Genomic DNA, 72,089 nt, shown 5'->3' with positions numbered 1-72,089 from the left:
ATTCACTTGGTGGCTTAAACCTTTGACTATTATGCAGAGTTCTGACAAAGTTGATTCTAACAGATTTTGTTATTTTGGGGGGTGTTTTTGTGGGGGGATAGGCCCTTGGAAAATGTTATTCCAACACTTTTGCTGATGTCACTTCTTGATAATGTTTTCAAGTCATATTTTAAATTAGTTGGCAATTTAGAGATGTGGGTTAAAAATATGCTTAAAGAAATTAACATATTCAAAGTCTCGTTTATCTAAGTTGTACCCATCTCTCTTTTCTCTCGCTCTGTCAGACTTCCTATTTTAAAGGTGTGGATAAATCACAAATTTTATAAAGTTGATATTTTGTTCACTTTATGGAAGTACCTCTCATCACACCTTTGTGATTCAAGACACATGCAAGAATCTTGGTGTCAGTAATAGAAGTAATAAAAGCTTCTTCTGGTAATTTCTTTACTGTCATTAAAAAAATGATAAAAAGTTGCACACCAATTTACTAACTTGACTTTTCAACTTTTTTTTATCCATATAACAAAATACAATACACACACACCAAACTAGGGAAGAAAAAAGGGGAGGCGGGGCCAAGATGGCAGACTAGGTAGAAGTTACCTCTATCCCTCTTGCAACAAAGACTCGGAAAAACAAGTGAATCGATCACATATGTGAAAATCTACAAACCCTGACCATCAAACACAGATCTAAAGACTTGACCTGAGTGACAGATACTCAGCCAGCGCAAGCAGGCTGCACACTGATGAGGCTAACGAGAGAGCAAGCAACCACGGGGAAACAGGGACTGTTTTCAGAGCCTGGAGCAAGCGTCCCAATTAGAAAACCTTGGTGGCGGGCTTTGGACTGGACGCAGGGGAGCTGAGCACAGCTTCCTGAGAAAGCGCAAACATGAGATGCAGCCCTGGCCCCCAGAAATGACCTCGGGAGAAGCCCAACCAGTGCATGTAGGCAGTGCAGTGAAGTGGCTGAGAGAAAGGGAAGTCACTGGGAGGGAGTGACTGGTGTTGGAGCCTGGAGTGTGGCATCCCAGCCAGGGAACCTTGGTGCTGGGCTTTGGACTGGGAGCGGAGGAACTGACCACAGCTTCTGAGACAGCACAAGCACAGGACACGGGCCTGACCCTTGGGAAAAATCTCGACCCAGCCAATGCACACAGGCTACACACCCCTCGGGAATCTCAGATAAAACAGTCATCACCAAGCAAGGTAAGTAAATTTGTCTATATTCTTGGGTGCTACTCTCTCCTATCTATCAGATCCCTCCCATCCCCTTCACAGGTGACTTCATTAACATTTGAATTTCCTAGGCCAGAGAGTGAAGTGCTCTGTGTTTTTGTTTTTTTTTTTTTGCTTTTTTGTTTTTGTCTTTTCCTAACCCATTCTCTGGCTGAGACAAGCAGCTACAAAAAACCCAAGGACCACAATCCTTCCCTGACTTCCCAAAATTGGACTAAAAATACAGGACCAGCTCCCGCCAAGCATATGAGATCCACGGTCTTGGGCTTTCATCCCTACAGGGAACAAGGTGGCTATTATAATGCAAAGGCAATTCTAATAGTGATCTGACTGTAATTGTTTTACCTGATTACTGGAAAGACATGTTTCCCAGGTCTGACATCTCTGCCTATTAAACGGAGCCCTTACTGACCCACAATGGGGAACTGAGGGCTGAAGCTCCACCCAAACCACCTAGCCTCCTACCATAGGGGTCTGAGGATAGTGACACCTACCAATCTATAGAGGTATATGCATTGGGGGCCTAAGGTACAGCTGCAGAACCCACCCGCCAAAGTGCTTTAGGAATAGAAACACATCTACCTCACTGGCATTTGGGGGAAGCCTGTCAGCATCCTGCCCCCCCGGAATGTGACCCCCTGCTGCTACTAGAATCTGGTGCACACAACTATCACCACTACTCCTCTAAGTGAATAGGTGACAGTCTACATCACACACTTGGTAACCCAAAATCAGATTCTACTCAAGAATAGTGAATGGACCCTTAGGCTTATATTTCTGGTAACAGCCCAAACCAGCTGGAAAGAGGACAAAAGTGATTCAAAGGTTACAAAAATCAAGACAGCACAATCTAGTACCCCATCTATGTATATTGAAAGAAAACAAAACAAGATAAGACACAGTGAGCAAATATAAAATAAATCATTACAATATCTTATAGATGGCTCGGAGACAGCAGTCAATATCAAACCACATAAAGAAGCAGACCATGATTGCGTCTACAACTCCCCAGATTTAAGAATCAAAATCTTGCCCAAATGAAGATACAATCCTGGAATTGCCAGATGCAATGTATAAAAAACTAATTTACAGAATGCTTCAAGACATCAGGGATGACCTCATAAATGAAATAAGGCTCCCACCAATAAAACCCGGTGCTGTTGAAGAAAATCTACAGAAAAAGCCAACGAACACACTGATAAAGCAGTTGAAGAAATCAAAAAGATTATTCAAGAACATAGTGGAAAAAGTGATAAGCTGCAAGAATCCATAGAGAGACAGCATTCAGAAATCCAAAAGATTAACAGTAAAATTACAGAATTGGACAACTCAATAGGAAGTCAGAGGAGCAGAATCAAGCAATTGAAATGCAGAGTGTGGGAGGTGGAGGATAAGGAAGTTGAGAGCAATATACTTGAGGAAAAATCAGAAAAAAGAATTAAAAAAAAAATGAAGAAACCCTAAGAATCATGTGGGACTCTATCAAGAAGAATAACTTGCGTGTGATTGGAGTTCCAGAACAGGGAGGGGTAACAGAAAATACAGAGAGAATAGTTGAAGATCCGTTGGCAGAAAACTTTCCTGACATCATGAAAGATGAAAGGATATCTACCCAAGATGCTCATCGAACCCCATATAAGATTGATCCAAAATGAAAATCACCACGACATATTATCATCAAACTTGCCATAACCAAAGATAAAGAGAAAATTTTAAAAGCAGCCAGGGAGAAAAGAAAGGTCTCCTTCAAGGGAGAATCAATAAGTTCAGACTACTCAGCAGAAACCATGCAGGCAAGAAGGCAATGGGATGACATTTATAGAGCACTGAAGGAGAAAAACTGTCAGCCAAGGGCCATATATCCAGCAAAACTCTCTCTCAAACATGAAGGCAAAATTAAAACATTTACAGATAAACACAAGCTTGGAGAATTTGCAAAAACCAAAACAAAGCTACAAGAAATACTAAAGGAAATTGTTTGATCAGATAAATCAATAATATCAGATACCAGCACAACACAAGGTCACAAAACAGAACATCCTGATATCAACTCAAATGGGGAAATCACAAAAACAAATTAAGATTAATTTTAAAAAGAGAAAAATGCTTGAAACGGAATCACTGAAGTCATTATGTAAAAGATCACAATGATCAAAAAGAGGGACTAAATACAAGAGTCATAGAACTGCCACATGGAGACGAAAATAAAGCGATATAGGGCAACACAAGTTAGGTTTTTACTTAGAAAAATAGGGGTAAATATTAAGGTAGCCACAAAGAGGTCTAACAATTCCATAACTCAAAATAAAAACCAAGAAAAACATAACGACTCAGCAAACATACAGTCAAATACTATGAAAATGAGGAACACACAATTTACAAAGAAAAATGTCTCAGCACAAAAAAAAAAGAAATTTTTTTTTTTGCACAAAAACGTAAGTGGAAAAATGAAATTGTCAAAAACACACACATAAAAGCACCAAAATGATAGCACTAAACACATATCTATAATTACCCTGAATGTAAATGCACTAAACACACCAATAAAGAGTCAGAGTCTCAGACTGGATAAAGAAACATGATCCGTCTATATGCTGCCTACAAGAGACACACCTTAGACTTAGAGACACAAACAAACTAAAACTCAAAGGACGGAAAAAATATATCAAGCAAACAACAATCAAAAAAGAGCAAAAGTAGCAATATTAATTTCTGACAAAATAGACTTTAAAGTTAAATCCACCACAAAGGATAAAGAAGGACACTATATAATGATTAAAGGGACAATTGACCAGGAAAATATAACCGTATTAAATATTTATGCACCCAATGACAGGGCTGCAAGATACATAAAACAAACTTTAACAGAACTGAAAAGTGAGATAGACACCTCCACAATTATAGTAGGAGACTTCAACACAACACGTTGGGAGAAGGATAGGACTTTCAGTAAGAAGCTCGATACAGACACGGAAGACCTAACTGCTACAATCAACCAACCTGACTCATAGACTGATACAGAACACTTCAACCAACAGCTGCAAAGTATAATTTTTTTTCTGCTGCACATGGAACATTTTCTAGAATAGATCACATATTAGGTCATAAAGTAAACCTTTGCAGAATCCAAAACATCGAAATATTACAAAGCATCTTCTCAGACCACGAGGTCATAAAAGTGGAAATCAATAACAGAAAAATCAGGGAAAAGAAATCAAATATTTGGAAACTGAACAATACCCTGCTCAAAAAAGCCTGGGTTGTAAAAGACATTAAGGAGAGAATAAAGAAATTCATAGAATGAAACGAGAATGAAAACACTTCCTATCAAAACCTCTGGGACACAGCAAAAGCAGTGCTCAGAGGTCAATTTATATCAATAAATGCACTCATACATAAAGAAGAAAGAGCCAAAATCAGAGAACTGTCCCTACAACTTCAACAAATAGAAAGAGAGCAACAAAAGAATCCATCAGGCACCAAAAGAAAATAAATAATAAAAATTAGAGCTGAACTAAATGAATTGGAGAACAGAAAAACCATTGAAAAAATTAAGAAAGCCAAAAGCTGGTTCTTTGAAAAAAATAACAAAATTGATAAACCATTGGCCAGGTTGACTAAAGAAATGCAGGAAAGGAAACAAATAAACTGAATAAGAAATGAAAGGGGCCAAATGACAACAGACCCAACTGAAATTAAAAGAATCATATCAGATTACTATGAAAAATTGTACTCTAACAAATTTGCAAACCTAGAAGAAACAGATGAATTCCTAGAAAAACACCACCTACCTAAACTAACACAATCAGAAGTAGAACAACTAAATAGACCCATAACAAAAAAAGAGATTGAAATAGTAATCAAAAAACTTCCAACAAAAAAAAAGCCCTGGCCCGAACGGCTTCACTGCAGAGTTCTACCAAACTTTCAGAGAAGAGTTAACACCACTACTACTAAAGGTATTTCAAAGCATAGAAAATGACGGAACACTACCTAACTCATACTATCAAGCCACCATCTCCCTGATACCAAAACCAGGTAAAGACATTACAAAAAAAGAAAATTTTAGACCTATATCCCTCATGAACATAGATGCAAAAATCCTCAACAAAATTCTAGGCAATAGAATTCAACAACATATCAAAAAAATAATTCATCACTAAGAAGTGGGATTTATACCAGGTATGCAAGGCTGGTTTAGTATTAGAAAAACCATTAATGTAATCCACCATATAAATAAAACAAAAGACAAAAACCACATGATCTTAACAATTGATGCAGAAAAGGCATTTGACGAAGTCCAACACCCATTTATGATAAAAACTCTTACCAAAATAGGAATTGAAGGAAAATTCCTCAACATAATAAAGGGCATCTATGTAAAGCCAACAGCTAACATCACCCTAAATGGAGAGAACCTGAAAGCATTTCCCTTGAGAACGGGAACCAGACAAGGATGCCCTTTATTACCACTCTTGTTCAACATTGTGCTAGAAGTCCTATCCAGAGCAATTAGGCTAGACAAAGAAATAAAGGGCATCCGGATTGGCAAGGAGGAAGTAAAATTATCTCTAATTGCAGATGACATGATCTTATACACAGAAAACCCCAAGGAATCCTCCAGAAAACTACTGAAACTAATAGAAGAGTTTGGCAAAGTCTCAGGTTATAAGATAAACATACAAAAATCACTTGGATTCCTCTACATCAACAAAAAGAACATCAAAGAGGAAATCACCAAATCAATACCATTCACAGTAGCCCCCAAGAAGATAAAATACTTAGGAATAAATCTTACCAAAGATGTAAAAGACCTATACAAAGAAAACTACAAAGCTCTACTACAAGAAATTCAAAAAGACATACTTAAGTGGAAAAACATACCTTGCTCATGGATAGGAAGACTTAACATAGTAAAAATGTCTATTCTACCAAAAGCCATCTATACATACAATGCACTTCCAATCCAAATTCCAATGTCATTTTCTAAGGTGATAGAGAAACAAATCACCAACTTCATATGGAAGGGAAAGAAGCCTTGGATAAGCAAAGCATTATTGAAAAAGAAGAAGAAAGTGGGAGGCCTCACTCTACCTGGTTTCAGAACCTATTATACAGCCACAGTAGTCAAAACAGCCTGGTATTGGTACAACAACAGACACATAGACCAGTGGAACAGAATTGAGAACCCAGATATAAATCCATCCACATATGAGCAGCTGCTATTTCACAAAGGCCCAGTGTCAGTTAATTGGGGAAAAGATAGTCTTTTTAACAAATGGTGCTGGCATAACTGGATATCCATTTGCAAAAAAATGAAACAGAACCCATACCTCACACCATGCACTAAAACTAACTCCAAGTGGATCAAAGACCTAAACATAAAGACTAAAACGATAAAGATCATGGAAGAAAAAATAGGGACAACATTAGGAGCCCTAATACAAGGCATAAACAGAATAGAAAACATTACCAAAAATGACGAAGAGAAACCAGATAACTGGGAGCTCCTGAAAATCAAACACCTATGCTCATCTAAAGACTTCGCCAAAAGAGTAAAAAGACCACCTACAGACTGGGAAAGAATTTTCAGCTATGACATCTCCGACCAGTACCTGATCGCTAAAATCTGTATGATTCTGTCAAAACTTAACCACAAAAAGGCAAACCACCCAATCAAGAAGTGGGCAAAGGATATGAACACATACTTCACTAAAGAAGATATTCAGGCAGCTAACAGATACATGAGAAAAAGCTCTCGATCATTAACCATTAGAGAAATGCAAATTAAAACTACAATGAGATTCCTTCTCACTCCAACAAGGCTGGCATTAATCCAAAAAACACAAAATAATAAATATTGGAGAGGCTGCGGAGAGATTGGAATTCTTATACACTGCTGGTGGGAATGTAAAATGGTACAACCACTTTGGAAATCTATCTGGCGTTATCTTAAACAGTTAGAAATAGAACTACCATACAACCCAGAAATCCCACTCCTCGGAATATACCCTAGAGAAATAAGAGCCTTCACACAAACAGATATATGCACACTCATGTTTATTGCAGCTCTGTTTACAATAGCAAAAAGCTGGAAGCAACCAAGGTGTCCATCAATGGATGAATGGGTGAATAAATTGTGGTATATTCACACAATGGAATACTACGCATCGATAAAGAACAGTGATGAATCTGTGAAACATTTCATAACATGGAGGAACCTGGAAGGCATTACGCTGAGCAAAATTAGTAAGAGGCAAAATGACAAATATTGTAGAAGACCACTAGTATAAGATCTTGAGAAATAGTATAAACTGAGAAGAATACATACTTTTGTGGTTACGAGGCGGGGAGGGAGAGGGGAGAGGGTTTTTTATTGATTAATTAGTAGACAAGAACTGCCTTAGGTGAAGGGAAAGACAACACTCAATACATGGAAGGTCAGCTCAATTGGACTGGACCAAAAGCAAAGAAGTTTCCAGGATAAAATGAATGCTTCAAAGGTCAACGGAGCAAGGGCGGGTGTCTGGGGACCATGGTTTAAGGGGACTTCTAAGTCAATTGGCAAATAATTCTATTATGAAAATATTCTGCATCCCACTTTGAGATGTGGCGTCTGGGATCTTAAATGCTAACAAGCGGCCATCTAAGATGCATCAATTGGTCTCAACCCACCAGGAGCAAGGGATAATGAAGAACACCAAGGTCACACAAGAACTAAGAGCCCAAGAGACAGAAAGGGCCAAGTGAAACAGAGACCTACATCATCCTGAGACCAGAAGAACTAGTTGGTGTCCGGCCACAATTGATGACTGCCCTGACAGGGAGCACAGCAGAGGACCCCTGAGGGAGCAGGAGATCAGTGGGATGCAGACCCCAAATTCTCATAAAAAGACCATACTTAATGGCCTGACTGAGACTGGAGGAATCCCGGCGGTCATGGTCCCCAAACCTTCTGTTGGCCCAGGACAGGAACCATTCCCGAAGACAACTCATCAGATATGAAAGGGACTGGACAGTGGGTAGGAGAGAGATGCTGATGAAGAGTGAGCTAATTATATCAGGTGGACACTTGAGACTGTGTTGGCATCTCCTGTCTGGAGGGGGGATGGGAGGATAGAGAGAGTTGGAAACTGGCAAAATTGTCAGAAAGGAGAGACTGGAAGGGCTGATTCATTAGGGGGAGAGCAAGTGGGAGTACGGAGTAAGATGTATATAAACTTTTATGTGGCAGACTGACTTGATTTGTAAACGTTCACTTGAAGCTCAATAAAAGTTAATAAAAAAAAATCACTTGGATTCCTCTACATCAACAAAAAGAACATCGAAGAGGAAATAACCAAATCAATACCATTCACAGCAGCCACCAAGAAGATAAAATACTTAGGAATAAATCTTACCAAAGATGTAAAAGACTTATACAAAGAAAACTACAAAATACTGGTGCAAGAACCTAAAAAGGACCCTTGCTCATGGATAGGAAGACTTAACATAGTAAAAATGTCTATTCTGCCAAAAGCCATCTATACATACAATGCACTTCTGATCCAAATTCCAATGACATTTTTTAAAGTGATGGAGAAACAAACCACCAACTTCATATGGAAGGGAAAGAAGCCCCAGATAAGTAAAGCATTACTGAAAAAGAAGAAAGTGGGAGGCCTCACTCTACCTGATTTTAGAACATATTTTACAGCCACAGTAGTCAAAACAGCCTGGTACTGGTACAACAACGGGCACATAGACCAATGGAACAGAATTGAGAACCAGATATAAATCCATCCACATATGAGCAGCTGATATTTGACAAAGGCCCAGTGTCAGTTAATTGGGGAAAAGATAGTCTTTTTAACAAATGGTGCTGGCATAACTGGATATCCATTTGCAAAAAAATGAAACAGGACCCATACCTCACACCATGCACAAAAACTAACTCCAAGTGGATCAAAGACCTAAACATAAAGACTAAAACGATAAAGATCATGGAAGAAAAAATAGGGACAACGTTAGGAGTCCTAATACAAGGCATAAACAGAATAGAAAACATTACTAAAAATGATGAAGAGAAACCAGATAACTGGGAACTCCTAAAAATCAAACACCTATGCTCATCGAAAGACTTCACCAAAAGAGTAAAAAGACCACCTACAGATAGGGAAAAACTTTTCAGCTATGACATCTCAGACCAGCGCCTGATCTCTAAAATCTGTATGATTCTGTCAAAACTCAACCACAAAAAGACAAACAACCCAATCAAAAAGTGGGCAAAGGATATGAGCACGCACTTCACTAAAGAAGATATTCAGGCAGCCAACAGATACATGAGAAAATGCTCCCGATCATTAGCCATTAGAGAAATGCAAATTAAAACTACAATGAGATTCCATCTCACTCCAACAAGGCTGGCATTAATCCAAAAAACACAAAACAATAAATGTTGGAGAGCCTGTGGAGAGATTGGAACTCTTATACACTGCTGGTGGGAATGTAAAATGGTACAACCACTTTGGAAATCTATCTGGCGTTATCTTAAACAGTTAGAAATAGAACTACCATACAACCCAGAAATCCCACTCCTCGGAATATACCCTAGAGAAACAAGAGCCTTCACACAAACAGATATATGCACACCCATGTTTATTGCAGCTCTGTTTACAATAGCAAAAAGCTGGAAGCAACCAAGGTGTCCATCAATGGATGAATGGTTAAATAAATCGTGGTATATTCACACAATGGAATACTATGCATCGTTAAAGAACAGTGATGAATCTGTGAAACATTTCATAACATGGAGGAAACTGGAAGGCATTATGCTGAGTGAAATTAGATGTAAAAGGACAAATATTGTATAAGACCACTATTATAAGATCTTGAGAAATAGTATAAACTGAGAAGAACACATTCTTTCGTGGTTACCAGAGGGGAGAGGGAGGGAGGGAGGGTGGAAGAGGGGTATTTACTGAGTAGTTAGTAGATAAGAACTATTTTAGGTGAAGGGAAGGACAATACTCAATACAGGGAAGGTAAGCCCAACTGGACTGGAACAAAAGCAAAGAAGTTTCCGGGATAAAATGAATGCTTCGAAGGTCAGCGGAAGAAGGGCGGGGGTTTGGGGACTGTGGCTTAAGGCGACTTCTAAGTCAATTGGGAAAATAAATTCTATTACGAAAACATTCTGCCATCCCACTTTGAAGTGTGACGTCTGGGGTCTTAAATGCTAACAAGCGGCCATCTAAGATGCATCAATTGGTCTCAACCCATCTGGATCAAAGGAGAATGAAGAACACCAAGGTCACACAATAACTATAAGCCCAAGAGACAGAAAGGGCCACATGAACTAGAGACTTACATCATCCTGAGACCAGAAGAACTAGATGCTGCCTGGCCACAACTGATGACTGCCCTGACAGGGAGCACAACAGAGAACCCCTGAGGGAGCAGGAGAACAGTGGGATGCAGACCCCAAACTCTCATAAAAAGACCAGACTTAATGGTCTGACTGAGACTAGAAGAATCCCAGCAGTCATGGTCCTCAAACCTTCTGCTGGCCCAGGACAGGAACCATTCCCGAAGACAACTCATCAGACATGAAAGGGACTGGACAATGGGTTGGAAAGAGAAGTTGATGAAGAGTGAGCTACTTGTATCAGGTGGACACTTGAGACTGTGTTGGCATCTCCTGTCTGAAGGGGAGATGGGAGGGTAGAGAGGGTTAGAAACTGGCAAAACAGTCACGAAAGCAGAGACTGGAACGAGGGATCAGGCTGACTCATTAGGGGGAGAGTAAATGGGAGTATGTAGTAAGGTATATATATAAGCTTATATGTGACAGACTGACTTGATTTGTAAACTTTCACTTAAAGCACAATAAAAATTAAAAAAAAAAAGGAGGGCCATAAAATCCGAAAAAAAAAAATACTTTTCTCAAATTATATTGTTTATAGCAGTTAAATCCTCTTTTGGCAGTTTATCAAAACTTCAATGAATTTTTTGAAACTTAAGCAATGACATGCAAGCTTTAAAACAGTTACAGGTTTTTGTGCTTGAAACAAATGAAGTAGGTTAGAGTTACCAAATATAAGGAAACATTTTACGAGAGTTAGCAAGTTTTGTCATTTAAAAAAAAAAAATCAAACAAATGAAGATACAAACAAAAAGAAAACATATTAGCACAGTACATGCAGAAGAAAATCGTCCTCATGTAAAATGGGATTGAGAAGCATTCATGCACCTCGCTGTCCACGCCTCCTCTCTCATAGTGGTTAAGCTCTTGAGTTAGCAGAAATGATTCTGAATTTCCAGTCTCACTTCTTGGTAGCATGTGACCTTGTCTGCTTACTTAATATATTTAATTCCTCAGAACTTCATGTTTTTTGTAAAGATTAAATGAAGTAATGAATATGGAATAATTAGCACCATCTCTGGAAAACAGTAACTGTTCAGTATATGTTGCCCACTTTTATTATTACCCAGTGCATTTTGCTGACTGATGGATGCTGGGACTCAAGACCTTGATCTGAAGCAGCTGAAAGGTGTATGGGATAGAAGGAAAATACATAAAGAGCAGTAAGATAATTTCAAAAGTGAAAAGAGGAGACTCAGAAAAAAGTTCTATGGTTGTAACTTAACACTGTATAGAAAACAGAATGCTTGAAGCATTCTGTAGTTTTCTTTTTTGTTTTTAAACCCGAACCATTTTTATCCTCTTCCTCACATGAACAGCTGAATAGAATAAAAACTTCTTCAGACCTGATGTGATTCTCTACATTTTGTTTGCTGAAATATAATTTCATCAGTCATTTCATTCAACTTCATCAAAATGGACATATTGATAAACTCCTAGCTCGGTTGGAAAAGCCAACAATCACCCTTTGTGACAATATTCACATCTCTAAAATAGACATAATAATATCAGCCTCATATATTTGTCATGAGGATTGAATAAGTTAATAGATGCGAAGTACTTCGAAAAACTCTCCGCAGATAAAGTAGTTACAGAATTATTAGCTATTATTATTATCCCCCTGTAACTGGGTTCTGGGTACATAGATCAGTAGCAGTTGTTCGATCAGAACAAGGGATTACTGTGTGGTTTAAAGTCAGGAAAGTCGTGCATCAGGGTTGTACCCTTTCACCATACCTATTCAATCTGTGTGCTAAGCAAATAATCTGAGAAGCGGGACTATACGAAGAAGAACGAGGCAACAGGATTGGAGGAAGACTCATTAATAGTTTGCATTATGCAGATGACACAATCTTGTTTGCTGAAAGCAAAGAGGGCTTGAAGCACTTGCTGATGAAGATCAAAGACCACAGCCTTCAGTATGGATTACACTTCAATTAAAAGAAAAATTCTCACAACTGGGCTAATAAGGAATATGATAAGTGGAGAAAAGATTGAAGCCTTCAAGGATTTCATTTTACTTAGATCTGCAATCAACACCCATAGAAGCAGCAGTCAAGAAGTCAAAAGACAAATTGCATTGAGCAAATCTGCTGCCTCTTTAAAATGTTGAAAAGCAATGATGTTACCTTAAAGACTGAGATGTGCCTGACTGAAGCCTTGGTGTTTTCGATCACCTCATATGCATGTGAAAGCTGGATGATGAATAAGGACGACCAAAGAAGAATTGACGCCTTTGAACTGTGTTGGCAAAGAATATTGAATGTACCATGGCCTGCCAAAAGAATAAGGGTCTCTATGAGTTGGAATCGACTCAACGGCAGTGGGTTTGCTTTTTTGGGGGGCCAAAAGAATAAACAAATCTGTCTTGGAAGAAGCAAAACTAGGATGGTCCTTAAAAGCAAGGTTGGAGAGACTATGTCTCACATACTTTGGACATATCATCAGCAGGGATTAGTTCCTGTAGAAGAATATCATACTTGGTAAAGTAGAGGGTCAGTGAAAAAGAGGAAGACCCTCAATGAAATGGACTGACACAGTGGCTGCAACAACAGGCTTAAGCTAATGATTATGAGGATGGTGTAGGACTGGGCAGTGTTTCATTCTGTTGCACATGGGGTCACTGTGAGTCAGAACTGACTCAACTGCACCTAATAACAACAACACTTTAATTATTATCATTACCTAGCTATGTAGGCACAGTGGTTAAGAGTTCAGCTGATAACTAAAAGGTTGGCTGTTCAAATTCACCAGAAGTCCCTTGGAAACCCTACAGGACAGTTCTACTCTGTCGTATAGGGTCGCTATGAGTCAGAATCAGTTGGACCGCAATGGGTTTGGTTTTGGATGTAGGTAATAATACTAACAATAGTATAGTAAGTGATTGGATTATTCAAAATCCTGGACTGATGAAGAGAATTTTCACTCAGAAAAGTGAACTGAAAATCAATATTTGATATTCCTTATAGCTTTTTTTTTAATAGCTTACTTTCTTCTGTAGTTTTTAGTATTGAAATTGCTCAATATTGATAAATGTAAGCTGTTGCCTGTGAATCACTGTGTATATACCTTCTTGTTTGTTTTATCTTGACATCCTAGGCAACTGTCTTTGCCAAACAGAGAGGCACAAAGATTCTTTTCACGTTGTTTATCTTAAAATGATGTCAATTAATCATGAGACCTCCTTCTCATTCCATAGAGTCTATTATTACCCAGCCCTGCAATTGATGAAATCCCCTTGCCAAATTCATTCCCATATTTTACAGTTCACATCCAGTTGAAGTTAAGTTCCAAACATACAACATACATAAATTTCACATACATTCAATTGTTTCTTTTTTTCTCACCAACATGGAGATAATTTCATGATTATCGAAAAAATCTAGGGAAATTTATACTGACAGAAGCAGTTAATCCATTTTGATGAAAGCATATAACATTTTATGTCAAAGTTGTGACATGACCACATGGACGCTTTTCTTTATTACAACTTTCCAGGAAAATACCTCAATTTTATGTGAGGGTCATACAGAATAAAAGGCAATACAATAATGGGTGGAATTGAACATGGCATTTATTCAAATCTTCCTCAGTTTGTAAAAAATAACAAGAAGTAGAGCAAATTTTGTTCTTCCTAATATAATCTCTGCATTTCTGGTCAATCGTTTAATTAATGTATAAAGTTCCAGTTAAACCTATTTTAAAAAATTAAACATTTGGCAGGATGATAATTTGCACTAAAATTTCTAATTGTAGAAGAAACACAGTGTTTTTATCACAGACTGCTATACAATCTGTGTGATTACAACCCAAGCAATGATACAGAGCACACTCCAGCAGCCTGGGTTTATCTGCTTTGGTGCAAGATTTCACACATGACAGACTGCAAATTATTATTGTGCGGCTCCGTCATGTAATCAGCTACCATTATCCCGGAGTAACCACCTTGCTAAGGAGAATTTCGCAGGGCTTTATTTTAAATGGATTTCAGAAAATCAAACAAAGCAAAATCCCTCATTGACGCATTTCTTAAACGCTACACATCATAATATTTTTTAACATTTTAGTGACTTTTTTTTTTTAGAAAACCTTGATTTTACACGAATCTGTATTCTTAATGTTGTTTTAATCTCAAAGTCAAGGAAAAACAAAAATTCATGGCTAAATATCTTCCCTGGATGAGAAACCGGGTGAGAATGTCACCTGTATCAAATTCTTAGCTTCTCAGATCAAGTCAAGGGGCTCACTTAAATCCAAATATGTTCTTTCTGATGTCCCAGTATGGGATTTTTATTTACAAAAATTGCATTTCTCCCACTGAAACTAAATTCACTCGGCAAATAGTCTCTGGAGAAAATTAAGAATAATCGTTCACTTGTTTTTTTTTTTTTACATCAGCTCATTTCTAAACCAGGCTTATAAAAAACTTTTACAAAGCAACAGCAAAGTGATTTTGCTGATAACAGGTTTGTTTTTAAGAGTTTGGGAGAAGACTCATTGAAAAAGCTTGTTATTGTTCCTCAATCATCTTTCAGTGATACCTACTGCCCCCTGCTGACTCATCATAGAAATAGATCACTGCTTCCCTTTGGAAATTTAGGCAAATGCCTTTAAATAAGAGTAACAGGATATACATATAAAATTTGAAATTGTGTACATATCACTCCTGCCGTTACTATGTTTAAAAAAAAAATGTTTAGAGACTATTATTTCAATATCTAAGTTCTGAAATGACTTATTGAACTTGCCTCTGTGCTTACAGAAAATGTGCCTCCAAATGATTTTCTAATATCCTCTCTTTGACCTGATAGATCGGCTTATGTTATAAATTCAAACCTAATGCAAACATAATTAGAGGAGACCACTTCAAGTATGAAGAGCTTCATGTTTTAGGACCATTGAGAAATATTTATTCACTAAATCAAAAATATGTTCTCACTGCAAGTGGGTGCTTTCTGATATTTCCATGTGACAATCTTTTAGACATTGTCCCTTACCAAACAAAGGTTATGAGCATACGCAGTAGATATATGTGATTGTTATACTTTCAAAGGACTAATAAGAAGACAAAATATGAATTTATTATTAAGCATATGGGTTTATTTTATATTGCTTAAAATATTGCACAAAAATGATTAATTAGGTCATTTCCTTTTGATCATATGTGATGTTTTTTAGTACTTTGAGCAGGGTGGACTTGCTGGCCTGACATAGACTGGAGAAACCCTGAGAGTATGGCCCCCAGACACCCTTTTAGCTCAGTAATGAAGCCACTCCTGAGGTTCACCCTTCAGCCAAAGATTGAACAGGCGCATAAAACAAAACAAGACTAAAGAGGCACACCAGCCCAGGAGCAAGGACGAAAAGGCAGGAGAGAACAGGAAAGCTGGTAATAGGGAACCCAAGGTTGAGAAGGAAGTGCTGACATGTCATGGGGTTGTTAACCAATGTCATAAAACAATATGTATACTAACATTTAATGAGAAACTAGTTTGTTCTGCAAAACTTCAACTAAAGTACAACTTCAAAAAATGTTAAAAAAAATAAGCTTGAATTTCATAACTTATATGAATATTAATGGGCATTTTGTTTTCTCAGTACTGATTAATTTCTAAAATATAGTTTATTATAACTACACTAAAGACTTGCTATTGAAAAATGAATATTCTTCAAGTTCGGGTCAAAAGACTACATTCTAGGAAATGTTCTAAAAAAATTATTGTTGACATTTTCAATAACTTGGGGGACACAGGAGGAATGCATACAGCAAGTGATATTCTAGCAAGACTTCAGATGAGTCAGAGTCACAAATTTCAAGTTGAGAATATAATCACTCATTTCCTCTTCATTATAAATTGCTAACCACAATAACTGTATTTCATTAACTAAGTGGAAATAATTATTGACAATGATCTTTGAGTTTATCTACACTTGTAATGTCTCTAGCCATTTCGCTTGGAAAGCTCATGAGAAAATGTTATTAAAACAAGGAAAGGAAAAAATTCAACTCAAATAAAATAATAATATATTCCTTTTTTTTAATAATATATTAATAGCTATTAATTTGCAAGTGAAATAAGTATTTTCATTTACTTGTATTTATCATTAGTTATTTTAAGATAATGCATATTTACAAATTGCAACTTTGAAGTATTAAGAAATTATTAAATATTAATAAGTGTATGCCCAAAACTACAGTATGTAGTAGTTATTATCTTTTAAATGAAGTAGTTGGTATTTAGTTGTTATATGTACATAGGAAAAATTATCAGGGCTTATAAGTAAATGCATATTAAATAATTCGACAATTTTAAAATCTTTATATTCCAGAATTACTATTTTTGTTTGGGCCAATGATATCAATAAGCAAAAGATTACTATCTACAGAGTTAGATATTTGAAATCTACCAGATGGTGAAGCATATTATGGTCCAACTTCCTTCATGAAATTCAAAGGAGGTATTGCTCCAATTATTTCCTGCTCATGACTCAAAGTCTGCCCAAATTTGCAAAGGGCACTTGTATTAGCCTGCCATATAAGAACAGAGAAGACTGATTAAAAAAAAAAAAAAAATTGTAGTACTAATCTCAGTCTTCAAATAAAAAGTAAATAAATAACATTTTTTTCCAAGTGCCATCTATTAAAATTGTCCTATTTAAACATTGATTAAAAGTTGAAATGAAACATCCAGAAGGGCATCAATGGGACAGTTAAAAAATTGTGAAAAATGTAACCAATGTCTTTGAACAAAGTGTGTAGCAATTGCTAAATGGGAACCAAATTTGCTGTGTAAACTTTCACCAAAAATACAATCAAATATTATTTAAAAAAAAAAAAGATGAGTGTGTGTGTGTGTGTACTGAACATTTCCAAGATATTTAAATGGATTAGTCTATGATAATGCCATTCACTTACTAGAATGATCAAAGAAAGGCATTAAGGACTGCTTTAGGAATTAGGAATACTCGATTCTAAGAAAGTATATAACTTTGATAACTCATTACAACTTCTTATCTTTAGTTTCCTTATCTGTAAATGATGAAAATGGCTAGATGATTATGAAAGCCACTTTAGTGATATAGTTGCTTAATAAACATCAGCGATCTTTCCTAAATGTTCAGCATCCCAAACTCTACTTCCCTAATTTGGCATAATCTGAATAAACTTATTTGCTCCTTAGAAAAAGTCTATGAGAATAGCACTGTTATCACAATTTCACCAATCGGAAACTGAGGTTCAGAGTGGATAACTGACTTGTTGAAGATGACACAGATGATAGCTGGTGGGACTAGGTCTGTACTCATTACAATCAATGGAAGACAACATAGTCATTTAGCGGGAATGTAGCTTTCTATCAGAATTTCTGGGTGGCGCAAATGATTACAGTGCCCAACTGCTAACCATAAGGTTGGAGGTTCAAATCCACCCAGAGATGCCTCAGGAAGCCTGGCAATCTGCTTCCAAAAAATCAGACATTGAACACCCTATGGAGCATAGTTCTACTCTTACACACATGGGGTTGCCATGAGTGGGAATTGACTCAATGGCACCTGGTTTACCTTTCTAATAGCAAGGCCTTGGGGGGTAAAGGACATTTTTATTAAAAAAAAAAATACATGAATTATTATTATCCTTGTCTAGTTAAGTTCTTATTTGCTCTTCTTTCTCTCTTTTTTTTTATATATGCATATATACATATATACTCACGTATACATACTATTGTTATTAGCTGCCATGGATTCGGCTCTGACTCATGAAAACTTTATGTACAGCAAATCAAGACATTTCCCAATCCTGTGTTATCTTCATAATCATCAGCATATTTGAATTGTCCTTGTAGACATCGTACCAACTCATCTCACCAAGGGACTCCCTTGCCTTTGTAGGCCCTCTATTTCACCGAACATGATGTTCTCCTCTAGTGATTTATCCCTCTTGATAACATGTCCAAAGCAAGCTAGTAGGACAGTGTTCTGTTGTGATCCATAAGCTTTTCATTGACTAATTTTAGGAAGCAGATCACCAGGCCTTTCCTCCCAGTCTGTGCTAGTCTGGAAGCTCCACTGAAACGTGCCCATCAGGGGTAGCCCTGCTGGTATTTGAAATATTGATGGCAGAATTTCCAGCCTCATAGCAACACACCAGCCACCACAGCAAAACAAACTGACAAGTGCTGGTGGATACATATATACATATATGTATGTGTACATGTAACAGTTTGTTTCATTTTACGTGCAAATTAAAATTTACAAAGTTCTGGAAATGAGCTATAGGCTTATACACTTAAATAATAAAATAGCCAGTACTAGCCAAAAACAAGTGGCCTCTTGTTTGTTTTCTGCTGTAAATAAATTTAGTCTTCGTTTAAAATATATATATATATATATACACCTGTTAATTTTCACAGCAGAAAAATTCAACAAAATGTTAACGATAAATCAAGTTCAGTCAAGAAAAAAAGTTCTTAGGTTATTTGATGTATTATATTGATTGAATTGATCAAAATGGAACAGTGGTTGAAACAGATTCATTGTGGGTTTCAGGGCCTGAAGTAAGGATAGAATATCTCTTTTGGATATATGGACTTTGCTGTCCCATCTCATAGAAATTCTCATTATTTAAATTTCTGTCATTTAATAGATTTTCACTTAACAGTAGAATCTCATTACATTAAACTACTACCAACCTGAAATTTTACCTTTTAAAATAGTCCTTTCTCTTTACCCCTAAATAATCGTCTCTAAATTTCCACCTCATTTGCAATTCTTTTTTTGGTTATTGAAGATCTCCAAAATGAAGTCAAGTTCATTATATGCCTCATTATCAATATTACCATAGAGCTATTATTGTCATTTACACCAATGACCTTTGATATCTTCAACTGAGTCTTATTCAGCCTAGCCTGGGAAATGATACAGCCAGATGATTCTGGACCATTTCTGAGGCACATGCTGATTTCGTTCTGAGAGACTATAAATTCCAGGGGCCTCAAGGAAAAATAGCAGTGTTGTTGGAGAGTTGATTTGGTTTTATTCTTCCTTTTCCCTTACTGCTAGAAAAATTTAAGAAAAGTCTCTATAGTTCTTTTGTTTGCTTGCTTGCTTGCTTGTTTTTGTTTGTTTTTGCTTTTGTGTACATAATGCAATGGACATTAATACTTTCAGAAGCACTTGGGGGGGTTACTTTAGATTTACTCAGCTCTCTACTCTTATTCTAGGTTTCTACACAAACTTATTTCTTGCTTGAAATATATTGTTGTATTTTTCAGTTTTAATAATGTCGCAATAGATGAGCCAAATCATTTACTCCACAATATTTTAAAAGAAAAAATTAATTTTCACAGATTCACCAATGGAAATGAAAATACACTAAAACCTGTGAAAGCCAAAACCTGTGTAGGGCAGAAACCTGAAAGAGAAGGAAAACTCAAATATTTTCCACTAGTAGAGAGTGATAGAAAAGTGGTAAGATGGTGCTCTATCAAAGGCAGAAAACTTACAGGACATAGAAAAACAAGGCAATCCAGTCTAGCTCTGACTCTCAAAGGTTTCACAGTACTAAACTCAGATAGAAAGTTTGCTATTAGTCTTGTTGACATATTCTGATCTGATGAGAAATGCTGAAAAAAAAAATCAGGGTATTAAACTGTACAACTAGTGATACCAAATATCTTGTTAATATTTTTAAAGAAAAAGATGGGAAATTTAAATAATCATCATTATTGAAATCACACAGTTTTCAGAGCTGTGCTGCTCACACAAGCCTATATGGCAGGATTAGATTCTAAACTGTGCAAAATTCAATTTTGATGGTATTGAATAAATGAAAATAATATTTATGATACTTAAAAAGAAGAAAAGCATATTTCCTTATTTTTTTTAAATATCCAAGTTATTTACATCAAATGGAGAAGAATATAATCCAAGATCAACCTAGCAGAATTATTTTCTCACTAGCATTTTTTGCATTGGTATAATTTAGACAAACAGGAGATCCCTGAGACTTTGCACAATCTAAAGTAAATTTTGAATCCTCAAAGAAAGCATTAAATTTTGCTCAAGATTGCATTAGTGTTTTGAGTATTGTAATTATAATTCATGTTGTTCAAATTTTGCACGACATATACAATGATTAATTAACCTGAAAGATTAACTCCATGATCACATTAGATTAAGAAATACATGGACTATCTGAAAATATATTTCCTCATATATTCATATTCTTAATCTCAAAAAGCAACATTTTGACTAAAAATTTCAGGAGCCAAAACTCATATAATTTTTTTTAAAAAGAGCCCCAAGTTGTGTACACAGCTCTCTTCACAGTTTTCTTCTGTTGTCTCTTATGCATTTGGTAAACCACGTAAGGTTTTACCAGGAAAATATTTCTTGTATGAAAATCATATACAAAATGCTTTCTGTACTCCTACAATATTGCTTTTTAAAAAAGACTTTGCTTATTTCAGATTTGCTGTTAGAACACGTTTCTAATGTGTTTTGTGCTTAACGTTTTGACTTTGCAACAAGGAACAGCTTATTAGTGGGTGGTAGGACTGGGATCTAGACGTGACTGAGCCAATATGTACAAACTCAAGTTAACTATAGCTCTTTTTCAGGCTTGAACACTTTGGATAAAATGACTTGGAAGTCACATACACATGAAGTAAATGGAGAAGCATTTGAGAAGAGAAATCAGTATATGCTGTCAGTTTACCTGGGACCTATCTTCATCTCTGTTGTTGGCTTGTGGTCATTAGAAAACATGTTGCTGTATCTGGTTTATTTATTTATTTATTTCCTTTCTGAGATAACACTTGCCCCTTCACTAAACACCATGGATACATGGTACTTCTAAGCAAAGTTGGGGAATCAAACACAATTAAATAAAACACTCATGAGATCTTCGTAGCATGGGTCAAATGTAGGCAACACCAAGCCATCCAATAAGTTAATATAGACATAAAGGTAAAAACTCTCTTTCTAAATAATAAACACCTAATATTTGAACATTTTCTTTTTTTTAAAAAATGTTACTAAAAGTCAGTGGCTCTGTATTATCAATCATTGTTTGTACAACAAGTAGTGAAAAATACAAGTCACCTTGCCACCATACTAGATTAGAGAGAAAATACAAAAAACTAACAAAAATAAATCAGCGAACAAATAAAAAATCAGACCCCGTTCTAAAGATACAGAGAGTGTAGAAAGAAGACAAGTAAAACAAATGGTAAAAACAAACATAGGTAGAGGATAGAAAGAGAATATTTTAAAGGGCCAACTAATACTGGTTAGAGAATGCTAAGGGGTCAAGGATGATTAATTGAAAGAGGTTAACTGTGAAGAAGATGAGTGAGATTCAGGTAAAGGATAGGCAAAAGCGCTTCCATATGAAGTGGGCACCATCCATTGAAAGGTAGGAATGTAAAAACAGCTCATAGCACAACCCACCCAGAAAAATCCAGTGCCGTCGAGTCAGGGATTCTCAAAGTCAGGCCATTTCAAAGTGGACCAGCAGCATTGGCATCATCTGAGAACTTGTTAGAAAAAAACCTCAGGCACTATCCATACACTTTGAATCCTAAATGATTAAGTAGAGCTCAGCATTCAATATTTTAACCTGTCCTCCAGGGTAGAACTGCCCCATAGGATTTCCAAGGAGCACCTAGTGGAATATAACTGCTGACGGTTTGGTTAGCAGATGTAACTCTTAACCACTACACCACCAGGGTTTCCAAGGTAATTATTCTGTATACCAAAATTTGGGAATCACTACTATAGATGTTGCATGCGATTGGACCTATGTCATTTGATTGACAAAAAGGGGTTATTGCCTCAAGTTTCCCAGGTTCTGTTGGTCACGGATGAAATCTCTCTGGTTCTAGTTCCTTTTCTTCCTTTTCAGTAGTTAAAAAAAGGCTGACTCAGCAGATAGTGTTGGCTCAAAGGAAAATCTGAGTGATACCAGCCATTATGTTCCAGAGGCTACCCCTTTCTAACAAAGCTCTTCCTTAGTCAAGGAGCTTGGATTTTACCCCATTCTACCCCCTTTTTTTTTTTCTTTTTTTCCCCTATGCGTATAGAGGGCTTTAAGCAGGTGGAGGTAAGTCTCTTCAGGAGAGCTTTGCGTGATGCTTGCAGTCAGCCCTGCCAGGCTTTTTTAAACACACAATTCTCTGCGACGATGTGAATCCTGCGGTTTCACTGCTTGAAATTCCCCCAAGAGCTCCAGTTTTATACTTGCCCTGCATGGTGCTGCTGAAATGTGCCTGTACTTCGCTTTGACCAACACTGTTGGAACTTTGGGAAATAAATATTGATTCAGGAGAGTGGCGTTTAGCCACAGCAGAAGAATCAAACTAATAGAAACCTTGAGATTCCCTTTGGTGGTTCTTGGACAATGCCAGTTGGAGATGATTATTTAAAAATCAAATGCATTGAAAAAAAGCTTAATGACTCAAAAAAAAAAAGTGTTTGCAAAGCTAATAATTCAGTTACTTGGGAAAGATCAGCAATTATGCAGACTAATTAGAATATATCCCAATTTTTACATATTTGAGATGAGATGGCAAATAAAATACATGGTGTTACCATTTTTTTTGCATAAGTTTGCAAAGTAATGATATCAGAAACATAAACGCTACAACATCAAATTATGATACCTTATATAGTATCCCCTATGGAGCCCTGGTGGCACAGTGGTTAAGAGAAAAGCTGCTAACCAAAAGGTAGGCAGTTCAAATCTACCAGCTGCTCCTCAGAGACCCTATGAGGTGGTTCTACTCTGTCCTACAAGATTGCTATGATTCAGAACCGACTCAACAGCAATGGGTTTGATTTTTTGGTTATGCCATGTAATAACAAACTACTAGTCCACAATTGGAAATTTTAGTTAATATTTTTCTTTTTTTTTCCTCCATGCTACTTTAGACATTTCAAGTTCTATACAATCATCACTTTTTAAATAGAGCACATTTGTGGTTCTATTAAATTATAAGTTCTAAAATAGCCTATGGATCTAATCAAGTGAATAAAAAATAATCTTTATAATGAAAAAGATTAAGAAAAGAGTGATGATTTTTTTTTTTTCCAGGTGCTTTCACATTCAGAGATAATTTCTAGCTGAAATTTCAGTCAAACATACAGTAGAAATTAGATAGATTTTAAGGTCGGGGTACTGGCTTTAAATGCAGGTCCATCCTTTAAAGGTGCAAATATTTTTTGATATTAAAGCTAACAAATCTAGCAGTAAAACTGGAGTTATGATTTATCTCACAAAATTTTAAAGATAAAATTAAGTACGTATAAGTACTTGTAAGTGTGTATGGAAACCCTGGTGGCATAGTGGTTAAGTACTACGGCTGCTAACCAAAAAAAAGTCAGCAGTTCGAATCCACCAGGCGCTCCCTGGAAACTCTATAAGGCAGTTCTACTCTGCTCTATAGGGTTGCTATAATTAGGAATCGACTCGATGGCAGCCGGTTTGGGTTTGGTTTGGTTTAAGTGTGTATAGTCTTTGTCATTCCGGATACACTGAACAATCAAATTCATATTAGTTCTTTTCTCTGTATTTTGTAAAACAATCTATTTCCACCATCTAAAATATTTCCAGCATTGGCCATGTATTAGTTTCCTACTGATGCTCTAACAAATTACCACAAACTCAGCAGCTTAAAACAATACAGATTTATCATTTTAAAGTTTTGGAGGTCAGAAATCCTAAAATCAAGGTGTCATCAGCGCTACATCCCTTCAAGAGGCTTTAGCAGAGAACCTATTTCCTTGTGTTTTCCAGGTTCTACGTATTGACTCCATTACTTCCTCTTCACAACCAGCATCTTCAAATCTCTCTCACTCTGATAGCTGCTTGCTTCATTACATCTCCTTCTATGATCAGCTCTCCGGCCTTTCTCTTTCCATTATAAAGACTCCTTTGACTGCATTGAGCCCTAGATAATTGAGGATAATCTCTCCTCAAGATCCTTAATCACAAATACAAAATCTCTTTTGCCAAGTAATGTGTTTACAGGTCAGGTACTAAGACATGGACATCTTGGTGGTGGGGGCAGGGCATTATTCTGCCTACTACAGGCCAACTTTTTAAAAAACAATAACTTTTGGAAAAAATATAACTAATATAGCATAAAATGGATGAAATGAGACTAATTCCCTTCACTCCTGACAATTTCTCTTCCTTTTGTTTACTTAGAGATCAGCAAATGGAATAATATTCATATTATGGTGTAAATTGTATACCCACCCAGTGCCGTCGAATCGATTCTGACTCATAGTGACCCTATAGACAGAGTAGAACTGCCCCATAGAGTTTCCAAGGAGCGCCAGGAGGTTTCTAACTGCCTACCCTTTGGTTAGCAGCTGTAGCACTTAACCACTACACCACCAGGAATTCCTGTAAATTGTATAGTGAGGTATTAATAACAATGTTTTAAGAATTACATAAATAAGGAAGCAAATAAGACCCAAAATATAACATGAACTGTTTTCAGGTAGTTGAAATTTTAAAAGTCCACATAAAAGAAGGAAAGGTAGGTTTGTCTGTCAAAGCATTTCAAAGGAAAAAAGTGAAGATGCTTGCAAAGAATTTCAGCAAATTTTAATTGCTTTGAAATTGATCTCCAAAGAAATCTTTAAACATGCTGAGTCCAACTTCAGTGAAGAATTTGCTCTTTACATGACATCTCAACAAACAGAGATATATGTGTGGTAAAGAGTGAAAGCAGCATCCATTTTTACAGCTGTTGCATGTATGGTAAGTAAAATTGTGCAGAAAGTATAGCTCTAGAGAAAGAACATTAAGAACTTATCTGTGATGGTTGCACAACATGATTGGTATAATTGGCCTCGCTGAAATATACATGTGAAAATTGTTGAACTGGCAAATGTTGTGTTATCTATATTTTTACCAGAATAAAAAAAACTTATTTGAATAAAATAAGTTCTATTTTAGCTTTGTGCTTGATGAGTTCATGCTAAAACATTTACCATATGTCTTCTTTCCTTTCTCTCTTCACAGTATAGATTTAAGAGTAAGATCATCTTATCTGCAGCTACTTCTTTTTGTCACAAGGATACAACTGAATAGATCTCTCTTTTTTGCCTACTTTTGCTCTTTCTAATCCTAACAGTATATTCGCTACTTAAAATTATTCTAGTTGGAGTGATTATCTATCTATCTATCTATCTATCTATCTATCTATCTATCTATCTATCTATCTATCTATCTATCTATCATCTATCATCTATCATCTATCTATCAATCATCTATCTATCTATCATCTATCTACCTATCTATCATCTATCTATCAATCTATCTATCTATCTATCATCTATCTGTCTGTCGGTCTACCTGATTATCTGTCTATATCTATCTATCTATTGCTCTACTTGTATATGCTGAGGCCACAGGCCTTCAGGATGCCAAATACTATACAGAAGTAACTTCATGTATTATTAAACAAAGCAGAAGAGGAACAAGTAATCGAGAATGTATGATAGTTTACAAAAGATATCCTGAAAGGGAAAGAAGAGAGCAACTTACTCTGTTTGTGAGAAATCAAAGAGAGCTTTATAGATAAGCCTTATACATCCTCGAAGGATTTGCTGAGTTGTAACAAGTAGAAAAGAATGAGGAGGGCATTTAAGAAAAGGACAGTACCAAGTGCAATGGCACAGAGCTGAGAGAGAACATGGTATCAGGACGAAAAGCAGTTTGGTAAACCTAGATCAGGAGGTTAATGAGGTCAGTGATGGGATATGCTTATAAAAACAAATGAGAAAATATGGGAGAAACATGTCTAAAATGTTATGGAGCTTGGATGAAGATTTTATATGAAGGAAATAATAGTGGAACTTGAGGATAAATTGGAAATTTGCAATCCTGGAGTAAAGAAAATCATCTAAGAGATTCTTGGCAATTACAGTGAGAATATACAAAAGAAACTGTTTAAAATATTTAGAAGGTAATGTATTTAGTATTAAATCAGAAATTTAATTTGATTTGTTAGATCGATAACAGGGAGAGTGGTATCTAGGATGATTACCAGATTCCTGTCTTGGATGGGTGGCGGTTACACCTACGGAGTTAGTGAATAAAAAAAAAAAGAAATAGATTTTTGGAGCTGGTTTTTGTTAGGTTCTATTTGGTGACTATCAAGAAAGAGATAATGCTGGGATTTTCAGTGGAAAATGTTGAATCCCACAAGCTTTATAGCTCTAAGTTGGCCATAATGATTTGGGTGTCAGCAATGGATAAGTTAAAATAATGAACATGGATACAATAGTCCAGTGAAAAATTGTGCAACAAGAAGGTTAAGAAAAGAATTTTGAAGATCAAAATATGAAAATAGAAATTAATGGAGCAATAGTGATTTTAATTGCAGGAAAATCACATTTCAAGGAGAGGCTATTCTCTATTGATTTTGAGTGGTTAACGTTAATCAGAGGAGAAAAATCTGTTAGGGACTGGAAAGAACCATGGACAAAGAAGGCAGTCTCCCAGTGTCTTGTGAAATGTGACCCAAGTTGAAAAATATCTGGGCAACTTTCTCTTAGGTTTCTCCCTTTTCATTTCCCATCACCCAAGAGCCCATTTATACTCAGTATCACGAGTAGAAATCAAAAAGTGTCATCACTTAATAATAAAAAGTCATATTAAATCTGCAATTATTTAAAAAAATGATCTGTGCCTTTGCTGCTTCTTTGAGTTATAAGATTATAGTTTGGAGCCCTGGTGGTGCAGTGGTTAAGAGCTCAGGCTACTAACCAAAAGGTTGGGAGTTCAAATCCACCACCTGCTCCTTGGAACCTCTATGCGGCAGTTCTACTCTGTCCTGTAGGGTCACTATGAGTCGGAATTGACTCGATGGCAAGGTGTTTAGTCTGAAAAATGAACACCATGTTTATTAGCAGTTGGAATATTGTAGATTTTCTAAACCCAGGACACATGGAATGTGTAGTATAAGTGATACCACTTAAATATGCTGTGATCCAGGCTGGGAAGGCAGTGAATGTTGTCATTAAGACGCAGTGCCCCTGCAGTGGTGAGAAAGGAAACTAATAGTGATTTAAAGCTGTTTAAAAACTATTATGAAGAAACACAACAGTAATAAATACCATTCGGTGAAGACATTGCACAGATGGCTCTAGGCATATCTTATTAAAACATGAAAAAACAATAAGCAAAATTAGTAACTCTTTAATATCAAATCTGCTCTGATATTTTAATTGAAAAAGCAATATTCAGAAGTATGCTAAAACTTATGTAAAAATTGTATTAATTGCAGTTTTCACATACAAATATAAGTGAATGAGATGAGATATAAGAGAATAGACACATATTTCATTAAATGCCTAACATTCCTCCAGAAGGACACATAAGACATTAAAAATACGAAATTCCTCCAGACAGGGGAACTGACTGCTAGGAGGCAGTGGTAGGAGGATCTGAATCCCATTTATAACTTTCAAAAGTTAAGCATGTAAATCTATCAAAAATAAGTAAGTATCTCTGGATAAACATTTATGAGAGTATGCCCATTTTAATATATGCTGAGTTTTCTTTTTGTTGCTAAATAACTTAAGGCATTCACAGGGAAAAAAGGAACATTTCTTTATATTAAAAAGTAGTTTTGTGAGTAAAGTTTCTGGTTTAATTTTCCATTATAGGAAGAGAAATCAGAGAGCTTATCAGAAAGAAAATAGATTTCACAAGAACCAATGAGAGACATAGAAGGAATTTGTTGACAAGCCACCTTAAAATCCTACCCTATCAGAAATAGATTGTTTTATAATTTCCAAGGTGGAATTATTATTTTTTAAGTAATATAAAATGATTGTGATATTGTGCTTATCTATATACGCCTTGACTTGATCACACCAACGGAAACTATAACCGTGGAATTACCCCTCGTGCCTAAAGCCATTTGTCTTTGAATATACAGAAATTCAGCAAGTAAATATTGCAGTTCCCATGCCTTGATGTCTATCCACAATTTCTGTCAAATTTCCAGATAAAAATGTAGCACTTCATTTCCGTAAAAGAATTACCAGAGCTCCTTATTCACACCTCCAACATTACTATTTCTCTTGACATTGACCCAGTTTCCTAGGCTGGAGAGGTAATGGATGAATGAGAGGAATATAGGAGCTTGTTTTAATTCTTACTGATGGGCTGATCTCCACAGATCTCGACATGGCTCTGTCCCATGCTGCATACCTGGAATTGCTATAGAATGTGTTTTGTTTTTTGTTTTTTTTTTTTCATTTTTGAAAGCATATTTTAAAGCACCATTATATAATTTAATAAGTGTCCTACTAGATTTGACACTAAGTTTGCAAAGCACTTTGAAACTTCTGGCAGTGCAAATACTTAGAAATGAAGGGTATGCAAACCTTAAATATAACCGTAAGACTCGCACCTACCAAAAGTTAGCTAGCATTTTCTGCTCTAGCTTTTCAGCAAATGTCATATCCTCACTTTTGAGCCTTGAGAACAAACCCTATTTTCTTTGCCAAGATAACTTATTTGTGTTCACATTAAAGTAATACATTTTTTTGGATAAATAAAGATGATATGGTAAATTTTCCCATTACATTCCGTATTTCTGTATCACTTAAAATGCTGCCAGTGGATGTAAATTATTCTTTTCTTATTGGTATGTTTCCCAGGGATTTATCTATTTTATCAATTTTTAGGTAAAGGAACAAAATCTTAGGTGTATCAATGCCACTTTTTATTATTTCTATTCATTTATTACTGCCTTCTTTTTGTTTTTATTAGAAAAAAAATCTTTCTAGTCCCTATCTTGAAGACTTAGTTTCATCTTTTTTAGCTCTACTGATAAGGAAAATTTATGAGATGATGATTTAGGCACCACCCACCTATTTTAATCTACAGTATTTAATCTACAGTATTCAGCTTTTATTAAATAGAATTATTTCCCTAAAATAGTCTAACAACCTCAATTATTTATTTCCTTAAAACAGAATTTAAACTGTAATATTTTGCTGCATCTTTTTTTATGATACTTAGTCTCTTTTGTGAGCTCTTTTGTTATAAAAATAATTCTGAAACGATTTTGAATATATGTGTCTTGCTTTTAACTCAAATAGTGTTTAGCTAAAGATTTGTTTTGTGAGTTTCTTTAGAGATACTTGCCTCATCAAAAATATCCAAAGACTAGCTTTTGTTTCTCTATGTGAAAGACACCAGAAGAGCACCCTTTTTAAGGCTTTAATTCTTGCATTTCTCTTTGCATTTTCCCATGTAAAATAATAAAATGAACCCTCTCTTTATATTTTTTGTGCATTTATTTTTTGCTATAAAACAAATTGCAATTATTTAGATATGAAATCACCCCAGTAGTACGTTAAGCACATCTGTTTACCTGTACTTACTGTATTTAGTTGGCTTAATTATTAATTGACTATACAATTTAGCACAACTTTTCCAATGTTCATATTTTGTTAATAACTCAGTTTTGGAATATCTTTGAGTACATTAAAAAAAAATTGGCTGGTAATATATTTTCTCAAAACTTGATAATCTGAGAAAAACTTTTGGTTATCTTTAAGAAGCAAGATATGACTGGTTATAACATTCTGAATGATAACCTTGATGCTACTCCAGAATCACCTGCCTTCATTTCCTGTTTTTGCTGCATTTTGATAGTTATTTCCTAATTTTCCCTGAAAAAAAAAAAATTAAAATCTAGACATAGTACTTTTTCTGTCTTTCCCTATCTCATCTCTTACCTACATCAGTCTATATATCAAGATTAGGTTTGGGAGATGCAAATTTATTATGGCTTATTGTACATTCATCAAGGCATATTTTTCTGAGTCAATGATCTAAGTAGTATGTTGGTGGGCTATGTCACATGCTCTTATAACTTTGTCCTTTCATAATTTATAATAATCGTCACATTTGCTTTTATTATTTTATGTATTACCCAGCCAGATATTAAGCCTCGGAAAGGTAGCTAGAAAGGCTGCATAATGTACTGCTCTGTTTCCTGTGTTTTTCACAGTGTCTTGAACATAGTAGGCACTCAGTGAACATTTGGGGAATACAAGGATGATAGAATAAATTAAAAAAATGAATTAAAAATTAAAGAAGAGAATTTCCCTGCTGAAAATGGATGTTGGTTATTTTATTTTATTTTTTGATGTTTTAGTCCCTAAATCAACAGTGTTAGTACATAATAGAGTGTGAATAAACTTACCACCTACCTACCCTTTTGCCAAGCATTCCAATTCATTTCAAAATGTAGAACAAGTTACTTTTTTAACTCCACCCAAGCTCCTTTGTTATGGCACTAAGGGAAACATTCTGCCAAACCTTTGCAAATTTTAACTGTTATTATTATAGACTGGTGCTTTTCTTACATTTACTCTTTTGAAGTGTCTTCATAGGTGTCTTAGTTATTTAGGGTGGCTATAACAGAAATACCATAAATGGGTGGCTTCAACAAAATGAAATTTATTTTCTCACAGTTCAGAAGACTAGAAATCTGAATTCAGAGTGCCAGCTGTAAAGGAAGGCTTTCTCTTTCTGTTGGTTCTGGAAGAAGGTCCTTGTCTCTTCTGAGTTTCTGCTTCTGGGCAGTCTTCATGTGGCTTGGCATCTCTTTTTCCCCATTTCTGCTTGGCAAAGATCCAAATTTTGAAACCTAGGAGGATGTGCCCCTAATCCTTGAGATCCAGGAGACCGTGGACTCACCCCTTGAAACCAAGAAGGCCCCGATTCCCATGCTTTTTCCAATAGTTTTGCTGGTCTCCGAGCTGCTCCAGGAATGGCCCTTTTCTTTTATTGGATGACAACAGGTGTAGCTCCTTTGGTCTGTTATTTGCCTGTAGAATCCCAAGAGGCAGACAACGTTCTTTCCTTGCATTCTTTTTCTGACCCCTTCAGTCAAAGCTGATGGGTTTTCTGCTGTGGTAGTTGGTTAGGTCCATCAGTCACAGGTTTAATCTCTTTAACAAAAGGTTGTGTAGCCACGTCCTTGGTGAATATTCTAGGACATGTGTCCTTAGTGTACAAAAGAGTTTTCCAAATCTTTAAGTTCTGTTTGCATTTTGCACAATTCGTTTTTAAGTCCATCTCTTTCCTCTCACATTTTACTATACGCTGCAATGAGAAATCATGCACCCCCTTTAAGATCTTGCTTAGAAATCTCCTCAGCTAAATATCTAAGTTAATCATTTACAAGTTCTACCTTACACCAAACATTTGAACATAATTCAGACAAGTTCTTTGCCACTTCATAAAAAGCACCACCCTTCTTCCATTGTTCCATCACATGTTCATCATTTTCTTTTAAAGCCTTACCAGAAGCACATTTAGTGTCTGTAATTCTACCAACAGTCTCTTCAAGGCAATCTAAGCTTTTACTGTTAGGCACTGTCTTAGTCATCTAGTGCAGCTATAACAGAAATACCACAAGTGGATGGCTTTCACAAACAGAAATTTATTTTCTCAGAGTCTGATAGGCTAGAAGTCCAAATTCAGGGTGTCAGCTCTAGTGGAAAGCTTTCTCTTTCTGTCAGCCTTCTTGTCAATCTTCCTCCAGACTAGGAGCTTCTCTGAACAGGGACCCCAGTTCCAGAGGACACACCTGTCCCCTTCCTTGCCTCTCTTTCATATCTCAAGAGATTGCCTCAAGACACAATCCAATCTTGTAGATTGACTCCTGCCTCACTAACACAACTGTGGCGCATCCTCCCTCATCAACATCATAGAAGCAGGAGTTACAACATATAGGAAAATCACACAATATTGGGGATCATGGCCCAGCCAAAATGATACACACATTTTTTGGGGAATATAATTCAATCCATGACAGCACCTTAAAACTCTTCTAGCCCCTGCCCATTCCCAATTTCAAAACCCCTTCCACATTTTGGGTATCAGTTAAAGCAGCACTCCACTCCTGGTAACAGATTCTTTCTTAGTTATCTAGTGCTGCTATAACAGAAAAACCATGAATGGGTGGCTTTAACAAACAGAAATTTATTTTCTCACAGTTTAAGAGGCTAGAAGTTTGAAATCAGAGGGCTGGCTCTAGGGAAAGGCTTTCTCTCTATGTTGGCTTTAGAGGAAGATCCTTGTCTCTTCTGAGCTTCTGATCCTGGGCAGTCTTTGTGTGGCTTGGCATGTCTCTTCTCCCATCTCCGCTTCTCTCATTAGCTTGTTTAATCTCTTTTATAACTCAAAAGAGACTGACTCAAAATGCATCCTAATCTGTCCTCATTAACATAAACATAACATAATCCTTATTGGGAAACCCTGGTGGCATAGTTGTTAAAGAGCTATAGCTGCTAACCAAAAGGTCAGCATTTTGAATCCACCAGTTGCTCCAATGGGGCAGTTCTACTCTGTCCTATAGGGTTATTATGAGTTGGAATTGACTCGATGACAATGGGTTTTGGTTTTTTGGAATCCTCATTGACATAACCTAATCATGCCTCATTAACATAATGAAGACAACTCATTCCCAAATGGTATAACCACAGGCAGAGTTTAGGATTTATAACACATATTTTTAGGAGACACAATTCAATCCTTAACAATAGGTTTCTGCAACGGAATTGGGTAGAAGGGTTCAGGAATTTCTTGCCTGCAACTGTCTTAGGAAAGAATCACTTGCATCTTAAAGAAAATAGATGATTTTTGAAATTTGGTTTGTTTGCATGAAGTAGCTATATAATGAGAAGCATTTCCCTTCAGTTCCATAGAAAAGGTTTCTCTTTGTTCTATGATTTCTTCTATGAGCCCTTAAATCGTGAAAAATATTTTCCAGCCAAGTGTAGAGCAGTCAAAATGATGAATTTTCTCATTCTTCCCAATGATGTCTGAAATTAAAAGACACAAAGATACGTGTGAGAAACACCTAGCTCAGTTTTCTCTACACAGTGATCAATCGCAGCTAAAAAGAATTTCAGCCTCATAGTGGCACCATTCACATAGTTTCCTCTTTACAGTGGTTGGGGGACTATTTCTTGGATCACCCTGAATCTTGCTGACATACAAGTTAGTTTCCAATATAACCTGTGTTTTCTTCTAACTGAAGGAACACATGCTGTTATTAGGTGCCTTTGACTCAATTCCAACTCATTGCAACCTTATTTACAACAGAACGAAACACTGCCTGGTCCTGCTCCATCCTCACAATCATTGCTATGTTTGAGCACATTGTTGCAACCACAGTGTCAGTCCATCTGGTGTTATTGATTTCTTAATTTTCCACAGCTGAAAAAAGCTACGGCTTTTGCTTTTAAGATATAACTAAACCAAATGAGTTTAAATTAGATTTTTTTTCTTTGCCAGCACCAGTTCATTTACTCCTCCATTAAAAGGGATGTAAAATATTAAAATTTGTTTAAAAATAAACCATAAACATTATGATCGGATTTTATTTAAAATTCTTCAGCTATCTGATATGTACATCGTTTTACATCCCCAACTTTGGTTCTTTTCAGAAGTACATTAGACACTGTGACACTATCAGAGTCGAAAGACCGGAACACTATATAATCATCCTCTTCCCAAAACTCACTACTTCTAAAATCAATCACACTTCTGTGTATATTATTTTACTACTCCAAAAGGAGACTTTTGTTTATTTATTGATAAACTACAAGTGTTTTCCTTCCAGTACCATAATTATTGCTATACCCACCACTGACGTCGAGTCGATTCCGACTCATAGCGACAGAGTAGAACTGCCCCGTAGAGTTTCCAAGGAGCGCCTGGTGGATTCAAACTGCTGACCTTTGGTTAGCATCCCCTTTATTTATTTGCTTAATTTGTTTCATTTTGTGTTTTTATAGAAGGGCCATTGTACCATGGTATAAATTTTTTTTTTCCTTCAACAAAATTTAAATCACTAGTTATTCTCTAATACTATAATTGTCGGTGATAATTTCTTCTATGTAAACCTGGCAATTTTCACTTAATTGCTTCTATGTTTACCATACACGTAACAGATGATTAATGCCTGGCCTTCTGTGGAACAGGCTTTGGAAATTACTTAAATAACTTTCAGTTAATACCTTGGGCCATAATCACTAATGGCTTATATAACTTGCAAATGATCTAAATCATTTTTCCTACAAATATTTAGCAAAATAGTAGCAAAAAATGTGCCTCAGCTCAAAACCGTCATTTATTTACTGAGGTCATTGCATAACTTAAGCTAATTATGAATTTTAGTTTCAGATAAACGCATTACTAAGCTTCCCTTTGGCTATTAAAATGAACATTGCCTAAATCAATTTGCCATAGAAAACTTTAAATGATCCTATTTAAAAACATCCAAATACAAAGTATGCTTTGATCATCTTCAAATATAATTTGTTTTCTTTTTGATTTACCTTCTTTATAGAGAAAGAAATGGAATGGTATGATGTAACACATGTACTGTTATGGATTGAATTGTGTCCCCCAAAAATATGTGTTATAAATCCTAATCTCTATGCCTGTGGTTATAATCCCGTTTGGGAATAGGTTGTCTTTGTTATGTTAATGAGGCAGGGTTAGTGTAAGTCATATTTTGAGTCAATCTGTTTTGAGATGTAAAGGAGATTAAACAAGTGAGCAAAGCAGAGATGGGTTAAGATAGATGCCAAGGTAACATGGAGATCTCCAAGGAGTCAAGAAGCTGAAGAGACAAGGACCTTCCTCCAGTGTTGACAGAGGCTTGCTCTAGAGCTGGTGCTCTCAATTAGGACTCCAAGCCTCCTAAGCTTTGAGAAGATAAGTTTCTGTTTGTTAAAGCCATCCACTTGTGGTATTTCTGTTATGGCAGCACTGGATACCTAAGATAGGTACCAATGGTCAGTGAGATAAAGTTTAACTTGAAAACTTTGACTTTAATTCAGAGGCACTTATTATGAAAATACTGTAGCATTCAGCACTTGAAATTTGAAGGAATAATTCCAATTAAGTCAGTGACTTTGCCATGAATCAGAAACACCTGATTAATGATTAACTTTTTCCTTGATGGGCCATATCTAGAAGCTCAGTTATTAGGTACTGTAGAGTTAATGGTAAAAGCTGAATTGGAATTTAAAAAAATGAAAAAAGGGAGATTGGAGACTGAAAAAGTGGTATAGGTCAGTTAAGAAATAAACCACATTTTTTTTTTCTCTCTTGTATTTTTTATTTCTAGTCTCTCTTTATAGGGTTGTGTGAGTCAGAATGGACTGGACAGCAATAGGTTTAGTTTAGTCTCTATAGGCAAAAACCACCTTTTGTAAAATATAAATCCTCAAACTGCCTTTAAAAAGCAAGATTTGCAAGTGAATAATGATGATTGTTGAACTGACAATACTCGTTTTTGTTAGTAGTACCTTACAAATCTTATAGGAGTCCTTTGTGGTACATGGCTAAGTGCTCAACTACTAGCCCAAAGTCTGGTAGTTCAAACTCACCCAGATGTGCCCAGAAGATAGACCTGGTGATCTGTTTCTGAAAGGTCACACTTTGAAAACCTTATGATTCTACTCTGCAAACATGGGGTTGCCAGGATTCAGAATTGACTCTACAGCAACTAACAACAACTCTCTTATATTTATTGCCCTGCAAAAACTCTCCAAAACTCTGCCTTAGCTGATTCCTATCAGAAAAAAAGTAACCTAATAAAATAATTTTCATTATATTTTAAAAGAGATTCAATGATGATGATTTTAAGGAAATTTGCCTTTGAAAAGATGATACCCAAACCAAGATAATGATTCCCCTCAAGTAATGACTGGAATGGAAAAATTACAGGCACAGTTAAATGGAGAGAAAAGGTGTTTTGTAATTGTCATTATAAACATTGGAAGATTAGAAAACTATTTGGTAAAAAAATAAATTTTTCTCATGACAAGCCCTGTAGTTATTTTGAAGTATTTTCTTGTATTCATATATGGATGGTCCCTGAGCATGTATATTTTTACTTTTTGTAGTATTTAATTGGGTAAAGAGTAAAAAATGACATTTATATATTTTATTTCTATCAAGAACCTCTGTCTAAGGCCCCCTGAGTATGTAGAGACTATGCCACTAAACCCTCATCTACCCTGAAAAAGTGAAAACTTTATACTAATTAAATCCTTCAATATTCAAATCCCACAATCTAAGATCTAAGATTGTCTATTAATCTCCTTTCCCTCAGGATGTTCTTCTTTTTTATCACAGTGGGAAAATGCTGGCTTAACTTGCGTTCAGATCCTCTTTACTCCCATTGTCTTATAGACATACACTATTGATTATTAATTGTCTTTTCCTTTCTACACGGAGCCCTGGTGGAATAGTGGTTAAGCACAGGGCTGCTAACCACTCCACTGGAGAAAGATGTGGCAGTCAGCTTCAGTAAAGATTATAGCTTTGGAAACCCTATTGGGCAGTCCTACCCTGTCCTATATGGTCTCTATGAGTCAGAATTGACTTGGTGGCAATCAGTTTTCTCCGATTCTACTGGCTTTTACTCATGAGCTTGAAATATTATAAAATGTTTTATTTTCATTTTGAAAAACACTGCCTCTTCCCCATGTTTCTTTTGCCCTGTCCCTCATCTCACTTTCAAAACAAACTTCATTGTCTCCCACTCATGACTCAACTGAAAGCAATTTGACTTCTGCCTTTACTGTTCCACTGAAATATCAGAAAGTTTAGCAGTCACGCTCCTACTGGGGACTCCAATTGTTGCTTCTTGATTTTTAACTTACTGCTCAGTACTGTTGGCCAGCCTTTTCTTTTCTATTCACTCTCCTTTCCTCCACGACTCTGCAAACTCCTGACACTCCTGTTTCTCTTGCCATTACTTCTCAGGTACTCCTATATGCTTCCTTTTTACACACCACCGTCCAAGGCTAGACCTCCTCCCATGTTTTTCTCTATACTCTTTGTCCCTGGGTGATATGCTGATGATGAGCCAAAATTTGTCTACACCCCAAATCTCCTACCAGAGACTCATATCCCTGCATTAGAATGTTCAGGATCTGACTGTCTACAATAGGAATTGGAAGTCTCAGAAGCTCCTCAAACTCAGCTTCTTTACAATTGGGTCCTCAAATAATGTCCATTTCAACTAAGTATCCATGCTTTTTGCCAAAGCCTGCTGGAAGTTTGAGGAGCCTGTGTTGGTTAATTTTATATATCAACTTGCCTAGGCTATACTGCCCAGTTGTTTGGTCAAAAACTAGTCTAGATGTGGCTGCCAAGGTATTTTGTAGATATGATTAACATTTACAATCTGTTGGCTCTAAGTAAGTAAGATTACAGTGGATAATATGGTTGGTCTCATCCAATCAGTTGAAGGCCTTATTACCAAAACCTCAGTTTTTCCAGGAAAGAAATTGTACCTCAAAACTGCAAAACAGAAATTCTATCTACCCAACAGGTTTTGTACTTGCCAGTCCCACAGTCTCATTATTGGTTCTGTTTCTTGGAGAACCCTGACTGACACAAGGCCTAATGAATAACAGGAGATAAAAATGGAGTTCACATTATCACCTTCATTGCTGAGAAAGATTTGATTGGAGAACACGGCTTAAGCACACAGGGACAAAATGTTTCCTAATGGTGAATCATAGAGTTAGACAGATTTACCCGAGCAGCCCCTGACAATATAGGAATGGGATACTTTTGCTTTATTCACCCCATAATCCATACTGACTAGAAGCCTCAAGGTCAATTGGGTTCCAAAGGAATTTATTCTTCAGAGAAAAAAAAGAGAAAAGAAATTGCCGGATCAGTCTTTACTTATAGTCTTATTAATCAGAGAAGTCATTCTACCTCCAAAAAGCTGAGATGTATGAAGGGGCAGAAAGAAAACAAGAGTGTTATACTCATGGGGCTCTTTCATATGTATCAGGGTTGGGGAGAATCACCTTGGTGAAGGTACAGTCCATTAGGTTATCTTGTAAATTTTGTATTAACAAACATTCTAATACATTTTTTTGCAGGACTACATATCTATGTGTGTACATATGTGTATGTATATATACATCTATCTCTATCAGAGACTAAGAAGGATATGAGCAATGTGAGTGGTTCTCTGCTTGTAGCTAAAGGATAACTCAGTTAAAATGAGTGTGTAATGGTGTTTTTTTTTTAATATAAGTCATTTGGAAAACTCATACAAGATGGTGTTATGATTTGTATTTATTTATTGTGTGCTGAACTATACTCAAAGCAACACACACACACGTACATGAAAAAGGAGTCTCAAACTCAGTACTGAAAATCTCAAATCACAATAGCCATGCCTTAGCCTGAGTTTCCCAAATGCAGAGGCCGAAGGAAAAATTTATGTGCTATTACTCTATTAGACAGTGTAACCCCAGGGACCAGGACTGAGAATGTGAGAGGGAGAGTAATATGCTGCATTAGTGGAGAAGCCCACTGCTAAGTGCTAGTTATGGTTTGACATGTGTGACTGTACACTGAAATCTCAAGATGCCGCATTTTAAGACAATCCATCCAGTGATGTAAAAGGAGATAATTAATTCACTGGTTCCTGTGTCCCATTGGTTAAAGATTCACTCCATGGAATGTTAAATCCCCTGTGGGTTGTATGTGCAAGGTTGCTAAGCTGTGTTCTGCAGTGCCCCAAACCTCATTTCCTACCAAAAAGCCCCTGAGTAGGTGACAAGAAAGCGTGACATCAGCATGAGATGAAATGCTGTCCGGTTGTTTCTACATGGAGTTGCAGAGCCCGTGCACATATGATCACGTGGTGGTAGCTGGAATAAAGATGTCTGGAAAGAGATCAGAGACTATCTGAATTATGCTTAGAGGCATCTACTATAGTCCAATTGAACTTGAAGTTTGTCTATTTATTTGTTAAAAAATGAGTGAGAACCCCACTAAATGGCAGTCATTTGTTAGCTTTACAGAGAATACAATAATAAATCTTCTATCCATCAACTGAAAAACATGCATTGAAAAGTTCCTGTGTACTAGGCATTAAGTTTGGCTCTGGAGTGGACACAAGTCTTTCCCTTTAAGAATCTAGAATTTAATTAAGAAGGCAATGCATGCTGTGTTCTAAAATAAGATTTTCTTTTTAATGTATTGGTGCTTATTTTTTTGTACAATAGCAATTTCAAAGTTTTTATTCTTTCTTCAGTCACCATAAAGACAGCAATTTTTTTCTTGAATTTGGTGCCTGGCACTAATATATTAATTGAGTTTTTGTTTCTTAACTCTAGACTCGTGTGCTGTTTCACTTATCCCCTCTCTTGACTTAAAAAGGGAAACCTAACAACTAAGAATAATTAAAATACAGAAAAATAAGTAATTATATCAAAGGTACCATGCAGCCAAATGCATGTGGTGGGTTAAATTCTACCACAGAATTCTATTGAAATCAGAGAAGACTGAGAGCTCCCTTTACCAACATATCCCAGTACAGCACTTATGAATTTCTGATTTCCTTTCTATTTTGACAAGTTCCTTAATTCTCCTTGGCTCTCAAAATACACTTGAATTGAGTAAACATGTTTTTCAGTAGATGGCTTTTTTCAAGGGCTCAAGTCTTTGCTAGGGATTTTCTTCACAATTTCATAAAATGCTTCTGGAAGCCTTACATTACAATTCAAGTTTCTGCAGCAGACACATTTTAGCTTTTTCTCAGCATTCATCAACAACTTCACAGAAATAATGCCAGTGCTTGACAGACGACTCTTTTCTGGAATTGATGGTGACCCTATGGCAGTAAATACGAGAGAAAGGGCCATCAATATGGACACTTACACTGACAGTGTTTAAATTTCTTAGGTGATACTAAACAGGTAAGCTTCCAGATCACAGAACACTGTCACTCTTTTCTTTTTCACTCTTTTTCTAGAAAACAAATAGGTTTCTCTCCTCTATCCATATCCTCCCTCCCTCTTCCTTCTTTTTATTCTTTTCTCATCATGTTTAGAAACATATTTAGTTTTCCTAAAAGGCTAGGTAACGGCGGAGCCAAGATGGCGGACTAGGCAGACGTTACCTCGGATCCCTCTTACAACAAAGACACGGAAAAACAAGTGAATCGATCACATACATAACAATCTACGAACCCTGAACAACAAACACAGATTTAGAGACGGAGAACGAACTAATACGGGGAAGCAGCGATAGTTTCCAGAGCCTGGAGCCAGAGTACCAGTCAGGTACGGCACAAGCACAGAGACCTGCTCCACCCCCCTGAACTAACCCCGGGAGGGGGACCAGCCGGTTCCACAGGCGGCGTGGGACGCAGCCGGTAGGAGAAGTCCCCGGGAGGCAGTGACTGATCTTGGAGCAGAAAGAGCAGCATCCGAGCCGGGGAACCGTCCCGCAGGGATTTGGACTGCACGCAGGTACGCCATAAACACGGAGAGTTGCTCCACCCCCTGAACTAACCCCGGGAAGGGGACCAGCCGGGTCGCGCGGGCGGCGTGGGACGCAGCCGGTAGGAGAAGTCCCCGGGAGGCGGCGACTGGTATTGCAGTGGGGAGAACAGCGTTCCAGCCAGGACACTCGGTCGCGGCACAAGCACAGGGAGCTACTCCACCCATCTGAACTAACCCCGGGAGGGGGCCCACCTAGTTCACGGGGGCGGCACGGCCACGCGGCTGGAGAGACGAGAAGTCCCCGGGAGGCAGCGACTGATTTTGGAGTTGAGAGTGCACCGTCCCAGTAGGGGAGCCTTGACGCTGGGCATGGGGCTGGAAGCGGAGGATCTGACCGTGACTCCAGCGGGCCAGACCCCCTGGGGGCAATCTCCACACAGCCAGCACACATAGGCGACGCGCCCGCGGGAATCTCAGATATAACAGTCATTCCAAGCAAGACAAGCAACTCTGGCTATATTCTGAGGTGCTACTCTCCTATCTCTCTGTTCCCTCCCCCACCCTTCCCAGGCGGCTTCATTAACATCTGAATAGCCTGAGCCAAAGGGAGAACTCTGATAGGGATCTGACTGCAGTTTTTTTTTAGCGGATTTTCTGGAAAAACTAGTTTCCCAGTGATGGCTCGGAGACAACAATCCATATCAAACCACTTAAAGAAGCAGACCGGGACAGCTTCTCCAACCCCCCAAACAAAAGAATCAAAATCTTTCCCAAATGAAGATACAATTTTGGAATTATCAGATACAGAATATAAAAAACTAATTTACAGAATGCTTAATGATATCACAAATGAAATTAGGATATCTGCAGAAAAAGCCAAGGAACACACTGATAAAACTGTTGAAGAACTCAAAAAGATTATTCAAGAACATACTGGAAAAATTAATAAGTTGCAAGAATCCATAGAGAGACAAAATGTAGAAATCCAAAAGATTAACAATAAAATAACAGAATTAGACAACGTAATAGGAAGTCAGAGGAGCAGACTCGAGCAATTAGAATGCAGACTGGGACATCTGGAGGACCAGGGAATCAACACCAACATAGCTGAAAAAAAATCAGATAAAAGAATTAAAAAAAATGAAGAAACCCTAAGAATTATGTGGGACTCTATCAAGAAGGATAACCTGCGGGTGATTGGAGTCCCAGAACAGGGAGGGGGGACAGAAAACACAGAGAAAATAGTTGAAGAACTTCTGACAGAAAACTTCCCTGACATCATGAAAGACGAAAGGATATCTATCCAAGATGCTCATCGAACCCCATTTAAGATTGATCCAAAAAGAAAAACACCAAGACATATTATCATCAAACTCACCAAAACCAAAGATAAACAGAAAATTTTAAAAGCAGCCAGGGAGAAAAGAAAGGTTTCCTTCAAGGGAGAATCAATAAGAATATGTTCTGACTACTCAGCAGAAACCATGCAGGCAAGAAGGGAATGGGACGACATATACAGAACACTGAAGGAGAAAAACTGCCAGCCAAGGATCATATATCCAGCAAAACTCTCTCTGAAATATGAAGGCGAAATTAAGATATTTACAGACAAACACAAGTTTAGAGAATTTGCAAAAACGAAACCAAAGCTACAAGAAATACTAAAGGATATTGTTTGGTCAGAGAACCAATAATATCAGATATCAGCACAACACAAGGTCACAAAACAGAACGTCCTGATATCAACTCAAATAGGGAAATCACAAAAACAAACAAATTAAGATTAATTAAAAAAAAAAATACACATAACAGGGAATCATGGAAGTCAATAGGTAAAAGATCACAATAATCAAAAAGAGGGACTAAATACAGGAGGCATTGAACTGCCATATGGAGAGTGATACAAGGCGATATAGAACAATACAAGTTAGGTTTTTACTTAGAAAAATAGGGGTATATAATGAGGTAACCACAAAAAGGTATAACAACTCTATAACTCAAGACAAAAACCAAGAAAAACGTAACGACTCAACTAACATAAAGTCAAACACTATGAAAATGAGGATCTCACAATTTACTAAGAAAAACGCCTCAGCACAAAAAAGTATGTGGAAAAATGAAATTGTCAACAACACACATAAAAAGGCATCAAAATGACAGCACTAAAAACTTATTTATCTATAATTACCCTGAATGTAAATGGACTAAATGCACCAATAAAGAGACAGAGAGTCACAGACTGGATAAAGAAACACGATCCATCTATATGCTGCCTACAAGAGACACACCTTAGACTTAGAGACTCAAACAAACTAAAACTCAAAGGATGGAAAAAATATATCAAGCAAACAATAAGCAAAAAAGAAGAGGAGTAGCAATATTAATTTCTGACAAAATAGACTTTAGACTTAAATCCACCACAAAGGATAAAGAAGGACACTATATAATGATAAAAGGGACAATTGATCAGGAAGACATAACCATATTAAATATTTACGCACCCAATGACAGGGCTGCAAGATACATAAATCAAATTTTAACAGAACTGAAAAGCGAGATAGATACCTCCACAATTATAGTCGGAGACTTCAACACACCACTTTCGGAGAAGGACAGGACATCCAGTAAGAAGCTCAACAGAGACACGGAAGATCTAATTACAACAATCAACCAACTTGACCTCATTGACTTATACAGAACTCTCCACCCAACTGCTGCAAAATATACTTTTTTTTCCAGCGCACATGGAACATTCTCTAGAATAGACCACATATTAGGTCATAAAACAAACCTTTGCAGAGTCCAAAACATCGAAATATTACAAAGCATCTTCTCAGATCACAAGGCAATAAAACTAGAGATCAATAACAGAAAAACGAGGGAAAAGAAATCAAATACTTGGAAAATGAACAATACCCTCCTGAAAAAAGACTGGGTTATAGAAGACATCAAGGAGGGAATAAGGAAATTCATAGAAAGCAACGAGAATGAAAATACTTCCTATCAAAACCTCTGGGACACAGCAAAAGCAGTGCTCAGAGGCCAATTTATATCAATAAATGCACACATACAAAAAGAAGAAAGAGCCAAAATCAGAGAACTGTCCCTACAACTTGAACAAATAGAAAGTGAGCAACAAAAGAATCCATCAGGCACCAGAAGAAAACAAATAATAAAAATTAGAGCTGAACTAAATGAATTAGAGAACAGAAAAACAATTGAAAGAATTAACAAAGCCAAAAGCTGGTTCTTTGAAAAAATTAACAAAATTGATAAACCATTGGCTAGACTGACTAAAGAAATACAGGAAAGGAAACAAATAACCCGAATAAGAAATGAGAAGGACCACATCACAACAGAACCAAATGAAATTAAAAGAATCATTTCAGATTATTATGAAAAATTGTACTCTAACAAATTTGAAAACCTAGAAGAAATGGATGAATTCCTGGAAAAACACTACCTACCTAAACTAACACATTCAGAAGTAGAACAACTAAATAGACCCATAACAAAAAAAGAGATTGAAACGGTAATCAAAAAACTCCCAACAAAAAAAAGTCCTGGCCCGGACGGCTTCACTGCAGAGTTCTACCAAATTTTCAGAGAAGAGTGAACACCACTACTACTAAAGGTATTCCAAAGCATAGAAAATGACGGAATACTACCCAACTCATTCTATGAAGCCACCATCTCCCTGATACCAAAACCAGGTAAAGACATTACAAAAAAAGAAAATTATAGACCTATATCCCTCATGAACATTGATGCAAAAATCCTCAACAAAATTCTAGCCAATAGAATCCAACAACACATCAAAAAAATAATTCACCCTGATCAAGTGGGATTTATACCAGGTATGCAAGGCTGGTTTAATATCAGAAAAACCATTAATGTAATCCATCACATAAATAAAACAAAAGACAAAAACCACATGATCTTATCAATTGATGCAGAAAAGGCATTTGACAAAGTCCAACACCCATTCAAGATAAAAACTCTTACCAAAATAGGAATTGAAGGAAAATTCCTCAACATAATAAAGGGCATCTATGCAAAGCCAACAGCCAATGTCACTCTAAATGGAGAGAACCTGAAAGCATTTCTCTTGAGAACGGGAACCAGACAAGGATGCCCTTTATCACCGCTCTTATTCAACATCGTGTTGGAAGTCTTAGCCAGGGCAATCAGGCTAGACAAAGAAATAAAAGGTATCCGGATTGGCAAGGAAGAAGTAAAGTTATCACTATTTGCAGATGACATGATTATATACACAGAAAACCCTAAGGAATCCTCCAGAAAACTACTGAAACTAATAGAAGAGTTTGGCAGAGTCTCAGGTTATAAAATAAACATACAAAAATCACTTGGATTCCTCTACATCAACAAAAAGAACACCGAAGAGGAAATAACCAAATCAATACCATTCACAATAGCCCCCAAGAAGATAAGATACTTAGGAATAAATCTTACCAAGGATGTAAAAGACCTATACAAAGAAAACTACAAAGCTCTACTACAAGAAATTCAAAAGGACATACTTAAGTGGAAAAACATACCTTGCTCATGGATAGGAAGACTTAACATAGTAAAAATGTCTATTCTACCAAAAGCCATCTATACATTTAATGCACTTCCGATCCAAATTCCAATGTCATATTTTAAGGGGATAGAGAAACAAATCACCAATTTCATATGGAACGGAAAGAAGCCCCGGATAAGCAAAGCACTACTGAAAAAGAAGAAGAAAGTGGGAGGCCTCACCTTACCTGACTTCAGAAACTATTATACAGCCACAGTAGTCAAAACAGCCTGGTATTGGTACAACAACAGACACATAGACCAATGGAACAGAATTGAGAACCCAGACATAGATCCATCCACGTATGAGCAGCTGATATTTGACAAAGGACCAGTGTCAATTAACTGGGGAAAAGATAGCCTTTTTAACAAATGGTGCTGGCATAACTGGATATCCATTTGCAAAAAAATGAAACAGGACCCATACCTCACACCATGCACAAAAACTAACTCCAAGTGGATCAAAGACCTAAACATAAAGCCTAAAACGATAAAGATCATGGAAGAAAAAATTGGGACAACCCTAGGAGCCCTAATACAAGGTATAAACAGAATACAAAACATTACCAAAAATGATGAAGAGAAACCCGATAACTGGGAGCTCCTAAAAATCAAACACCTATGCTCATCTAAAGACTTCACCAAAAGAGTAAAAAGACCACCTACAGACTGGGAAAGAATTTTCAGCTATGACATCTCCGACCAGCGCCTGATCTCTAAAATCTACATGATTCTGTCAAAACTCAACCACAAAAAGACAAACAACCCAATCAAGAAGTGGGCAAAGGATATGAACACACATTTCTCTAAAGAAGATATTCAGGCAGCCAACAGATACATGAGAAAATGCTCTCGATCATTAGCCATTAGAGAAATGCAAATTAAAACTACGATGAGATTCCATCTCACACCAGCAAGGCTGGCATTAATCCAAAAAACACAAAATAATAAATGTTGGAGAGGCTGCGGAGAGATTGGAACTCTCATACACTGCTGGTGGGAATGTAAAATGGTACAACCACTTTGGAAATCTATCTGGCGTTATCTTAAACAGTTAGAAATAGAACTACCATACAACCCAGAAATCCCACTCCTAGGAATATACCCTAGAGATACAAGAGCCTTCATACAAACAGATATATGCACACCCATGTTTATTGCAGCTCTGTTTACAATAGCAAAAAGTTGGAAGCAACCAAGGTGTCCATCAACGGATGAATGGGTAAATAAATTGTGGTATATTCACACAATGGAATACTACGCATCGATAAAGAACAGTGACGAATCTCTGAAACATTTCATAACATGGAGGAACCTGGAAGGCATTATGCTGAGCGAAATTAGTCAGAGGCAAAAGGACAAATATTGTATAAGACCACTATTATAAGATCTTGAGAAATAGTAAACCTGAGAAGAACACATACTTTTGTGGTTACGAGGGGGGGAGGGAGGGAGGGTGGGAGAGGGTTTTTTATTGATTAATCAGTAGATAAGAACTGCTTTAGGTGAAGGGAAAGACAACACTCAATACATGGAAGGTCAGCTCAATTGGACTGGACCAAAAGCAAAGAAGTTTCCGGGATAAAATGAATGCTTCAAAGGTCAGCGGAGCAAGCGCGGGGGTCTGGGGAACATGGTTTGCGGAGACTTCTAAGTCAATTGGCAAAATAATTCTATTATGAAATCATTCTGCATCCCACTTTGAAATGTGGCGTCTGGGGTCTTAAATGCTAACAAGCAGCCATCTAAGATGCAGCAATTGGTCTCAACCCACCTGGAGCAAAGGAAAATGAAGAACACCAAGCCCACATGACAACTAAGAGCCCAAGAGACAGAAAGGGCCACATGAACCAGAGACCTACATCATCCTGAGACCAGAAGAACTAGTTGGTGCCCGGCCACAATCGATGACTGCCCTGACAGGGAGCTCAGCAGAGGACCCCTGAGGGAGCAGGAGATCAGTGGGATGCAGACCCCAAATTCTCATAACAAGACCAAACTTAATGGTCTGACTGAGACTGGAGGAATCCCGGCGGCCATGCTCCCCAGACCTTCAGTTGACACAGGACAGGAACCATCCCCGAAGACAACTCATCAGAAATGAAAGGGACTGGTCAGCGGGTGGGAGAGAGATGCTGATGAAGAGTGAGCTAACTATATCAGGTGGACACTTGAGATTGTGTTGGCAACTCTTGCCTGGAGGGGGGATGGGAGGATAGAGAGAGAGGGAAGCCGGCAAAATTGTCAAGAAAGGAGAGACTGAAAGGGCTGACTCAAGACGGGGAGAGTAAGTGGGAGTAGGGAGTGAGATGTATGTAAACTTATATGTGACAGACTGATTGGATTTGTAAACGTTCACTTGAAGCTTAATAAAAGTTATTATAAAAAAAAAAAAAAAAAAAAAAAAAGGCTAGGTAACAAGACAAAAAGGTAGCAAGTATGAGGGAGGGATAGGTAAAAAGAGAAAGAATAAGAAAGGCCTAAGCAATCCCTGGATGGTGCAAATGGTAACATACTCAACTGCTAACTGAAAGGTTGGTGGTTCAAGTCCACCCAGAGGCCCTTTAGAAGAAAAGCCTGAAGATTTGCTTCTGAAAATTCATTTGTTGAAAACTTTATGGAGATCCCACTTTGGTGAGTCGCCTTTGGGGTCTTAAATGTTAGCAAGAGGCCATCTAATATGCATCAATTGGTCTCATCCTACCTGGAGCAAAGAAGAGTGAAGAACACCAAGGACACAAGGTGATTATGAGCCTAAGAGACAGAAAGGGATACATAAACGACAGAATACATCAGCCTGAGACCAGAAGAACTAGATGGTGCCTGGCTACAACTAATGACTGCCCTGACAGGGAATACAACAAAAAATCCCTGATGGAGCAGGAGAGCAGTGGGATGTAGACCTCAAACTCTCCTAAGAAAACCAGACTTAATGGTCTGACTGAGGCTAGAAGGATCCCAGGGATCATGGTCCCCAGACCTTCTGTTAGTCCAAAATTGGAACCATTCCCAAAGCCAACTCTTCAGACAGAGATAAGATTGGACTATATGATAGAAAATGATACTGGTGAGGAGTGGGCTTCCTGGCTCAAGTAGACACAGGAGACTATGTTGGCAGCTTCTGTCTGGAGAGGAGATGAGAAGGCAGAGGAGGACAAAAGCTGGCTGAATGGACACAGGAATACAGGGTAGAGGGAAGGAGTGTGATGTCTCATTACAGGGAGAACAACTAGGAATATATAAACCAAACCAAACCAAACTCAGTGCCATCGAGTCGATTCCAACTCATAGCGACCCTATAGGACAGAGTAGAACTGCCCCATAGAGTTTCCAAGGAGTGCCTGGTGGATTTGAACTGCCACCCCTCTGGTTAGCAGCTGTAGCACTTAATGACTATGCCCGGTTTCCAGGAGTATATAGCAAGGTGTATATAAATTTTTGTAAGAGGGACTGACTTGATTTTCACTTAAAGCATAATAAAAATTAAAAAAACGAAAAACTCCGTGGAGCATAATTCTACTCTGACACTCATGCGGTCACCATGAGTTGGAATTGATTTCATGGCATCTGGTTTTCAAGAAAGGCTGAGGACAATCTTGGAAGGCGGGGCCAAGATGGCTGACTAGGCAGAAGCTGCTATGGATCCCTATTGCAACAAAGACTTGGAAAAACAAGTGAAGCGATCACATACATGACAATCTACGAACCCTGACCATTAAACACAGAACTAAGGAGTTGACCTGAGTGACAGGGGAGCAAAAAGCCACACGGTGAAGCAGTGACTGCTTCTGGAACCAGAGTCCCCCTTCACAGCCTTGAGCCCTCACAGTTCCCTGGTGCCAGAGCAGTTGTGCTGATTGCAGCTTACTGAGATGGGCCAAGCACGGGATGCAGCCCTATCCTCTAACCCTCTAGAGTAACCTCAGTAGAGACTTAGCCAGAGCAAGCAGGCTGCTCACTGACGTGGTTCACAGGAGAATAAGAACCTACGGAGAAGCAGCAACTGTTTTCAGAGCCTGGAGCCAATGTTCCAGTCAGAAAACCTTGGCGCTGGGCTTTGGACTAGGAGTGGAGGAGCTGATCACGGCTTCCTGAGACGGCACAAGCACAGGATGCAGGACTGACCCTCAGGGGCAATCTTGACCCAGCCAGTATACACAGTCTACATACCCCTTTGGAATCTCAGATAAAACAGTCCTCACCAAACAAGATAAATAACTTCGTCTATATTGCCCTGCTACTCTCTCCTATCTATCCCCTCCCTGCCCCAGCTGGCTTCATTAACATTGGAATTTCCTAGGCCAGGGAGTGAAGTGCTCTGCAGGTTTTTTTTTTTTTCCCTAACCCATTCTCCTGGTCTAAGAGAAGAAGTAATTAACAATCTGGGAGAGAAAAATCCTTCCCTGACTTCTCTAAACAGGAATAATAATACACAACCAGCTCCAGCCAAGCAAAAGAGAGCCACAGTCTCTGGCTTTCATCCGTACAGGGAACCAGGTGGCTATTATACCACAAAGGCAATTCTGACAGAGATCTGACTGTAATTGTTTTAGCAAAGCAGTGGAAAGACAAGTTTTGGAGGTCTGATACCTCTACCTATTAAACAGAGCCCTCACTGATCCACAGCAGGGAACTGAGGGCTAAAGCTCCACCCTCACCACCTAGTCACCTGCTAAAGAGGTCCGAAGATAGTGACACCTACCAATCTTTAGAGGTACAAGCATTGGGTGCCTAAGGTAGAGTAGCAGAGCCCACTCACCAAAGTGCTCTGGGAATAGAGACACTCCTACCTCACTGGCACGTGGGGAAAGGCTGTCAAAATCCTGCCGCTACTAGAAACTAGTGAATAAAACCATCACCACTACTTCTCTAAGTTAATAGGTAACAGCCTACATCACACACTAGGTGACCCACAATCAGCACACCTAAGCTGATTCTATTCAAGAATAGTGAATGGACACATAGGCTCATATATCTAGTAACAGCTTAAACCAGCTGGTAGTAGGACATAAGTGATTCAAAGGCTACAACAATCAAGATAGTGCATCTAGTAGCCCATTTGAGTATACTAAAACAAAACAAAACAGGAAGATAAGACTCAGTGAGCAAATATAAAATAAATCATTACAGTATCTTATAGATGGCTCAGAGACAGCAGTTGATATCAAATCACATAAAGAAGCAGACTATGATTGCTTCTACAATTCCCCAAATTAAAGAATCAAAATCTTTCCCAAATGAAGATACAATCCTGGAGCTGCCAGATGTAGAATATAAAAAACTAACATACAGAATGTTTCAAGACATCAGGGATGACCTCAGAAATGAAATAAGGCAATCTACAGAAAAAGCCAAGGAACACACTGATAAAGCAGTTGAAGAAATCAAAAAGATTATTAAAGAACATAGTGGAAAAATTAATAAGCTGCAAAAATACATCGAAAGACAGCATTCCGAAATCCAAAAGATTAATAATAAAATTACAGAATTAGACAACTTGATAGGAAGTCAGAGGAGCAGAATCGAGGAATTGGAATGCAGATTGGGGGAATTAGAGGATAAGGCAATTGACACCAAAGAATTTAAAAAAAATGAAGAAACCCTAAGAATAATGTGAGAACCTATAAAGAGAAATAACCTAAGAGTGATTGGAGTACCTGAACAGGGAGGGATAACATAAAATACGGAGAGAATAGTTGAAGATCTGTTGGCAGAAAACTTCCCTGGCATCATGAAAGATGAAAGGATATCTATCCCAGATGCTCATCAAATACCATTCAAGATAGATCCCAAAAGAAAATCACCAAGGCATATTATCATCAAACTTGCCAAAACCAAAGATAAACAGAAAATTTTAAAAGCAGCCAGAGATAAACCAAAAGCAACCTACAAAGGAGAATCAATAAGTTCAGACTACTTGACAGAAACCATGCAGGCAAGAAGACAATAGGATGACATATATAGAACACTGAAGGAGAAAAACTGCCAGCCAAGAATCATATGCCCAGAAAACTCTCTCTCAAATATGAAGGTGAAATTAAGACATTTACAGATAAACACAAGCTTAGAGAATTTGCAAAAACCAAACCAAAGCTACAAGAATTACTAAAGGAAATTCTTTGGTCAGAAAATCAATGATATCAGATACCAGCACAACACAAGGTCACAGAACAGAACACCCTGATATCAACTCAAATATGGAAATCACAAAAACAAAATAAGATTAATTTAAAAAAGAAAAAAAATTCTTAAAACAGGGAATCATTGAAGTTATTATGTAAAAGAGCACAATAATCAAAAAAGAGGGACTAAATACAGGGGGCATAGATCTTCCATAGGGAGAGGAAAAGAAGGTGATACAGGACAATACAAGTTAGATTTTTACTTAGAAAAATAGGGATAAATATTAAGGTAACCGCAAAGAGGTCTAACAATTCCATACTTCAAAATAAAAACTAAGATAAACATGACAACTTAGCAAAAATAAATTCAACTAGTATGAAAATAAGGAACACACAATTTACAAAGAAAAACTTCTCAACACAAAAAAGTAAGTGGAAAAATGAAATTGTCAATAACACACAAAAAAGGCATCAAAATGACAGCACTAAACTCATAAAAAAAAAAAAAAGAATGTAAATGGACTAAATGCACCAATAAAGAGGCAGAGAGTCTCCGACTAGACAAAAAAAAGATCCGTCTATATGCTGCTTACAAGAGACACACCTTAGACTTACAGACACAAATAAAATAAAACTCAAAGGATGGAAAAAATATATCATGCAAACAACAATCAAAAAAGAGCAGAGTGGCAATATTAATTTCTGATAAAATAGACTTTAAAGTTAAATCCACCACAAAGGATAAAGAAGGACACTACATAATAATTAAAGTGAAAATTGACCAGGAAGATATAACCATATTAAATATCTATGCACCCAAAGACAAGGCTGCAAGATACATAAAACAAACTTTAACAGAATTGAAAAGTGAGATAGACACCTCCACAGTTATAGCAGGAGACTTCAACACACCACTTTCAGTGAAGGATAGGACTTCCAGTAAGAAGCTCAATAGAAACATGGAAGATCTAATTGCTACAATCAACCAACTTGACCTCATAGACTTATACAGAACACTCCACCCAAAAGCTGCAAAGTATACTTTTCTTTCTTGTGCACATGGAACATTCTCTAGAATAGATCACATATTAGGCCGCAAAACAAACCTTTGCGGAATCCAAAACATCAAAATATTACAGAGCATCTTCTCAGACTATAAGATCATAAAAGTAGAAATCAATAACAGAAAAATCAGGGAAAAGAAATCAAAAACTTGGAAACTGAACAATACTCTGCTCAAAAAAAGACTGGGTTATAGAAGACATTAAGGAGGAATAAGGAAATTCATAGAATGCAATGAGAATGAAAATACTTCCTATCAAAACCTCTGGGACACAGCAAAAGCAGTGCTCAGAGGTCAATTTATATCAATAAATGCACACATACAAATAGAAGAAAGAGCCAAAATCAGAGAACTGTCCCTGCAAGTTGAACAAATAGAAAACAAGCAACAAAAGAATCCCTCAGGCACCAGAAGAAAACAAATAATAAAAATTGGAGAAGAATTAAATGAATTAGAGAACAGAAAAACAATTGAAATAATTAACAAAGTCAAAAGCTGGTTCTTTGAAAAAATTAACACAGTTGATAAACCATTGGCTGGACTGACTAAAGAAATACAGGAAAAAAAAAACAAATAAAGTGAATAAGAAATGAGAGGGGCCAAATCATAACAGACCCAACTGAAATTAAAATAATCATATCAGATAACTTTGAAAAATTGTATTCTAACAAATTTGAAAACCTAGAAGAAATGGATGAATTCCTAGAAACACACTACCTACCTAAACTAACACAATCGGAACTAGAACAACTAAATAGACCCATTACAAAAAAAGAGATTGAAAAGGTAGTCAAAAACTCCCAACAAGGAGGTGAAGCCAACATGGCAGAATAAACAGACACTTCCATTGAGCCCTATTTACAACAAAGACCTGAAAAAAATAAGTGAAAAGGGTATATTTGTGACAAGCTGGGAGCCCTGAGCAACAAAGGCAAGCTTAGACAACAAACTGAGGGGCAGGGGAAGGAAGAGACTGTTCAGAAGTGGAGGGGAGTTACCGGATCTGAATCGCGGGGAGCCCTCAGACACCATTCCCGGAGCGGCAGTGGCGATGGCATGCTGGCACTAGTGTTCAGCTGCAGTTTCCTCAGGGAGAAGCAGCCAGCCACACAGCCCACTCACACCTCTGGAACCTGAGGAGAAGGGTGCTCTCAGCAAAAGCTAAGTACTTGTATATATTTTACCGCGCCTCTCCCACCCCCAACCCAGCTTCAGTGGCTGAATCCCTAGTCCTGAGATAGACCCTAATGAGCACCTGGGGCTTCCTCCCGGCCTTGGGGAAGGAAAAAATTTCCAACTGGGGGAAAAATATAATTTGCTAGCTCCATTAACTGGGGGAGCTCAGGACAAAAGCAGCTCCTGTCCAGGCATAAACTGTCCTTGGACCTTGAGCACCTTTCCCTTCTGCATGGGCCTGTGTGGGGCTATATCAGAATAGGCCCTTGTTGGCAAACTCCAACCATTTCAGCGGTGCGGTGGAGAGGTAGCTTTGACGTTTGACATTGCTTTCCTTATTAAACAAGGTCCTCACCTACCCACAACAGGGACCTAAGGACTGGTGGCTCCACTTGGGTTGCCCAGCCACCCAAGACAGAGGCTCAGGGATAACTGGTATGTCCCAGCCCTTACAACAAAAACATTGGGTGCCCATGGTCCCTCTGCAGAGCCCATCCACCAGCACGCTCTAGGCAACAGAGACGTGTATTCCTCAGAGACACTTGGGGGTCGGTTTTCAACCCCCTGCCTTGTTCGGAGTGTAACCCCCTGCTGCAATCAGATACAGGTATATACACCAATCGCTCCTGCCCCTCTAAGACTGTAGGACAGAGCCTGTACCATGCACTTGGTATCAGCTACCTGGAAACCTGAGCTTAATTCATACAAGAGAACTGAATGGACTCCTAGACTGATATACCTGACAACAGTTCTAGCCAGCTGGGGACAGGACACCAGAGCTCCAAAGGTGAAAATAATCAAGCTAGCTCACTCAAGCAACCCATAGGGGTATACCAAAACAAAACAAAGCAAGCAGCTATGACACAGTAAGCAAGCATAAACTAATACAATAACTTAGAGACGGCTTGGAGACAACAGTCAATATCGAGTCACATAAAGAAACAGGCTATGATCACCTCCACAGGCTCTCAAAACAAAGAATCCAGGGATCTTTTAGATGAAAGTGCATTCCTGGAATTACCAGATGCAGAATACATAAGTTTAATATACAGAACCCTTCAAGACATCAAGAAGGAAATGAGGCAATACACAGAACAAGCCAAGGAACACACAGATAAAGCAACTGAAGAACTCAGAAAGATTATTCAGGAACATAATGAAAAGTTTAATAAGCTTGAAAAATCCAAAGACAGACAGCAATCAGAAATTCAGAAGATTAACAATAAAATTACAGAATTAGATAACTCAACAGAAAGTCAGAGGAACAGAATTGAGCAAGTAGAAGCTAGAATTTCTGAACTTGAAGATAAATCACTTGGCACTAATGTATTTGAAGAAAAATCAGATAAATAATTTAAAAAAATGAGGAAACCTTAAGAATCATGTGGGACTCTATCAAGAGAAACAACCTACATATGGTTGAAGTACCAGAACAGGGAGGGATAACAGAAAATACAGAGAAAATTGTTGAGGATTTGTTGGCAGAAAACTTCCCTGATATTGTGAAAGATGAGAAGATATGTATTCAAGATGCTCATCGAACTCCACATAAGGTAGATCTTAAAAGAAAGTCACCAAGTAATAGTATAATCAAGCTTGCCAAAACCAAAGATAAGGAGACAATTATAATAGCAGCGAGGAATAAAAGAAATGTCACCTACAAGGGTGAGCCAATAAGAATAAGCTCAGACTACTTGGCAGAAACCACGCAGGCAAGAAGGCAATGGGATGACATATTTAAAAAACTGAAGGAAAAAAATTGCCTGCCAAGAATCATATATCCATCAAAACTGTCTCTTAAATATGAAGGTGAAATTAAGACATTTCCATATAAACACAAGTTGAGGGAATTCGTAAAAACCAAACCAAAACTACAAGAAATACTAATGGAATTTCTTTGGTTAGAAAATTAATAATATCAGGTATCGACCCAAGACTAGAACACTGGGCAGAGCAACCAGAAGTCAGCCCAGACAGAGAAAACCAAAAAAAAAAAAAAAAGGCAAGATAAAAAAAAAAAAAAAAAGTCCAGCACAGGGTAACAGTGATGTTATTATATAAAAGAAGACAACATTAAAATAATAAAAAGGGACCAAGAAATGTAATCATACACCTTCCATATGGAGAGGAAGATACGGCAATACAAAGAAATAAAAGTTAGTTATAAATTTAGAAAAATAGGGGTAAATAATAAGGTAACCACAAAGGAGACAAACTATCCTACTCATCAAAATAAAATACAAGGGAAAAATACAGACTCAGCAGAAACAAAATCAACAACAACAAATATGAGGAAAGGACAATATATAAAGAAAATCTACTCAGCACATAAAATCAAGTGGGAAAAGGAAGATGTCAACACACAAAAAAAGCATCAAAATGATAGCACTAAATTCATACCTATCCATAATTACCCTGAATGTAAATGGACTAACTGCACCAATAAAGAGACAGAGAGTGGCGGAATGGATTAAAAACAAGATCTGTCTATATGCTGCCTACAAGAGACACACCTTAGACTTAGAGACACAAACAAACTAAAACTCAAAGGATGGAAAAAAAATATCAAGCAAACAACAATCAAAAAAGAGCAGGAGTGACAATACTAATTTCTGACTAAGTAGACTTTACAGTTAAATACATCAGAAAGGATAAGGAAGGACACTACATAATGATTAAACGGACAATATACCAAGAAGATATAACCATATTAAATATTTATGCACCCAATGACAGGGCTGCAAGATACATAAAACAAACTCTATCAGCATTGAAAAGTGAGATAGACAGCTCCACAATAATAGTAGGAGCCTTCAACATATCACTTTTGGTGAAGGACAGGACATCCGGAAAGAAGCTCACAATAAATACACAGAAGATCTAAATGCCACAATCGACCAACTTGACCTCGTAGGCATATACAGAACACTCCACCCAACAGCAATCAACTATATTTTCTTTTCTAGTGCACACGGAACATTCTCTAGAATAGACCACATATTAGGTCATAAAGCAAGCCTTAGCAGAATCCAAAACATTGAAATATTACAAAGCATCTTCTCTGACCATAAGGCCATAAAAGTGGAAATCAATAACAAGAAAAGCAGGGAAATGAAATCAAATGCTTGGAAACTGAACAAAACCCTGCTTAAAAAGACTGGATTATAGAAGACATTAAGGATGGAATAAAGAAATTCATAGAATCCAATGAGAATGAAAACACTTCCTATCAGAACCTTCGGGACACAGCAAAAGTGGTGCTCAGAGGCCAATTTATATCAATAAATGCACACATCCAAAAAGAAGAAGAGCCAAAATCAAAGAACTATCCTTACAACTTGAACAAATAGAAAAAGAGCAAAAAAGAAACCCACAGGCACCAGAAGAAAAATAAAATTTTATTTTATTTTTAAAATAATAAAAATTAGAGCTGAACTAAATGAAACGGAAAACAGAAAAACAATTGAAAAAATTAACAACACCAAAAGTTGGGTTTTTTAAAAAAACTTAACAAAATTGATCAACTATTGGCCAAACTGACAAAAAAAAAAAAAAACAGAAGAGGAAGCAAATAACCCAAATAAGAAATGAGACAGGAGATATTACAACAGACCCAACTGAAATTAAAAGAATCATATCAGATTACTATGAAAAGCTACACTCAAACAAATTTGAAAAACTAGAAGAAATGGATGAATTCCTAGAAACACACTACCTATCTAAACTAACACAAACAGAGGTAGAACAGCTAAATAGACCCATACCAAAAGAAGAGATTGAAAAGGTAATTTAAAAATTACCAACAAAAAAAAAGCCCTGGTCTGGACGGCTTCACTGCAGAGTTCTACCAAACTTTCACAGAAGAGTTAACACCACTACTACTAAAGGTATTTCAGAGCATAGAAAAGGATGGAATACTACCAAATTCATTCTATGAAGCCGCCATATCCCTCATACCAAAACCAGGTAAAGACACCACAAGAAAAGAAAATTATAGACCTATATCCGAACTGGGTTTTTGGGTTATCCCTCATGAATGTAGATGCAAAAATCTTCAACAAAATTCTAGCCAATAGAATTCAACAACATATCAAAAAAATAATTCACCATGACCAAATGGGATTCATACCACATATGCAAGGATGGTTCAACATTAGAAAAACAATTAATGTAATCCACCACATAAATAAAAGACAAGAATCACATGATTTTATCAATTGATGCAGAAACGGCCTTTGACAAAGTTCAACACTCATTCATGAAAAAACTCTTAGCAAAATAGGAACACAAGGAAAATTTCTCAACATAATAAAGGGCATTAATACAAAGCCAACAGCCAGCATCACCCTAAATGGAGAGAGCCTGAAAACATTGCCATTAAGATCGGGAACCAGACAAGTTTGCCCTTTATCCTCACTCTTATTCAACATTGTGCTGGAAGTCCTAGCCAGAGCAATTAGGCTAGATAAAGAAATAAAGGGCATTTTTAGATTGGCAAGGAAGGAAAAAGTCAAAGTGCCTCTATTTGCAGATGACACGATCTTATACACAGAAAACCCTAAGGAATCCTCCAGAAAAGTACAGAAACTAATAGAAGAGTTCAGCAAAGTATCGGGATACAAGATAAACATACAAAAATCGGAGTGTATTCCTCTACACCAACAAAAAGAACATCAAAAAGGAAATCACCAAATCAATGCCATTTGCAGTAGCCCCCAAGAAGATAAAATACTTAGGAATAAATCTTACCAAAGATGTAAAAGACGTATACAAAGAAAACTACAAGGTACTGCTGCAAGAAACTGAAAGGGACCTACATAAGTGGAAAAACATACCTTGCTCATGGATAGGAAGACTTAACATAGTAAAAATGTCTATTCTACCAAAAGCCATCTATACGTACAATGCACTTCCAATCCAAATTCCAACGACATTTTTTAATGTGATGGAGAAACAAATCACCAACTTCATATGGAAGGGAAAGAAGCCCCGGATAAGCAAAGCATTACTGAAAAAGAAGAACAAAGTGGGTGTCCTCACTCTACCTGATTTTAGAACATATTTTACAGCCACAGTAGTCAAAACAGCCTGGTACTGGTACAACAACAGACACACAGACCAAAGAAACAGAATTGAGAACTCAGATATACATCCTACCATATATGAGCAGCTGATATTTGACAAAGGCCCAGTGTCAGTTAATTTGGGAAAAGATAGTCTTTTTAACAAATGGTGCTGGCATAACTGGACATCCATTTGCAAAAAATGAAACAGGATCCATACCTCACACAATGCACAAAAACTAACTCTAAATGGATCAAAGATCTAAACATAAAGTCTAAAATGATAAAGATCATGGAAGAAAAAATAGGGACAACATTAGGAGCACTAATAACAGGACATAAACAGAATACAAAACATTACTAAAAATGATGAAGAGAAACCAGATAACTGGGAGCTCCCAAAAATCCAACACCTATGCTCATCTAAAGACTTTACCAAAAGAGTAAAAAGACCACCTACAGACTGGGAAAAATTTTCAGTACAACATCTCTGACCAGCGCCTGATCTCAAAAATCTACAGGATTCTGCTAAAACTCAGCCACAAAAAGACCAACAACCCAATTAAAAATTGAGCAAAGAATATGAACAGGCGCTTCATTTAAGAAGACATTAAGACAGTTAACAGATACATGGGGAAATACTCTCGATCATTAGGATTAGAGAAATGCAAATTAAAACTACAATCAGATTCCATCTCACTTCAACAAGGCTGGCATTAATCCCAAAAACACAAAGTAATAAATGTTGGAGAGGATGTGGAGAGGTTGGAACACTTATACACTGCTTGTGGGAATGTCAAATGGTACAATCACTTTGGAAATCAATTTGGCATTTCCATAAAAAGCTGGAAATAGAACTACCATATGACCCAGCAATTGTAGAGAAATAAGAGCCTTTACACAAACAGATATATGCACACCCATGTTTATTGCAGCAATGTTTATAATAGCAAAAAGCTGGAAGCAACCAAGGTGTCCATCAACGGATGAACGGATAAATAAATTATGGTATATTCACACAATTTTTTTTTATAATCACACAATGGACTACTATGCATCCATAAAGAACAGTGATGAATCTGTGAAACATTTTGTAACATGGAGGAACCTGGAAGGCATTATGCTGAGTGAAACTAGTCAGTTGCAATAGGACAAACATTGTATAAGACCACTATTATAAGATCTTGAGAAATAGATTAAACTGAGAACACACTATCTTGTGATTACGAGACGGGAGAGGGAGGGAGGGAAAGAGTTATTTATTGATTAGATAGTAGATAAGACCTACTTTAGGTGAAGGGAAGGACAACACTCAATACAGGGGAGGTCAACACAACTGGACTAAACCAAAAGCAATGAAGTTTCCTGAATAAGCTGAATGTTTCGAAGTTCAGCAAAGCAGGGGCAGAGGTTTGGGGACTATGGCTTCGGGGTACATCTAAGTGAATTGGCAAAATAAAATCTATTTACGAAAACATTCTGCATCCCACTTTGAAGTGTGGTGTCTGGGGTCTTAAACGCTAGCAAGCAGCCATCTAAGATGCATCAATGAGTCTCCACCCACCTGGATCAAAGAAGAATGAAGAACACCAAGCTCACAAGGTGATTATAAGCACAAGAGACAGAAAGCGCTACATGAACTAGAGACTACATCATCCTGAGACCAGAAGAACTAGATGGTGCCTGTCCACAACTGATGACTGTCCTGACAGGAAACACAACAGACAACATCTGAGGCAGCAGGAGAACAGTGGGATGCAGACCCCAAATTCTCATAAAAGACTAGACTTAATGGTCTGACTGAGACTAGATGGACCCCAGGGGTCAGGGTCCCCAAAACTTCTGTTGTCACAGGACAGGAACCATTCCCGAAGTCAACTCGTCAGACATGGATTGGACCGGACAATGGGTTGGAGAGAGATGCTGATAAGGAGTGAGCAACTTGCACCATGTGTATGCTTGAGACTATGTTCGCACCTCCTGTCTAGAGGGGAGATGGGAAGGTAGAGGCGGTTAGAAACTGGCAAAATGGTCACGAAAGGAGAGACTGGAAGGAGGGAGCGGGCCAAGTCATTGGGGGAGAATAAATGGGAGTATAGAGTAAGGTGTATATAAGTTTTTGTGTGAGACATTGACTTGATTTGTAAAGTTTCACTTAAAGCACAATAAGAATTATTTTAGAAAAATGTAAACATAAGAGTTATCATATAAGGTAGCAATTCCACTCGTAGGTATATACCCAAGATAGATGAAAACAAATGTCTGCACAAAAATTACTATGTGAATGTACATTACTCATAATAGCCAAAAAGTGAAAAAAACCAAAATGCCCATCAACTCATAAATGGGTAAATAAAATGTGATATAGCCATACAATGGGATACTTTTGGGAAAAAAAAAAGAAATGAAGTTGTGGTACCTACTACACCATGGACAAATCTTGAAAACATTATGCTAAGTGCGACAATCAGTCACAAAAGACCACATATTGTACTATTCCATTTATATGATGTGTTCAGAGTAGGCAGTTCTATAGAAGTAGAAAGTAGATTAGAGGTTGCTTAGGCTGGGAATGGAGGGATGGGAAGAATGGGGAATGACAGCTAATGGGTGCAGGTTTCCTTTTGGAGGGGACAAAAATGTTCTAAAATTGTGGCGATGGTAGGACAACCCTGTGAATACACTAAAAATCATTTGAATTGTAAATTTTAAATGGGTGAATCATATGGCAAATGGATTATATCTCAATAAAGCTATTTTTAAAAAGATAAAAAAAAAAAGGCCAAAAAGCATAATCCTGAGATGATGCCTTTTGGGTAATCTGTGCACAAATTTTGCAATCTCACTAAATTTTACAATTCTTTTACACTTGATCATTTAAAGTCAAGTAAGAATATGCACTTTCTAATTCAGATTGGCATTGCTTTGGGAGAGATTTTACTTCTCGTACCTGAGTTTTCAACTCCCCCTTCTTCTTCGTTGTGTTTAAAGTATATCAATATATTTCCCGGTACGTTTCCTAAGTGGAGTAACAATGTGCTCTTAACAGGTGTTGCTGACATCCACTGAATTTTTTAAGGCTTAAGATGTGGTCAATCCCCAACCATTCACCACTTAAAATAGCTTCTCTACTAGCTTTTAAAATGTCTCACTTACTTGGATTAAAAACATATATATATATATACACACATGCACATATATATATTAATACACACTATATATAATAAATATATAAAAAGAAATATAATATATATTCAATTATATATATACATATATATAATCTTGCATGTTTTCTACAATGTTAGGTGACTGGTAAGCATACTCGTAAGTCCAGCGTACACAATCTTTCCCCAAGCATATTAATATAATCTTCCTTGAAACCAGGAAGTGTGAATTAAAATTGAAACAAGGTATAAAAACAATTTTTATCCTGGTGATCCCTCACAAAACAAAACCACCAGGAAGAAAGATTTTAAAAACTAATGCTTTCGTATAACTGTAACATTCAAATTACATTGGGGATAGCAATTTTTCTTTTTCTAACTTTAAAGTAAGAAGGTTGTATTTTATCATTATTGAGAATTTTTCATATATCAACATGGTTATATATTTCCTATTATGAGAAATATATAATAGAAGATTTTTATGGTTAGTTGCTTTTTTCAACATACAGAACAATATTGGATTGAACTATTTGGCATAAAAAAGATGCAAGTGTTAAACACATATTGTAAACATGCCTATCATGGATTTTAGAGTAACTGGTTGGTGAAAAAAATAAATGTAGCTAACTACTGACCACTACCAAAGGCTCTCTACTAGAAAATAGTTCACCAAACTAGGTACTATTACAAGACAGATCATTTGAAGAGTTTGGTACTGGGATTACGGAATACTCAAAATATCAAAACCCAAATAGTTGAAAATGTCGTAAAAGAAAGTATAATGCTGGAATAATCACACTCAGTTAAGAATGGCATTAACATATTGCAGGATCTCAATTGTTTTTCTTCCAATTTAGACACTTTTTAATGAATAGATAAATAAAACATTAGGTAGAAGAGATAATGAAAATATCATTTTTAACAGAGTAAAATATATATGTATATATTTCTCTGATTGCATAAATAGGTTGAGTAATGTTTACACACCTTTTTTAGATTTTTAAATGAACTTAATTTTTAATCCAAGGCACTTAGGTTGTAAAATCCTGTTTTATTTATTTATTTTTTCTTTCTGAAGATCATTCAAAAACAGCTGCAGCAGTATATCGACAGGGAACTGCCAGAAATTCAGGCCGCTTTCAGAAGAGGACATGAGACCAGGGATGTCATTGCTGATGTCAGGTCTATCCTGGCTGAAAGCAGAGAATACCAGAAGGATGTTTACCTGTTTTATTGACTATGCAAAGGCATTCGACTGTGTGGATCATAACAAACTATGGATAACACTGCAAAGAATGGGAATTCCAGAACACTTAATTGTGCTTATGAGGAACATTTTTATAGATCAAGAGGTAGCCATTCAGACAGAACAAGGGGATACTGATTGGTTTAAAGTCAGGAAAGTGTGTGTCAGGGTTGTATTCTTTCACCATACCTATTTAATCTGTATAAACAAAAGCTGAACAAATAATCCTAGAAGCTGGACTATATGAAGAAGAACGGGGCATCAGGATTGGAGAAAGGCTTATTAACAACCTGCGTTATGCAGATGACGCAGCCTTGCTTGCTGAAAGTGAAGAGGACTTGAAGCACTTGCTAATGAAGATCAAAGACCATAGCCTTCAGTATGGATTACACCTCAACATAAAGAAAACTAAAATCCTCACGACTGGACCAATGAGCAACATCATGATAAACAGAGAGAAGATTGAAGTTGTCAAGGATTTCGTTTTACTTGGATCCACAATCAACAGCCACGGAAGCAGCAGTCAAGAAATCAAAACACGCATTGCACTGGGCAAATCTGCTTCAAAGGACCTCTTCAAAATGTTGAAGAGCAAAGATGTCACCCTGAAGACTAAGGTGCGCCTGACCCAGGCCATGGTATTTTCAATCGCATTATATGCATGTGAAAGCTGGACAATGAATAAGGAAGACCGAAGAAGAGTTGGCGCCTTTGAATTGTGGTGTTGGTGAAGAGTATTGAATATACCATGGACTGCCAAAAGAACGAACAAACCTGTCTTGGAAGGAGTGAGGCCAGAATGCTCCTTAGAAGCAAGGATGGAGAGACCGCATCTTACATACCTTGGACATGTTGTCAGGAGGGATCGGTCCCTGGAGAAGGACATCATGCTTGGCAGAGTACAGGGTCAGCGGAAAAAAGGAAGACCCTCCACAAGGTGAATTGAAACAGTGGCTGCAACAAGAAGCTCAAGCATAAAAATGATTGTAAGGATGGCACAGGACCGGGCAGTGTTTCGTTCTGTTGTGCATAGGGTCGCTATGAGTCGGAACCGACTGGATGGCACCTAACAACAAAAAGTTTTTAATCCAAGGCATTTGGTTTGTAAAATCCTGTTTGAATAATTTTAAAACAATCATAAATTCCCAGTCTCTGAACAGTTGCCGAAAAGAGGAATACCCTCAAGGAGTTGGATTGACACAGTGGTTACAACAATGAGCTCAAGCATAACAACCATTGTAGGGATGGCGCAGGACCGGGCAGTGTTTCATTCTGTTGTGCATAAGGTCACTATGAGTCGGAACCGACTCGACGGCACGTAACAAAAACAACAAAATAAGTAAGCACCTGACATAAGAACTTTCCATGAGCCCCTAAACCAAATACTTTGGAACTCTATTTAGACACATCAACATTTTCATTCTATTTGGAAAATATAATTTATGGAGATCTACTATGTGCTCTTTGGTGAATTATTGGACAGGCATCTTGTTTAAATCTTTTCTGCCATTTTCCAAGGTACCTATTATTTATTACTCCTTGTCACATATAAGAAAAAGAAACTAAGTCTTTAAATGATTAAGTGACTTATCCAAATAGGCAATTAGTTTGTATCCAAATATGTATGACTGCAAGTCTATGTTCTTTTTATACCCTCAGTGGTGTATTATTAAAAATAGAGGAAGCAAGAGTGGAAGAAGGGAAGGAGAAGAGAGAGGAGGAGGAAGTTGGGGAGAGAAATAGAGAGAGAGAGGAGGCAAAAGTAATTTCTTCAATTAATGAAGTAATCATTAAGTGGAATTTTGAGTAAAAATTATGTGGACTGTGGTGCTGTAGTGATATTATATTAATATCAAAGTATGAATAATAAATATCCATGTAAAATTTGGATATCCATTTAATAAACTTACTACATAAAATGAAGCCCTGATGGTGCACTGGGTAAGAGCTACAGCCGCTAACCAAAACATCAATAATTTGAATACACCAACTCCTTCTTGGAAACCCTATGGGGCAGTTTTACTCTGTGTCTCCATGCATCAGAGTTGATACAAAGGCAACGGGTTTGTTTTCAGGGTGGTAACATAAAATAGTGACTATAACAAAAGATAACTGTAGTAGAAAGATCTAAATATTCCATAAATGATCATGTATTAACAGTCTCAAAAAATTCTGGAAGTTGTTATTTTTGGAATTAAGTAATGAATCTGTAATTTTTGCTGTTTGTTTATATATGTATGCTTCCCCATTCCCCATTGCCGTCAAGTCAATTCTGACTCATACTGACCCTACGAAGACAGAGTAGAACTGCCCCATAGGGTTTCCAAGGAGCACCTGGTGGATTCGATGTGCCAATCTTTTGGTCAGCAGCTTTCCATATTTTATGTTGCTTGGAAACCCTGGTGGCATAGTGGTTAAGTGCTACACCTGCTAACCAAGAGGTTGGTGGTTCGAATACACCAGGTGCTCCTTGGAAACTCTATGGGGCAGTCCTACTCTGTCCTATAGGGTCACTATGAGTTGGAATCAACGGCAGTAGGTTTTTGGTTATATGTTGCTTATGTTACATATGTGTACTCATATATAAAGTTATATATATCCATTCACATACATATATACATATATATAATGGTTAACTTTATGTGTCACCATAGCTAGGCTCCACTTCTTATTGAGGAAACAAAAAATAGTATTTGTTTTCTACCTCGCCAGTAACAAATGTGAGAGACAAAAATAGTCACTTTTTTTCCAATTTCACTGTAAGAATATACTTTTTAAGTGCATGTCCCATCACATAAAAATTAAGTGTTTCAAGGAACACAAGGAGGACAAAGAAGCATCATGAACTTCCATTTCTTTGTCACATTTGGCTCATAGTTACTACTCTACTATATATTTTCCCGGCTTTATGCTGGACGTTGTCTCGCATGATAATTTTTTCACTATCTCGAACTATGACAGGTACAAGGCTGGCATTTGATTGCAGCTAAGAATATTGATCATTTCTCACACAGGCTGGGACTTGCTCTGAGTGTTTATTGGTACAACTTTATGAGGTAAAGATAATTATTACACTCATTTTAACATGAGAAAATGAAGAACAGATAAACAAGGTAACTTGCCCAAGATTGCAGAGTGAAGAAATGGTATAGTCAGGCTTTAACTCAGAAGTCTGATTTTGGAATCTGCCTTTTAAACCATTAGACTAAAAAAAATCAGTAAACCAGTTACTGTTGAGTCAATTTCAACTCATAGAGACCCTCTGAGTGTGAGAGTAGAAGTGTGCTCCCTAAGATTTTCAATGGCAATTTTTTCAGAGGTAGATTACAAGGTCTTTCTTTTGAGGCACCTTTGTGTGGACTCAATTCTGCAACATTTTCGCTAGGAGCCCAATGGGTTAATTTTTTTGCACCACTCAGGAACTCCAATTAGACTACAAAGGAAGGGTATTTTGTGGACCGGTCAGCAAGTTTCCTCCTCTCTTCTCATAACTCCCTCACTCCCAATTGTCAGTTACTTTTTCTTATCTAGAGAAATAGCTACCTGCTTGTTTACATCCAATCTATACCCAACTTACCTACATTTTATACCCAGTGTTGCCTATCAAAGTATTTTGCTAAACAAAAGACTATCTAAGTCTTCAGAAAAGAACTATGTACATCCCCTAGAGGCAGAAGCATGAGTGAATTTTTCCCCCTTCTTCTGATACTTAGAGAAACTCTGACTTGACTATACATTTAAAATCTAGATTTCATCATTATACCTGGTCTGGCCGAAAGATGTAGGTTTAGTGATTGTCAGGTAGACAGATCTACTTGTATGTAAACCTTTCACATTTCTTCTCTGACATAGAGCAGAGAGGTGGCAGAGCATAACAAACCCTGTTGAGCATTTTGTGGGTGAAATTGATGTTAACAGCTACAGAAAAATACTGTAGATGGCACAGCTTCAAAAGATGCTTTAAGACAGAATGGAGATAATATTCCAAATGGATGCAATTTTTTAGACCTGATGTTAGAGTAAATAATCCATTATTAACTACAGTTAAATAATTTTTGAGCACAGTAGAAAATTGTGGGGTTCTAAATTTAGAACAAGAGCCTACTAGTTCTGAATTACACTTTTCTCTTTAAAAATATGGATTCAGAATAGCTCTTTTTTTCTGTCATTCAAATTATATCTGAAATACTAAGAAGCATTCCTCTTAAGGGAAGATTTGTGACTTTACATAAATGATTTCCATTCAATTAGACTAGAAACTGGCATGTATAATACAAACTTTGAATACATTAAAGAAAAAATTATTTATATAACTTAAAATTATGTTTTTAAAAATTAGCAAGTAACTCCAAGATTAGCAGTTTAAAATTTAATGTGTTGAGATAGATATACATTGTATCCAAAGAGGAAAATGAAACAAAGAGGTTTTATAGGTCATGATCATTATACACATATATAGTTCTAAGCTTCTGAAAGTGTTTCCTGGTGCTATTTATTATGTTTTCTAATGACAATTCATAAATTTCTCTGCCTCAATCTTCTTACTTATCAAATTGTAATAATGATCTTGAATGTCGTTGATCTCTCTGAGACCTAGCTTTCTCCCTATAAAACAGAATGTTGATAATTTTAGGACCTAATTTTGAGAGCTGTTGGGGCCTAGGTATTAAAGGGTGTGTAAATTTCTCCTACTGTGTCAATTAAGATGTGACTATTAATCAACTAAAAGTATAAATTGATTAAAAATATTTTATGATCCCCACCTGTTTCATTAGCCACTTTTTACTCCCCCTCTCCACTTTCAGATAAAAAGAAATAATAGCTGGAGAGGAAAGTGCTCTATCCCTTATTTCACAGGGGGTTCAAATTCTACATTGAATCCCGTTATTATTTTGCTTAATTTAGAAAAAATTTTCTATCGTGAACAAGCTGCTAACTCAATTAACTGTCCCTTTCAGTCAGATAAGATAATAAAGAATAAATACCAAATAAGAAAAGCAAGGAAGGAAGGTTTTGTTCAGTCAGATAAGATAATAAAGAATAAATACCAAATAAGAAAAGCAAGGAAGGAAGGAAAGAAGAGGAATGGAGTGAGGGAGAAAGGAAAGAAGGGAGGAAAGAAGGAAGGGAGGGAGGAAGGGACGGAGGGAGGGAGGGAGAAAGGGAGGGAGGGAGGGAGGAAGGGAGGGAGGGAGGAAGGGAGGGAGGGAGGAAGGAAGGAAGGAGGAGAGAAAGAAAAAAAACTTTGTAAATTCTAAAAATTAATTATGCAGCTCTTTATTAAGACTTATTAAATATCAGTCCCCAGGTGGTGTACACTGTTAAGCACTCCATTGTAACCAAAAGGTTGGAGCTTCAAACTCACCCAGAGGCACCCAGGAAGAAAGGCCTGGTGATCTGCTTCTGAAAAGTCAGTCATGAAAACCCTATGGAGCACAATTATATTCCTCACAAATGGGGCCGCCGTGAGTAAGAATCAACTTGACAGCAGCTGTTTTTTTTTTTTTTTTTGGTATTCAGCATCAACTAAAAAGACCAAAGAAGAGTTGATGCATTCGAATTATGGTGTGGAGAAGAATATTGAATATACCACAGACTGCCGGAAGAATGGACCCCTGGTGGTACAGTGGCTAAGAGCCTGGGTGCTAACCAAAAACTCAGCAGTTTGAATCCACCAGCTGCTCCTCAGAAACCCGATGGGGCAGTTCTACTCTGTCTTATAGAGTCACTATGAGTCAGAATCATCTTGATGGCACAGGTTCTGGCCAGAAGAATGAACAAATCTATCTTGAAAGAAGTACAGCCAGAATACTCCTTAGAAGCAAGGATGGCGAGACATCCTCTTACTGTATTTTATGCAAATAACCATACCTTACACATTTGTCAACTGTGTCCTCCCCCACCAAAGTATTTTCCTCAGCACACTATGTTAATTTTTTGAGGTAACAAAATTAGCATAGCACACTTACTTACAAAAACACCCGTGGGGGTGGTGGGGGCAGGTTGGCAAACAAAAGTAGAAGCCATGTGTTATTTGCTTAAAAATACAGTACTTTGGACATGTTATTAGGAAGCACCAGTTCCTGGAGAAGGACATTATGCTTGGTAAAGCAGAGGGTCAGCAAAAAAGAGAAAGACTCTCAAGGAGATGGACTGACACAGTGACTGCAACAATAGGCTCAAACATAGCAATGATTGTGAGAATGCCACGGAATTGGGCAGTATTTTGCTCTTTTGTACGTAGAGTCATTATGAATCAGAACTGACTCTACAGCACCTAATAATAACACCAACAAATTTGCCAAACACTGAGTATGCTTTTAACTTGTCTATTAAAAAAATAACAAAACAAAACAACACCATCAAAAATCAAACTCATTGACTTCAAGTCAATTCTGACTCATAGTGAACCTACAGGACAGAGTACAACTACCCTAGGTGGTTTCCAAGGAGTGGCTGGTGAATTCAAACTACTGACCTTTCGGTTTGCATCCAAGCTCTTAACAACTGCGCTACCAGGGCTCTGTCTATAAGGATAATAATCAATATTTATGGTGTCTTCATTATATCTCAGGTCATAGCGACCCTATAGAACAGAGTAGAACTGCCCCTATCTCAGGTACTTTCTAAAATTACTTTTTGTGTATTTATCCCATCATTATTCCCACTTCTCAGATGTGAAAACTAAAATGAGGAGAGGTAAACTGCACAAGTTCATAAGGCTTCTAAGAGGTAGAACCAATAAATAAACCCAGACAAATTGTCTTTAAAACCATACTGTTAAGCACCATTCTCTACTACCTATACAAAGAAATCTATTACATATGCAATTTGAGATCAGCAGGAAGTTTTAAAATATTTTTAAAGAAGATATCATGAATCCCATAATTAATCCACACATTCATTCACACTAGGTGCCCACTCGATAGTACCTAACAACATTCATTCATATATTTACATATATTATCATTTTTAGTTATTAAAGACTTGAGTTTTTAGATTTCCAAATCTATGTTATAACTTTTAACTGAGAAAAATTAAAAACTTTGTACAGCTCCTTATATCAACTTATGCCATGATCACATTGGCTGAGGTACACAGCTATAATATATATCAATATTTTTTTTCCTAATTCAGTGTATTTTCCTCCCTCATCCAGAATCACCAACCTATCAATTTAATACTATACGTACAAATGTTATAGAAATGTGTCCTGTGGAATTTCCACAACAAGCTCACCCATCATATTTAGAATTTAACAAGGCTTTATTTTTCATCCTCTGTGTTTTCTTGGGGAAAAAAATTTGATTTAAAATCACAAAATGAAATCTATTCGTTTACTTAATTGTATATATAACCAATGCATGCATTTATTGTATTCCCTAAAGACATTCATTTGTAACCAAATAAGACACAGTTTTCACAAACATTCAAAGTTGTTTTATAACACCCAGCCCAATCAAATATGTACTAAGGAAAAAAAAAAAGAGACAAGTTGCAAGAATCCAGAAGTCATTTTATTTCTATGAAAAACTCTTCCACATGTGACTGTCAAACATGTAGATTTTTTTCAAAAAGAAATGACACAAGAAAGGAGATTTCAGAGTGGAGAGTAAGATGTAAAATAATTGTGACCACAAGTGTATGAAAAAAAATTATACCAATTAATACTTTAGATTCATGCATGACTTAATTGCCTAGCATTTTCTAAAGGTTAAAGGATATCTTGATTAAAAATTATTTCTCTGGAATGTGTTCTAGAACCTCAAAGAAAAAGAAAATAAGGCTTCAGGATGGATATTTGTGCTAAATAAAAAATAAATCCTTCTGAAAGAGCTCTCTGCCTCCTTGAAGTATGCTAAGCCATTAGTTTATTCTGGTACATGAGACAGGATGTAACATATAAAATCTTCTTGTCATTACTTCTTGTCACTTCTGTCATTTTCTTAGGAGGTGTCCTACTAGGAACCACCATGTTGCAGTTAAATCTACCAAGGCACATATGGGAAAAAATGATACATTTCTTAGTATCATTATCTGTTCTCTCCAGTCTTTGCATATTTTTATTCTTCTTTTTCTTTTCTTTTTATATTCAAACCAAAGTTGTGTCATCTACAAAATTATATGCTCTTTCTTGAAGTACTAATATTTATCTAAGATGACATTTGGCAGTTCAATTCCAAATTTTCATTATTCCTAAGAATGAATATGGCCCCTCCAATAATTGTAATGTTAAGCTGAACAGGAAGCTGCTAGATTTAATTTTATAATTATTTAAACTTATACATGTCAATTTTTTTTCTCAACAAACAGAAGTGATAGCTAATACCTGTAGATTTAGAGGAAACGCACTTGAAAGTACTTGTTATTCTATGACTCAGAAAGTTCCTTTAATTTACTAAAGTGATTACTGGGATTCTAGAATTCAGCTCCCAAAACAATACAATTATCTCACTTTCTGTAAATTTTCTCCTGTATTTAATCAGTAGAATTTAGTCTTTTATAGATTATATGTTTTGAATTGGGTACATAAATGTACTATTGATGTTTTTTGCCAGGCACACTAATGCAAAAACAAACAAAAATGGAAGTCAAGGCAAAATTAAACAGTAATTTTTTTTTTTGGTTTTGTTTTTGGAAATGCTTCATTTTCATCTGAGTAAAAACACATTTGATTTGTCCACAGGCACAATTTTGAATCTG

Source organism: Loxodonta africana, chromosome 11 (assembly GCF_030014295.1).
Source record: "Loxodonta africana isolate mLoxAfr1 chromosome 11, mLoxAfr1.hap2, whole genome shotgun sequence".
Classification (NCBI taxonomy): Eukaryota; Metazoa; Chordata; class Mammalia; order Proboscidea; family Elephantidae; genus Loxodonta; species Loxodonta africana.
The sequence above is the reverse complement of the archived record's forward strand: the minus strand, read 5'-3'. Positions refer to the sequence as shown.